Source organism: Bidens hawaiensis, unplaced genomic scaffold, assembly GCF_021521415.1.
Source record: "Bidens hawaiensis isolate Kalapana, Puna unplaced genomic scaffold, B.hawaiensis_p1.1 tig00041873_1, whole genome shotgun sequence".
Taxonomy (NCBI): Eukaryota; Viridiplantae; Streptophyta; class Magnoliopsida; order Asterales; family Asteraceae; genus Bidens; species Bidens hawaiensis.
In genome coordinates, this window is record NW_027497425.1 from 340 (window position 1) to 72428 (window position 72089).

The 72089-nt window shown below is 33.3% G+C and overlaps 1 pseudogene; it reads left to right on the forward strand.

Moving 5' to 3' along the window:
* Positions 1-2470: 2470 nt before the first annotated feature.
* LOC143593283 (protein XRI1-like) lies at positions 2471-6687 on the forward strand (annotated as a pseudogene).
* Positions 6688-72089: the final 65402 nt, after the last annotated feature.

Consider the following 72089-nt stretch of genomic DNA (forward strand, 5'->3'; position numbering starts at 1 on the left):
AACTTTGTCAGACTCTATACATCGTGTTACCACTTAGCAAAGTCTTGTGTAAGGAATTTGAAGTTTTACTTGCGATTTTTCACGGGGAAAAGATAAAAGGCTGATCTCGTTACCAATTAATAAAATATTTTTGCAATTTTATAAATTCATTAACTAAAATTTAAGTGCACACAAGAAAAATACTATAAAGAATCTACATACTACAATCAGAACTCCTAATCTCTTTTGGCTTGTAGGATTGCAGCAGCTCGACAACATAGCAATAAAGAATGTTTTGAAGGTATTGGCATTATGATGCTTATAAAGGCACCAGGACCCAATATTTTACTTAACCAAAATGAAGATAGTATTTATCAATTTTCATTTCAGTTTTTATAGGCGGTCAATTGAGTAGTCGCTACTTAGAAAATTGCTTAGAATGGCTCCGTTAGTGTGCGTCACCAAACCCAAACCAAATTGAGACCTTTAAACATGTTGTGGCCCGAACTCATTTTGGCCAGAAGTATTGGAATGACCCGACCCGCCCATTTTGTCTGATGTGGAGAAAGATAAGTAGATACGGATATCATAAAGATGAGCTACACATACCTCTCCTTTTGGATATTTAGCTCCCCGTCAAGATGCTTACACTCCTCTTCATGTTGAGATCTCAATTCCCATAACTTAGCATCATGTTGATTCTTGAGTAACTTGGTTTTCTATATGAATATAAAGTCAGCCAATTTATAAGTGAAATATGCATTTATCATGAATCACTCATCAAAACCTCATATAAGGATTTAAGTACCTCTCATAGTTCTTTCTCAGCATGGAGTCGCATCTCTTTTACCTCTTCAACATGATAAGATTTTATATTCGCCTAGACGCTTCCTTCTTATCGTTTTGATGGGGGTGTTAACCTGCAAATTGAGCACAAAAAAAGTTTAATTACTAATATTATGTTAATAAGATAATACCTACACAAAATCAAAAGGAATTGATAAGTTAATAAATTTCAGTTTTTCAAGGCTAAAGATTAATTATTAAACTTGATTACAATGGATAAGCTAAAAGAAATAGAATTTAAAAGAAACCAACTAATAAAGCAAACAAACTGATTGAGAATGGTTGTTAAAGTTTAAACAAAAACTTACATGTTTCAATGTAGCAAACTAATTGTGAATCTATGGACTCAAATCACCTGTAACTGAAGACAGGGGCGTAGCTTTACTTGGGCCAGGGGTGGCCCCGGCCCCTCCGTTTTTTCGCTCGGTAGTGTAAAGTTATCCTTTTTCGGCCGAAAATTTTTATATATAGTGTAAATTTACCCATTTTCAACCGAAATTTTGAGCCCGCCCCTCGGTTTTTTGCTCGGTAGTGTAAATTTATCCACTTTTTGACCGAAAATTTTATACATAATGTAAATTTACCCGTTTCTGATCGAAATTTTGAGCCCGCGCTCATTTTTTTCACTCGGCGTGTAGATTTATCCTTTTTCGCAGCTGAAATTTTTTATACATTGTATAAATTCACCCGTTTCTGACCGAAATTTGAGCCTGCCCCTCTCTAGTCTATGAATTTTTTATACATATTGAGTCCGACCCCCCTCGACATGTATGTCCAAAGCTTCGCCACTGACCGAAGATATCAGTTTGTATGAAATTCCAAATTGTAAGTAATCAATAAAGTTATTGTTAAACTTAAATGACTAAAAAAATCATAACAACAACAATTAATTGAATGATAAAATCTTAGATAACTAAAAAAATCGATCAAATTAATTGAAATGATGTTTTGCAATTAAAGTGCATTGGAACCGCCAGGCAATTCTATACTATACTTTGTTTGTGAACGGAATAATTTGAATTCAGTCATGATCAAATAAAATCTCGTCATCGATTTACAAACGAAGTTACACGTTGACAGGTGGTGGCAACGATGTTGATTTTGAACAATGAAGAAACAACCAGCAATCAGTATCAATTAAAAACATCAAACGATTTCCATATAAAATTTAAAATCAAAAAACATACCTTTTATCGCTTGGTTGCAAATCTGTCCCCATGAAGCAAAGAGGAAGAACAAGACACTTACTTGGACTAGATGGTGTGTATAACAATAACAATAACAATAACAATAACAATAACAATCATCAAGACACACAATTTTCTTTTTAATTGCTGGAACTTTCAAGATGGTTTAAATTTACACTAAAGCCCATCTACTAAAATAATCAATTTTCATCACAATTAATACATGTCTTTTACATTGAAGTATCTCAAGTTATATGGATGTTAGTTCCACAAGCAAGGATAATATAAATTTAATGGTTAAAAAAACATGGGCTGTTACACCACGCATTTTTAAACGGCCGTAACTTTTTCACACGTTAATATACCTTGTAAAAAATTACACCATAAAAACAAGCATTCCGTTCTCTTTAATTTGAGTATAGTATTGCTATAGTTTATTAATTTTAAAAAAAACTAACATGTTACGTGATCAGTTACTACAGATAACGCCTCGAGCAGGTTCGGCTAATGGTGTTTTGAACATGTTAGGGTTTGAACAGGTAATGCAAAAATGGTTAATTTAGTTCATGTCGAGATGAGTTTAGATCGAAAGGGTTCATGTCAAAACGTTTTCGGGTCGGAACAGGTCCGTCAAAACAGACTGGGTTTTGAAATTACTTTAATCTTTGATTCTTGTTTGTCGCCATCAGTTACCTGAATGACATTGTTTATACATAACAGGTTGCTCGCGTATAGGCATTACGTGCGCACTTACTGGCACTGATTACACGTTCGAAGCCACGTTAAATGCATATCACCTTCAGGTTACGCAGATACCGTTGCGGTTACAAAAGTACTAACACCGGTTGCGTTTGCGTATTCACCGCGCCGGCAAATGCCTAGTTATATTATAATAACACGCAAATCTAAGAAAAAGTATAGTGTCGTTTAGCTGTATAAACATAGATACATACATATATACATACACATACTCCTAAAAAACAGGGTTGTGCGATTGCCTGCGGTTGTTTCCATACCCATTTCACAGTTTTCCAAAACTACTTCTATTCTATTCCTTCTTCTACACACCTCTTCACCTTTCAACTGTCTATTCTTATTATTATTATTATTATTATTATTATTATCCACTCAAATGAACTACAATGATGATGACAAGTAAGTATTAACACTAATTCACACCACTCTGTTTCTTCTTATGAAGCTATATTCATTCTTTCATTTTGTTTTAGGGCTTTTTAATCTGCTTGATCGGTGTAAACGGGTTCGGGTCAAACCTGAGAACCCGTTTAGCTAAATGGGTCGGGTATGGGTCAACCTGCCCGGTTCGTGGTTTAACCCGTTTAACATATTTATTTTTTTAAAATGTATTTTGTGTTAGAAGTTAAATTGGTTGGGTATTTTGTGCCAAAGTTTATAAATAATAAGGAAATTGGCATCCCATTTTATGATTAAAATGTAATTGTTTTGTATAAATTTGTATTCTTTGCTGTAAAAATATAAATTTTATAACGTATTTGTATGTGAAAAGATTAAAAAAATAAATAATTTCGGATCAAACGGGTCGGCTTCGGGTCAACCTGTGAATATGCGGTTGTGTTCAGGTTCGTGTCAAATTTTTGGGTTCACGTCTGGTTGGCGTGCAAACACGTGATTATCGGGGTTTATCTTAATTTTATTTTTTTAAAATATTTATTTTTTTAAAAATTAAATTGGTTGGGTATATTTATGCTAAAACTTATAACTAAAAAGGAAATTAAAATAACATTTTTATAATTAAAATGTTTTGTATAAATTTGCATTCTTGTTGTAAAAATAGAAATTTAAAGTGTTAATGTATGGCTTTGGGTCAACCTGCGAATATTGGGCTATGTTCGTGTTCATGTCCGTTGGATCCGCCAACCTGCAAACACGACTCCGGGTTCATGTCAAAGTCTTTTGCTTGATAAATTAAGAATCGAAATGAAGTAAGGACCAGGACTTTGATTTTGTTCGTGATTTTCTTTAATGTTGAATTTCAGCACGGAAATGTTGGTTGGCAAGATGAAGACTACAGTTTGCAAACAAGTAAGATTCGGTTCAGCATACGATCGTTTATCGTTTATCTCTCATTAACATGATCAACATATGATAGTTTTTTTTAAATATTAATCGTTAAAATGGTTGCAAGCAGATGTTTCTAATAGCCTATGGAACAACGTAACCGAGAATCAAGATGATCTTTCGTGCGTGTTTAACGAAACGACTCCAGCAAAGGCCTTAGAGGATTTGGATTATCAAGTAACTACAATGGTAACATTTTAACTTTTTTGTTTAACATAGTATAAACTTGTGACACTAATAATTTAATACAAGGAATAAAAAATGCAGATAACATAAACAAGGAAACCGAGCCATGTAAAGAAACATTTTCACAAGCAAAAAGACGCCGAATGCTGCATTTTGATAATGAAATTTCGGATATGGATGTTATGCCATTTTGTGAAGAGGACTATTCGTCTGTATATCTAAAATCTAAGGTTGGTTAAATTTATTTTCACTTTTTATTTTTATCAATTGAAATAATTTAGGTTATTTTAGGTGTTAAACGAGCAGGAATGGGATACTTCAATGGATGAAGCTTTATCTGATATGAATCAATGGGTTGCTGGATTTGCAGGTTTGACTTTTAAATAACGTCACAGTTGACTTTAACTCACATTTCTTACAAAAAATTACCGTTTTCACAATGTAATTATTATTTTCTTAAATATTACAACTTTAAACAATGTAGGCCTGTAAACGAGCCCAACGTCCATTGAACCGTTTGGCTGGAAGTTCGTTTAACGACGACACTTTTGTTCATTTAGTTAAATGAAAGAACATGAACGTTTGAACACATGTCTCGTTTGTTCATTTATGTTTGTGAACGTTTACTTTAGTTGGTGCCTGCCATCTATGTTCATCTATGTTTGCTTACATTGTGAAGCGTTCGTATATACTATTAACGAACGGACATGAACACATTCATTTTCTTAACGAACTGACACGAGCAAGAAACCTCATTCGTTTAATTGTTCGTGTTCGATCATTTGCTCGTTAAAGTTAAACGAACGAACACGACACATCTCGTTGATGTTCATTCGGTTCGTTTACATGCCTACCAATACCTCCATGGTTGTTTGTTTTAAAATTTGTACTTTGATCATCTACCATATTTCAAATATTATAAAATCCTATATTAATTATGACCAATTAATTCGATGTTTCTAGATGACACATCTGGTGATGAGGGTCTAGATCTGTCTTCAGAGGAATGGCTAGCCGATTGTTTAATAAACGACACGGAAATGCATTTAAACATTGATGATTCGTATGTTTCTGTCACTATATGGTAATTTATTAACTTAACTATTAACGACTGTAATATAACTTAATTACCATATGTGCAAAACAGGAATCCATCTGCTGCTGTCCAGATTGATCTTACCGGTACACAAACTATATCTAATATTTCATAATATTCACTTATATGTAATATCTGTTACTAAATCGTAACGTTATAGAGTCAAACGATTTTGAACGCGAGAACAGATGCAGTGCCGGTCAAACGCTCCCCACACCTACTCGTAAAAATATCACCTTAAAAGGTTTGTTTCATTTCTAATGTTTTTTTTTTCTCATTTCGTTTATGTTTTATTTCAAATAAATACCATTTCTGATAGTTTAAATTAGAGGTGTAAATGAGCCGAGCCCGAGCTCAACTAGGCTCAAACTTGGCTCGTTTACTTAAGAGAGCTCTAGTTTAAGCTCTGTCTAAAGCTCGGCTCGGCTTGTTTATTATTTATTTATTTTATTTGTATACATGTATAAGTGTTTTCATATATATTTATACTTGTGGTTATATAGTTTCTTAAAATGACTAATATACCCTTCCATCTAGCATAAGTGATAAGAAAACTAAAGGTGCTAGTGTGTAGGGCTAAAAAGGGAAAAAAGGAAACCACATGACTAAAACCCTGAATAAAAGGTTTTAGACCAAAACCAAGATTTTTGCCAAACTAAAGGGGCGAAAACCATATTCAACTCCGTATATTATTTATTTTTTTGAATAACATTTTTACATAAAATAATTTTTTTATATAATTATATAAATTTTTATATCAAATAAAGTTTACATCTTTACATAATTAGTTGGTCGCTTAAGCTTGCAAGCCTATACAAGCTCGAGCTCGTTAATGAAACAAACTATATATTAATTTAGTAATAGTTAATGCATTAATTATAAATAAAATCCAAAGACATGGTTGATCCGTTTTCACATGAACCCGTTTTCTTGGTTGATCTTAATCTTGGCTTCTTGTGATGTCTAGGAAAAAGGGTCTTATATCAAGACGCCAACAAAGACAACATCATCGGTTGTGCTTCCATTCGCCTTTGTAAAACCGTGTGGTATGCAAGAGCCGTTACCATAAAAGACATAAACCAGAAAATATCGACTCCACCGCCTTCAAAAGCAAAGAAAAATAAGGAAAATGCCACTAAATCATACCCGACTTCCGCCTTTTCAGGCAAACCCGTTGTTGGTAAAACCAAGATTCGTACCGAAGGAGGAAAAGGAAGTATTACAATTATGAGAACCAAAGGATGATCAAGGAAGGGTATTTTGGTCCTTTTAGTTAATCTATTTTTGTGAGTAATATCTTCTTAAAAGAATGAGAAAAAGACCAAATATGCAAAGTGTTTGTATCTCGATGAAATGGTTTTAGTTGGCAGATTCATGTGTTTTATCTTTTTGTATGTAGAAAACACAACTAAAACTATTTTGTATTTGTATGTTGTTTTTGTGATATGTTCTTATCAAGTGGGTGGATCTGGTTGTCTATCTCACAATCATAAATTATGGGGTGTTTGGATGGATGCAATAAGAGTTGCACAATATACCCGGTTCCAGGCCTGACCCGTAATTGGTTCCTATTCCTACCTGACCCGCAGGTACGACCTGATATTACATTTCTCCCCGGAGCCATACTCGGAATTCGAAATACCCAGTCAAAACCCGACCCTACCTGGAACCCGAAAAAAACCCCGGAAACCCCGGTCAACTACCCGACTATACCAGGAATTGGTTCCTACCCGACTCAGTTTTGACTTTTGTTGACTATAGCCGGAACCGGTTCTGGGTTAAAAAAAAACCCGATTTGTGCACCTCTAGATGCATGTAGTGCAACATAAGTTTTGAGCCGAGAACTTAACCGCAAATCGCTAAGGCTAATAAAGGATGGTGAAAAAGGTTGGCTAAATTTTGATGTTACTCCACTTGTGTGTTTGATGTATGGTTCAATGATTCAAAGTTGTCATAAAAGTTCATAGTTGTATTACTTGGATATGGTGTTTAATAGCAAGTGCCCATATTTGATGGTATGCACAAGAGTTGGTGTAATAAAGCCCAAACTTAAATGCACTAATAGCAAAAATGGATGGGTTGAGTAATGAATGTTGTTTAAGACAGCTTACTTTTAAGTGCAGATTGCTTTCGAGTTATTTGAATTGGTTTGATTTGAAAACCAAATTCGAATTTCGGTTTTAACAAATCTAATTTGAATGATCAATAACCTATTTATGTTTTCAATTTCTTTCGAATTGTCAATAACTAATGTGTTAAATAGGCTTAAAAAACGATATTGTTATAGTCTGTATATAAATAGATAGATTTATGACGTTCGAAACACTTGATAATATGTTACATGAAGTAGTTTGACTTGAATAATCCATAGTATTATTAATTTATTAAAATATGTTCTTTTTCTTATTTATTGTTTTAATTTGTTATTAATAAATTAACTTGAATGGTCACTTTTCACTAATATTTTAATATAATGAACCACTGGTTTAGTCTAGCGATAAATGTATATATCTTACAATTAAAAGATTGTGACTTATGAGTTTTATTCCTACATGAGATATGAGGTGAAATAGATGGAAAAAAATAGTTATAAAAAAAGGTAATCATTTCGAACACATCCGATAATTTAAAAAATATACTCAAAAGAAAGCTTATAAATAATTAAATTAATTCAAAATAAATATCGTCTTTAATTCAATTCCCGAAATAAACTCATTCCATGATGAGACAGTTAAGACGTGTCACGTGTATTATTTGTTCATATCGTATGAAGCGTGCAAATCTTATTGGGTCCCACATAAATAATTTAATATATTTACGTGTAACGTACGAAATCAACAGCGACAATGAGATACTGAAGATTTCCACACAAATACTTTGTTTTACTATTTTAATACATAAAACATATTTTAATTAAGTTATAAAAACTTAAGTTTATGTAGTATAATTAAAAAAAAATACATAAAAAGCTTTTTTTTTTCTATTTTTTGAAATTTTTTTTATTCAAAAACACTAATACATAAATAAAAGTGATTTTAATTTTCAAAAAAGGTACTGTAAATTGAATTAATTTTCAAAATAAATAATATATCGTAGCATATAAATAATAAGTTTTTAAAATTGAAGAAAATGTTAAGTATTTAAAATTCAAATTTAAAAATAAATACATTTCTATGTATTTTCACACAAAGAAAACATATGTATCGATCCGAGTTGTGCACTTTGAGTGCGTTTTCACACAAAAGTTGACATACAGGCTTCTATTCAAGCTAACAATATAAGTTTCTTGTAAAATTTTAAAGTCTAGACCAATTGAGTTCGACCATGTTAGAGCATCTCGAGCACTCTAGAATTTCAGACACCACTACTTCACCACATCTATCTTCTTCATTCTCTCACATTACATGGCCACTCGAGTGATAGCGTCCGAATAGCATAAACGACCTACACCGATGAAAAAAAATGTTTCTTGTGTGGCCTCGTGAATTAAACTTGACATCATAAAACAAGCTGCATTAACATGCTTAATGTTCATTTTATTATTTTAACAGGTTGTTAAGTTGTTGTACGTGTTAGTATACTATACCCACAAGTTTAAACTGTTACAACAATATAGTGACACATAATAAAATTTTATTGCTTGAATCATAGGAAAACAGAAAAACAAATAAAGGAGGACATTTAGCTCTTACATAATTGTTATCCATTTGAAGGATAATAAACTGAAATAAGAAAATACAGTACCAAATACAAATTCAAGAAAGAGAAATAACAATAAACTGAAATCCAGAAATACGATTAGGCTTTTCAAAACCAAAATCCATCTTAGTTCAAGTGCGGTTCTGATGGGGCTACATTCGGAGCTGTTGCTGCCATTGTTCCAAAGTCGTGCACTTCCGGCCCATCTCCATTGTCTCCTAAGGCATGAGAATGGTTGTGAACTCGTTGATGAAGTGCCAGATTCTGCTTTCTTGGAAACCCGTTGTTGCATACCCCACAAACATACCTGTATGTATACAATAGAGTGTCGGGTGATACTCTTATTGCATTATCTGCATTTGGATCTGTCATCAATAAACCAAAGTTCCAAATTATAAAAAAATTAATAATTATATATATGTAAAGTAAAATAAGTAGATTTCTCCAAGTTGATATCCTTGTTGGTTATAATTTTCAATTTTATTATTATTATACAAAAAGGGCTAGCTAGCGGCGCAACTTGTTGCCTCTTTGCCTTTTATGCGATATAAACACTGCTCATTAATGAAAGAATCAAATACACAAGTAGCGCAAGATAATAGAGTAATTAAATATTAAATAAAAATATGAAGAACTTACTTGAGACTTAAGATTGATTGCTTTGGTTCATGACTTCCATGTTATTTTCTGCGCTTGTGGTGCCAAAAAACCATGATGGTGAAGAAGATGATCCTTGGGCCATCTTGAGTATTCTTATTTGTGGAGTGTTGATGTTAGACTCCAAACACAAACACACATGTATATACACGCTTGAACATGGTTACTGGATGTATTTACCATTTTATTAAGATGTCTCATGTGTCACCAAACGTGATACTACACCTCTATGTTGGGTCCACTTGGGAGTTGGGTGTGGATAATGTGAACTCATACATCTAGCTTGATCATGCTTTGTGCACTCTCAATTACAACTCATATTAGTTAATGTATTCTACTTATTTTTTGAAATAATGGCCCACACACTTGAGAACATAGATGGACATGATTTGTAAGGTATGTATACCAAATGTGCTTGAAGTCTAATGCAAGTGTGTGATCGAAAAGTTGTTGCTTCTAAAATGATTTTAACGGTTCTAGTCTCACGGGGGACGTGTGTGTAGCCTTAGGAGTACGTTTAGAGAGTTTGTTTAAGGAAAACGTTGTATCGTGTAGATATATATGAAAATTTCTTAAGAATTGTGTATTATACGGATAATTAATTAATATAAATATTTAATAAATATCATAATACAATTAATAATATACTTATAGTACATTGTTAACACAAAGTCATCGTACAATACGATTTACAATGATTTGCTTAAAATAAACAATTTGACTAACTAACATTATTTGTTGTGTTTCTTTGAGATTACACGGGTTTAATGAAAAAAACATAACATATAAACAACTACAAAAACAATATATATAATGTCAATAGAGCGAATTTTGTTGAATTCTAAAGATTAGGAAACCGAAATCAGTAAGAGTTTTTAAATTTTGTTACTTAACTTGACTTACAAACCTAATTTTAGATTTTTCCCTGTTAATATTATTATTTTAGGTGTACTTATAAGTCAAAAGTTAACTTTAGTATTCTTAAAATTAGGTATGTAATTACAATTATGAAAAGAAAATGTTAAGTAATCTGGAAAAAAAATACAAAATATATTATTTATTGCGTTAAAAATGAGTTTATAACTTGTTTGCATAAAATTAATAAAAAAATATATATATAATTAACATTTTAATATTTTGAAAATTGTTTAGAAAAAGACATTAATATCTAGTTATAAAAAAATGAGAAATATAATATGTATGATAGTAGTTATTTTTCAAATCTGGATTTTTATTTTGGTTTGTTGTTAAAATGCAATATTTATACTGTTATACATGTCTTATAATTTTATCTTTTTTCTTTAAATAAAAAACTTCATATATTCATAGAACCTACATATATGTAGGTAAACAATTAAAAAAATATAAATAACCTTTAAACAAATTGTTTAACGAATTTTTTTATGTATATAACATACGCATTGTTGGTCTAAGTGCGGTTATGGTGGGGCTTCAGCCTCTGCTGTTGTTGCCAGTGTTTCAAAGTCGTGCACTAGCGTTTGTCTCCATGGTAAAGTTGTCCACTTCTTTAGCCATAGACATAGTGAGTACCATTCCCATAACTTCCAACACAACACAAATGTCACTCTCGTGGTACAACATTCCACTTTGACTAATGTTATGCATAGATGTTGTCATATTAAGAGTACTCAAAAGATCATACATCAATTTACCATGTGAAAATAAAATTGAACCTTCATTAATGTTTCATAACTACTTCCACTATATGTTTTATCATGTTCACATTTTGATTATTCACATTATTTAATGGGATATTGTCCCTCAACATATCTGTGTTGAACTCCATGTCAGTTTTCATCTGATACTCATTTTGGGTTTAGGTGATCGAGTTGATGAGGAAGAAAAGACATTAGGATGATCGTTACTCATGTTTAAGCCCATGGACGGGTTGGTCATGATTCCGCTATGATCTTATGCCTAACGTTGAAAAGTGTGATATAGTTGTGCATATGTGGATGTTGTCATTGTTGTTAATGTTGTTGTTATCATTTCTAGTACTGTTCATTGAATTGTCTCCCATGTTAAGTGTTTGTTGATATTCAGCCGCACCCGCTTGCTCTGGTCACTGGTGCATCACAATGTCATCTGCAAAATATAGTTTGTATAGATTGATCATTAGCACTTGTAGGAAGTTTAGGAAGATGTTTAAGAATATTTGTTTTTTCAATTTTGTCTTATAATGTTATATTTCATAGAGGTTCCAATTATAAACTGTGCTGCAACCCTCTCAAGAATAGTTTTATACAATACATGTGAAATTATATACACTCATGAGAAGATATAGACGTAAAAAATGAATTCAACTTAAAGGAAGCATGCAAAAACTTGAATATCCATAGATTTTAATGGAACCTGGAATTGCAATATATGGCAAAACCAAGCGTTCTTGATGCTCTTAGCAACACGCAACTTGTGAATTTAGTTTTTAACCTAACTCACACCTTGAGATGAAAGAACCTTTTTGAATTATCAATAACTAATGTGTTAAATAGGTTTATAAAATGATATTATTATAGTCTTTGTATACAAATTGATAGATAGATTTATGACGTTCGAAGCACTTGATAATATGTTAGATGAACTAGTTTGACTTGATAATATAGTATTATTAATTTATTACAATATGTTCTTTTTCTTATTTATTGTTGATGGTTGGTTAATTTGTATATGTTTTAGTTCGTTTATTTAGTAGTTTTAATCGTTTATTATAGGAACTTCGATACTTCATACTTGTATTATTGTATTTCTGGTCACAGGCGTTAAAGTACTTAATTTGGACCTGCTGATGCATGTATTGAAGACCCAGGACGTCCAGCACGCATAACGAGAAGACAAAAGATTTATGCTGGTAACATGTCCCATCGCGATACGCGATGGGCATGCTTAGAGACCCATCGCGTATCGCGATGGGTGTTTAATGAAACGTTGACAAAGGGTCCATCGCGATACGCGATGGACCAATGAAGACCCCTTCGCGTATCACGATGGTGTGTGCAGACGGGCAACTAGGGTTTATTATCAATTCTCACCATTCTCGACCCTAACTTCGTTTTTATTAATCAAGGCGATTTCCAGAGTTGTTGCAAGGCGATTCTACCATTCTCAATCGATCGGAGAGTCCATACATGATTCATATCATCTAGATTGAAGCTCTTACGATGTCGAGGCTCGGCTAATCTCTTAGAATCTCACCCGGGAATGTATAGTTTGTAATTCTTTTAGTTTTCTCATGTGATTAAGAACACTTAAGTATAATTGTTTATGGCTGATCTATGATTATTGATGTTTGGTATTTCTGTGTGTTCAATCGGTTTAGGTTGACGTTGATCTGAATGATTAGTTACTAGTTGCTATAATAATTGATCATAGGACTGTTTGATTAGATTGGACACGATAAAACATATGATTGCCCTTAACTGAGTCACACTGGCAGGGACTCTTTGATAACCAGTGCCGTGTGTAAAGTGAATGTTGATGTCTAAGGTTTTGTCTAGTTGATCAGTCTGTAGTTAACCGTTAATGATTAATCTGTTAGGTTGCATGAAATTACTGTAGGTTGCTTACTTGAAGTCCCGGGTGTGATTTGCTTTTAATAATTGATTGAAACTTGTTTACTTGTTTGTTTGCCTAATTCTAAATTCAAACTATTGCTTGTGTGATCAGCACTAAAATCTGTTACTTAATAATTTTGAAACTGTTTACACAATTTGCATTGACCACATACTCCTGGTGGATACGATACATTATTTACCTATCTACTTAGGTTATTTAGGTTTTTGCATGACTCGAACGACGGTCATCAATTGTTTTAATTTCTTATTAATAAATTAACTTGAATTGTCACTTTCACTAATATTTTAATGTAATGAACCGCTAGCTTATTCTAGCGATAAATGTGTATATCTTACAACAGAATTATTGAGTTTTATTCTTACAAGAGATATGAGATGAAATAGATGGAAAAAATTAGTTATTAAAAATAATCATTTCAAACACATCCGATCATTTAAAAAATATACTCAAAAGAAAGCATATGAATAGTTAAATTAATTCAAAATAAATATCATCTTTAATTCAATTCCCGAAATAAAGTTCCATGATGAGACAATTAAGACCCGTCACGTGTATTATTTGTTCATATCGTATGAAGCGTGCAAATCTTAAATAATTTTATATCTTTGCGTGTAACGTACAAAGAAATCAATAGCGGACTGTGGGATACTGAAAAATTTCCACACAAGTATTTTGTTTTACTATTTTAATACATAAACTTATTTTTAATTAAGTTATAAAAACTTAGGTTTATATAGTATAATTTTAAAAAAATTATATAGAAAAACTCTGTTTTCTATTTTTTTGAAAATATTTTTAATCAAAAACACTAATACATATAATAAAAGTGATCTTAATTTTCGAAAAAAGAAATTGTAAATTGAATTAATTTTCGTAATATATAAGATATCATAACATATAAATAATAAGTTTTTAAAATAGGAAGAAAATGTTATTTAGAATACGTACTTAAAAAAAATAAAAACATGTTATGTATTTTCATACATAATGCATGTTTGTGCGTTTTATCACAAAGGTTGACATATGGGGCGTGTGTTCACGCTACATTATAAAAATTTTAATAGTCTTGACCAATTAAGTCCGTCTGTTTTGAAGCATCTTTAGCACTTTATAATTTCAAACACCACCACTTCACCACATCTATCTTCTCTCTCATTTCTCTCCTTCCTTCTCTCACACTACATGGCCACTCAAATGATATTCATCCAATGAGAAAAAAAGTTCTAGTGACAGAAAAATAAACTTAGACATCATGAAACAAGCCGCATCAACATGCTTAATGTTCATTTTAGTATTTTAATTGGTTGTTACGTTGTTGTGTTATATAATATTACTATTTACTATACCCACAAGTTTAAATTGTTACAGCATTATAGTGACAAATAATAAAATTTTATTGCTTGAATCATAGGACAACAGAAAGACAAATAAAGGAGGACATTTAGCTCTTACATAATTGTTATCCATTTGAAGGATACTAAACTGAAATAAGAAAATACAATGCCAAATAGAAATTCAAAGAAACAGAAATAACAATAAACTGAAATCCAGAAATACGATACAACTTTTCAAAACCAAAATCCATCTTGGCTCAAGTGCGGTTGGATAGGGCTACAGTCGATGTTGTTGCTGCCGTTGTTCCAAAGTCTTGCACTTCCGCCCCATCTCCATTGTCTCCTAAGGCACGAGAATGGTTGTGAGCTCGTTGGTGAAGTGCCAGATTCTGTTTTCTTGGAAACCCTTTGTTGCATACTTTACATGCATAACTGTATGTATACAATAGAGTGTTGGGTGATACTCTTATTGCATTATCTGCATTTGGATCTATCATCAATAAACCAAAGTTTCAAATTAGTAAAAAAAAATTATTATATATGTGAATGTGAAATAAGTAGATTTCTCCAAGTTGATATCATTGTTGGTTATAATTTTCAAGTTTCTTATTATTATACAAAGAGGGCTAGCTAGCGACGTAACTTGTTGCCTTCTATGCGATGTAAACACTGCTCATTAATGAAAAAAATCAAATACACAAGTATAGAGCAAGTTAATAGATTAAATAAAAGTATTAAAGAACTTGCTTAAGACTTGAGATTGATTGCTTTTGTTCATGACCTCCATGTTATTTTCTGTGTTTGTGGTGCCAAAGAACAGTGATGGTGAAGAAGATGAACCTTGGGCCATCTTGAGTATTCTTATTTGTGGAGTGTTGATGTTAGACTCCAAACACAAACACACACATATATATACATGTTTGTACATGATTACCGGATGTAGTCACCATTGTATTAAGATGTCTCATGTGTCACCACACGTGGTACTATACCTCTATGTTGGGTCCACTTGGTGTGGATAATGTGAACTCACACATCTTAGCTTGATTATGCTTTGTGCACTCTCAATTACAACTCATATTTACTTCATATATTCTATTTCTTGAAATAGTGGCCCACACACTTGAGAATATAGATTACGGCTATTCAAACCGCTCGCCGCTCGCCGTTCGTTCGGAAATTGCTCGGAAAATTCTCGCACGTTTTTTTTGCTCGATTGTAAACGAGCCGCTCTGCTCGGTTCGGTTTGTAAACGAGCCAAGCAACGAGAAAAGATGTGCTCGGTTCGGTTCAGTTCGGCTCAAATGCTTTTAATTTATTTTATATATAATTATATATGAACAAATATATAAATATATAGACAAAACACATAAATATAACTTACAATTATTTTTATCCCTTAAAATTTTTCATATTCTGTCAATTTCATATTTTTATTTGTTTGCTTCAAGTTTTTAGAATACTAGAAGTTTGTTTACATGATCATTATATCTTACTTCAAACGTATTTTTAATAAAAATTTACAATCTATTACGCGTTTGTTTAAAAACTACTAATTTATTTATAAAATATATTATTTACAACCTCCAAATTTGTTTCTGATTGGAAATTTTAAAGTGAAAAAAAATAATAAATAATGCTCGAAATCGCTCGATGTTCGATCGAAAAATGCTCGATTCGATTTTGGCTTGGTTCGAATTTCAGCCGTTCAGTTCGGTTCGGTTTTTCAAACGTGCCAAACAACGAGCAAGCCTCGCTCGGCTCGGCACGTGAACAACCCTAATATAGATAGACATGATTTGTAAGACATGTGTACCAAAAGTGCTTGAAGTCTAATGGCAAGTGTGTGATCGAAAAGTTGTTGATGTTGTTGTTTCTAGTACTGTTTATTGAACTATAGCCCATGTTGAGCGTTTGTGGATATTCGGCCACACCCACTTGCTCTAGTGCATCACAATATAGTTTGTATAGATTGATTATTAGCACTTGTAGGAAGTTTTTAGGAAGATGCTTAAGATTATATTTTTTTATTTTTTTATAATATTATATTTCATAGAGTTTTCAATTACAATAGAGAGACTAGTAAGAGGGCAACAAACTGCGTCGCAACCCTTCGCATACGTTTTTACAATACATGTGAAACTAGATATACTCGTTCATGAGAAGATATAGACGTAGAAAATGAATTCAACGTAAATGAAGCATGCAGAAACTTGAATATCCATAGATTTTAATGGAGCATAGAAATTTGGAATTGCAATATATGTCAAAACCGAGGGTTCTTGATGCTCTTAGCAGCACGCAACTTGTGAATTTAGTTCCTAACCCAACTCACAACTTGAAATGAAAGAACCTTTCATTTAACTATGATTACCATATGGTTTATATATGGTAATAAAACTATATTGGTTTTTCAAATTCCCAAAATAAACGCATTCCATAGACCCTTGAGACTCAACACATATATTATTTGTGCTGATAGTATGATGTGTACAAATCTTACTGCATTAAAATCTTTGCGTGTAACGTACAGAAAAATCAATGGCCAACAGTGAGATACATGAAGATTTACACACAAATATTTTGTTTTATGACATTAATAATTAAAACTTCTTATTAATTAAGTTATAAAAACTTAAGTATATATATTAAAGTTTGAAAAGATATAAAAAACATTTTTAACTTCGTGGAATATTTTTATTTTGAAACACTAATACATGTAATAAAATTAAAAAACTGGAACTTCAATTAATTTTCAAAATAAATAAATATTATAACATATAAATAATAAGTTTTTACAATTCGAAGAAATGATAAATTTTAAAAATGAGAAAAAAAAAACTAAAACACATATTTGCGCATTTTCACACAAAGAATACACGTGTCACGCATCCGATTAGTCCGCTTTCAGTGCTATAACACAAAAGTTAATATATGCAATGTTTGTTAATGCTAACACTAATTTGAGTAGTCTAGGTCATTTAAGTCCGTCCGTTTTGGAGCTTCTCTAGTGATTTCGGACACCGTCACTTCTACACATCTTTGAGGGGGCAGTCTTAATGGAGTTTTTTTTTTGTGCGTGTGTGGTGGGGTGGAGGGACGCCTACTACAGGTAATCTAATAATCAAAAGGATGAGAATGCGTTAAAAATACAGAAATAATACACTGAAAAGAAAGCATATAAATTGTCAAATTAATTCAAAATAAATATTGTCTTTAATTAAATTCCCAAAATAAACCCACTCTATGATGAGACACTTGAAACGTGTCACGTGTATTATTTGTTTAGATCGTATGAAGCGTACAATCTTAATGGGTCCCACAAAAAATAATTTAATATCTTTACACGTAACGTACAAAGAAATTAATGGCGGACAGTGTAGTGAGATACCGGATGATTTCCACACAATTTTTTTTGTTTTACTATATTAATACATAAAACTTGTTTTTAATTAAGTTATAAACAAAATTAAGTTTATGTAGTATAACTAATAAAAAAATTATAAAAAAACTCTTTTTTCCAATTCTTATTTTTTTTTAATTTAAAAACACTAATAGATATAATAAAAGTAATTTTTTTTCAAAAAAGAAAAACTGTAAATTGAATTAATTTTCAAAGTAAATAATATATCATTACATATAAATAATAAGTTTTTAAAATTTGAAGAAAATGTTAAGTATTTAAAATTCAAATTTTCAAGAAATATAAAGATATCTATGTATTTTTAAACGGGACACATATCCGATTTGTCTACTTTGAGTATGTTTTCACACAAAAGTTGACATATGGGGCGCATGTTCATGTTAACATTATAAACATATAGTCTAGACAAATTAAGTCTGTCAGTATTGGAGCGTCTCAAGCACTCTATAACTTCGGACACCGCCACTTTACTACATCTATCTTCTTTTCTCATTTCTCTCCTTCCTCTTCTCAGACTACATGGCCACTCAAGTGATAGCCATACAAATGTAAAAAAGTTCTAGTGACAAAAAAATAAACTTGACATCATGAATCAAGCCGCATTAACATGCTTAATGCTCATTTTTGTACTCTGACAGGTTGTTAAGTTGTTGTGTTATATACTATATTACTATTTAGTATACCCGCAAGTTTAAATTGTTATAACATTCTAGTGAAAAATAAAACAAAATTTTATTGCTAGAATCATAGGAAAACAGAAAAACAAATAAAGGAGGACATTTAGCTCTTACATAATTGTTATCCATTTGAAGGATAATAAACTAAAATAAGAAAATATAATGCCAAATAAAATTCAAAGAAACAGAAATAACAATAAACTGAAATTCAGAAATACGATACGGTTTTTCAAAACCAAAATCCATCTTGGTTCAAGTGAGGTTGGATGGGGCTATAGTCGTGCTGTTGCTGCCGTTGTTCCAAAGTCTTGCACTTCCGTCCCATCTCCATTGTCTCCTAAGGCACGAGAACGGTTGTGAGCTCGTTGGTGAAGTACCAGATTCTGCTTTCTTGGAAACCCTTTGTTACATACTTCACAAACATACCTGTATGTATACAATTAAGTGTCGGGTGATACTCTTATTGCATTATCTGTATTTGGATCTGTCATCAATAAACCAAAGTTCCAAGTTAGGAAAAAAATTATTATATATGTGAAAGTTAAATTAGTAGATTTCTCCAAGTTGATATCATTGTTGGTTATAATTTTCAAGTTTCTTATTATTATACAAAGAGGGCTAGCTAGCGGCGTAGCTTTTGCCTCGTTGCCTTTTATGCGATGTAAACACTGCTTATTAATGAAAGAATCAAATACACAAGTAGCACAAGATAATAGAGTAATTAAATAAAAATATTGAAGAACTTGATTGAGACTTGAGATTGATTGCTTTGGTTCATGACCTCCATGTTATTTTCTGTGCTTGTGATGCCAATGAACAATGTTGGTGAAGAAGACGATCCTTGGGCCATCTTGAGTTTTCTTTCTTATTTGTGGAGTGATGATGTTAGACTCCAAACACAAACACACATATATATACACGTTTGTACATGGTTACCGGATGTATTCACCATTGTATTAAGATGTCTCACGTGTCACTAAACGTGGTACTACACCTCCTCTATGTTGGGTCCACTTGGTTGTGGATAATGTGAACTCACACATCTAGCTTGATCATGCTTTGTGCATTCTCAATTGCAACTCATATTTTGTTAATGTATATTTTACTTATTTCTTGAAAATAATGGCCCACACACTTGAGAAAATAGATAGACATGATTTGTAAGGCATGTGTACTAAAAGTGCTTGAAGTCTAATGGCAAGTGCGTGATAGAAAAGTTGTTGCTTCTAAAATGATTTGACGGTTATATTTTCACGGGGAACATGTGTGTAGATTTAGAAGTAGGTTTAGAGAGTTTCTTTTAAGGAAAACGTTGTATCGCATAGATATATATGAAAATTTCTTAAGACTTGTGTATTATATAGATTATTAATTAATATAAAATATTTAATAAATAATCAAAATACATACAATCAATAATATACTAATAATACATTGTTAATACTAAGTCATCGTACAATGCAATTTAAAATAAATTGCCTTAAAAATAAACAATTTGATTAACTTATATTATTTGTTGTTGTGTTTCTTTGAGATTACACAGGTTTTCTGAAAAAAAAAAAGTAACATATAAAAAAGAAAAATGATATATATATATATATATGGACATGTTCAAGTGGATACTCAAAAAAGTGGGGAACTCTTCATTTTACACGTAAATAAAGAATATAAAGTTCGATTTCACTTGTAAAAATTAGTTTTAGGCTTTTAGCATAAACTTTTTAGACCTTTTGCTTATAAATACATGTAGAAAACATTTCAATAAAAAATATATATTTTGTAAAAAAATATTTTTTATGTTTTTTTAACTGAAATTTTTTTTTAGACCTTTTAACTGAATTTTTTTTTAGACCTTTCAACTGAAATTTTTTTTTTGAAATGATCTCTACATGTGTTTATATGTAAAAAAAATCTAAAAAGACTATGTAAAATGTGTTTTTTACATGAAAAATGATTTTTTTAGTATTTTTTACATGTAAAATTAAAAGTTTACATATAAATTGAAGAGCTCTCCGGTTCCTCATTTTTTTGAGTTAATTCTTGAACCTGTCATATATATAGTGATGAATGTTTGCGGTAGGTGTACCGATTGATACCGGTACCAAATTTGTTGTCATTTCTAGTACTGTTTATTGAACTATCTCTCATGTTGACCGTTTGTGGATATTCGGCCGCACCATCACAATATTCTCTGCAAAATATAGTTTGTTTAGATTGAGTATTAGCACATGTAGGAAGCTTTTAGGAAGATGCTTAAGAATATTTTTTTTTTCATTTTTTCTTAGAATATTATATTTCATAGAGGTACCAATTACAAGTGAGATAAGGCAACAAACTGCGTCGTAATCTTCCACAATAATAGTTTTATACAATACATGTGAAACTAGTTATACTCATGAGAAGATATAGACGTAGAAAATGATTTCAACATAAAGGAAGCATGCAAAAGCTTGAATATCTGTAGATTTTAATGGAGCCTGAAATATTAATATTTTTCAAACCCGAACGTTCTAGATGCTCTTAGCAACACGCAACTTGCAAATTTAGTTTGTAACACAACTCAAACCTTGAGATGAAAGAACCTTTCATTTAACTATGATTACCATATAGTTTATATTTGAAAAATTCTCAAAACAGACATGAATAACCAAATAATTCAAAATAAATATTGGCTTTTTAAATTCCCAAAATAAGCGTACTTCACGTTGAGACACTTGAGACTACACATGTATTGTCTATGCTGATAGTATGATGCGTATAAATCTTATTGCATTAAAATCTTTAAGCATAACGTACAAAAAAAATTAACGGCCAATACGAGATACGGAAAGATTTCCACACATATATTTTGTTTTACTACATTAATAATATATGAAACTTCTTATTAATTACGTTATTTACTAATAAGTATAAAAGACAAGTTTGGTGCCGCAAAGTCCCTATTGAGCCATTTTGCGGCGCCAAACTGATCCGCGATATTTTTCTGGTACCGGTATTGTAATGAATGTAATGGAAAATGATAGAATTCGCGTGCCACCTCAACGCTCGGGTTCGGCAACGCGTGAGCTTTGTCACTGCCCGAGTTTCACCAACATGCCCTAGCACATCTGTTTGTAATTATACTACTTAGTTATGTTATCGAAACTTAAATATACATTAAAGTTTGAAAAAATATAAAACTCATTTTTAACTTCGTAAAATATTTTTATTTTGAAAACAAATACATATAATAAAATTATTTTAATTAAAATAAACTGGAACTTCAATTAAATTTCAAAATAAATAATATATTATAGCACATAAATAATAAGTTTTTGCAGTTCAAAGAAAATGATGAAATTTAAAATTTTGAGAAAAATAAAAAAACATATCTGCGCATTTCACACAAAGAATACATGTGGCATGCACCCGATTTGTCCGCTTTTAGTGCATTATCCTACAAAAGTTAACATATGGACTATATGTTCATGTTAACAATAACTTGAATAGTCTATGCCATTTAAGCCCATCCGTGTTGGAGCTTCTGTTGCAATTTCGAACACTGTCACTGCACCACATCAATCCTCGTAACATCCGTTTTATTTGAAATAAAAAAAAACAGGACCTATTATTAACACGTAATTATTGTGTTGTAAATATTAATAATATTATATTGTGTTTTAAATTAGACATGGGAAGAATATATGGGCTTTAGTTTGTAGTATATAAGTCTCATATGCACCCTTAAACCTCTTTAAGACTAAAGCCTTACACCTTCCAAACACTCATTCCTCCATATTCCTCAATAATTTTCGAATTCAAGAAAGAATTTATAGCTCGTCACCTCGTCTAGTATTCCTTACATCTAAAATAACAAGGTTTCGCCAAGCTTCCAGTTCAAGAATCTAAAAGTCCAACCAATTTTTTTTTAAAAAGAAAACTCAAAAGAACAATGCTCCGGGCGAAAGGAATTATCCTCGGGTTCAAAACAAACAAAAAAAATCCCCTTGATCTGCGAGCCACTAGACCTCTTCACTTGCGAGCACGGAGGCCCATATGCGAGCCTTGTAGTGCGAGGTACAGGCCGTGCCTGCGATCGTCGAACAGTTGGATTGGGCCTGAAAGCCCACCAAGCTTTGAATATTATTTGAGGCCTGGTCCAGTTTTAAGTTACCAAACAAATAATTTCTGTTAGTCCTATAACAAAGCTCTGTTAAGTCCAAAGCCATGTTTGATCCGTATTCACACGAACCCATTTTCTTGATTGATCTTGTCTTGTTTTGTAATATTCGGGAAAAAGGTTGATGCAGTTTCGACTAGCAATCAACTGGCTCAAGAACACAATAATTTTTTTTATAGACGATACAAACCGAATGATTCGGTTAACAAGCTTATAAGCTTACAATTTCTTTATCCAAAACAATTAATCAACTAAACAAATGACCTAACAATCATATTTATAAATAAAAATAAACAGTTGGGCCAGGCCAACTTAATGGACCGGATGCTCCTAAGGCCTTTTATCAAGACAAACAAAGATGACATCATCGGTTGTGCTTCCATTCGACTTTGTAAAACCATGTGGTAAGCAAGGAGCCGTTACCATAAAAGACAAAAACCAGAAAATATTGACTCCAACGCCCTCAAAATCAAAGAAAAATTAGCGAATTACAAGTAAATCATACTCAAGTTTAGTCTTTTTAGGAAAACCCGTTGTTGGAAAAACCAAGATTCGAACCGAAGGAGAAAAAGGAAGTATTACAGTTATGCATATTTATCAATAGCGTTAGGCGCACTCAAGGCGCATAGGTCTTGCATAGAGCCTAGGCTCAAAGCGCAAAAAAAACGAGAACCTAAGAAAAAAACCCACTAAAAAAATAAAAATTATGTTATGTATTAAGAAAAATAATACTAGTATTCATATATAAAAAGCAAAAGCTATTTTGTAATAAGCATAAAAAAACAAAAATTAAATATTATGTTTAAAATTCTAAAATATAGAGATTAGATAGCTAAAAAGATTTATAAAAACTTTAAATATTATTTTAGTAATCCAATAACAAATGGTTTTAACATTTAAAATTTATTTGAATTAACCTATAATTTATAACATATAAATCTTTAAGTTATCATTGATTTGAAAAGTCAAACATGTGATTATTGTAGCTACAGAGCTGCAACAATGCACACCTACAATAATAGTGTACTTTAAAACATAAAGAAAACTTGCAGTTTTGTCATTTGTGTGCTTTAAACCACCGACATACAAAAAACGAGAGCACAAAAAGTACTCATCCTCTTCCCTTCAAGTAATTATCCTCCATTTCATGCCGAAATTTCCAGGTTTTAGTCGTAGTATGGCCGGAAATTTTCAGATTTTAGCTGGAATCTTGCCAGAAGCACGCCTTGACCGCCACTAGGCGCTTTACCTGCGCCACACCTTGAATTAGCGCCTAGGCGCGAGCCTAGTGCGCTTTTAATAACTACGCAATTATGAGAACCAAAGGATGATTAAGGAAGGGCATTTTGGTCCTTCTAATTAGTATATTTTTTATGAGTAATATCCTTGAAAAATGAGAAAAAGACCAAAGAGAAAAGGTTAAAAGAGAAGGTTGTGCGGTGAATGCATGTCTTTGTAGGCTCTCAATCGGCACTGTCACCATGAAGACAGGGTTATCAAGTTCAAAGGTGATACGGGAGGGGTGGAAGACTTCCTTGTGGGGATCACTAAGCCACAACTTGCAATAGATGTAGCTGCCTTGGGCGGAGTCGCTTTGGACGCGACCCTACTTGACCGTTTTTTCCTACTTCCGTTAAAGACAGTTAAAAGCATCCCTCATAGTTGTCGCATGGCATTTGCCCATGCCTTAACTGGTTCACTGTCCAAGGTGGTGTCTAAGCCTGAGTCCATTGAAGCGTGGGTTAAACTTTTGATTTTACCCCGTTGCACATTACAAGTTGTCAAGCCTTCCAACCGACAGGAGCGTAGGTCGGGGAATAGGAAATCCTTACAATGCTATTCTAGTCGGCAGGCCCTGGAAAGTTGGGGGTGATGGAAGCGGATGTGTTGATATTATACAATCACTCTTTAACCAACCGATGGATATGGGCTCAAGAGCCGATGAGGCCTCATTCGGGGATGATAATTCGAGGGAAGGCCTCAATGCTAAGCACTGTATTCGAAAAGTTGCTGATGGGCACTTCACGGCCGCACTTAAAGTTTTGTCCTCTTCGAGTGTTGCTCCTCTTGGTGACGCTACTATGAAAGCGTTGCTTGATAAGCATCCCATCTTGCCCCCGCCCGCCTTTCCTGAGGCCTTACTCTCGGTGGCCCCTTTGGTTGTGGACATTGAAAGTGTTCTTGGGTGTATTAAATCTTTTCCTAAAGGGACTTCTTGTGGTAGAGATGGGCTTAGGGCCCAACATCTTTTGGATTCCTATGTGGGGAAGGATCCGCAATTGCCGTGGGGTTGCTTAAGGCTATCACTGAGGTGGTTAACTTGTGGTTAGGGGGGTGATGCCCTGTTGCTTTAGCGGAGTTTGTGGCTTCGGCCCCCCTAACGCCACTGCTTAAGCACGATAATGGGGTTAGGCCTATTGCCGTTGGGGCCATTTGGAGAAGGCTTGTATCCAAAGTGGTTATGAAGAGTGTTGGGAAAGAGATGGCAAAATACCTTGGTGATTTTCAATTCGGGGTAGGGATCCCGAGTGGAGCGTAGGCGGTGCTTCATAGCGCGAATAGATTTCTTAATATGTTCCACTCGGATGGGTCGTTGGCTTTGCTTAATGTATATTTTTCTAATGCCTTCAACCTGGTGGATAGAACCACACTCCTGCATGAAGTTCTTGTCAGATGCCCATCTATTTCCCTATGGGTTAATTTTCTTTACGGGCAACCGGCTAGGCTATATGTAGGGAATGATTGTATCCAGTCAACGACTGGGGTTCAACAAGACGATCCGTTAGGACCCCTTCTCTTTGCATTAGCTTTACACCCCATCATTCATCAAGTGCGAGATGGTTGCAAGTTACCTTTCCATGCATGGTACTTAGATGATGGTCGATTATAGGAGACGCCATTGAAGTGGCTAAAGCCCTGGATATTATTAGATCCAAGGGGCCAAGTATGGGGCTTGAGCTTAATATTAAAAAGACCGAAGTATATTGGCCGTCGTGCAATGGGATAAAGGCAAAAGTAGGTTTATTTCCTATCGGGATTGGGAGACCGGAGTTAGGGGTAAAACTCCTTGGGGGTGCGGTTAGCCGAGACGCGAGGTTTATCAGTAGTTTGGCCAATACCAGAGCTTCAAGAGCTGTGGAACTAATGAGATGTCTTACTCGCCTACGTGACCCTCAATGTGAGTTTCTCTTGCTTCGCTCATGTATGGGGGTGGCTAAGTTGTTGTTCGGACTCCGAACATGTCAGCCTATGTTTGTTAAGGAAGCTGTCTCTGTTTTTGACAAAGGGCTTCGAGCGGCGATTGAGGATATTGTGGGATGTGGGGGTCCGTTTTTTGGGGATTTTCAATGGAGACTGGCCTATCTCCCTATCAATTTCGGTGGTTTAGGGTTATATTCAGCTGAGGATGTTTCCACCTATGCTTTCGTAGTCTCGAGAGCACAATCTTGGAAGTTACAGGACCACATTTTGCGTGATTGTGGTGTTGATGGGTTAGATTTTGATTTTGGGTGTGCAATGGATTATTTGCATAACTCTATTCCCGATCTTGATCTTGGCGGGTTCGCTAATAAGGACACCTCCCCCCCTAAAGCCCAAAATGCTTTGGCGAGTGCCCTTTATAGTAAAACCGTCCAAAGTTTGGGAGAAGTTTGGCATGTTCTCTCGTCAAAGAGCGGTATAAGAATTTCTTCAGGCTCCTCATGCTCAAGACTTTTTGACTGTCACCCCCATCGAAGGGTTAGGCCAGCACATGTCAGCAGTGGAGTACCGAGCCATTCTTAAATATCGGTTAATGACCCCCCTGTTCCCAGTTGATGAGCCTTGCCCGGTTTGTCGTAAGGCGTGTTTAGACAATTTTGGTTAACATGCGGTTCATTGCAAAGAACTCCCGGGATTTAAATATAGACATGATTTGGTCAGGGATGTCCTTTTTGACGTGTTAAAACGAGCGGGAATCTCGGCAAGAAAAGAGGCTCCTGTGAATTTCTTGTCAGATCCGCGTGAAGGAAGGTCTACTCTCCGACCAGCAGACATTCTTGTGTTTGGATGTGCCGGGGGAAAGCATGCTTGTGTGGACCTTACTGGGGTGTCCCCTCTTGTCGGGCTTAGGGACACCGGGTTTGTTGCTAGGCAGGCCGTGTTAAAGGCAGAAGCAGGAAAAATTGCTAAGCACGAGAAGACGTGTGTGGAGAATCAACACGCCTTCATTCCTTTTGCTTTTGATACATTTGGGTCTCTTGCTCCCGATGCTGCTACGTTTCTAAAAAGAGTTCAGCGGGTCGTGCACAGTAACTCAACGACGCCAAAGAACGATAACTTTATTTTCAGTGAGATCGATTTGTTGTCCGCTTACCTGCCTCTTTATTGTAATTGGATCCTTTTATTTGAAATGACAATTTTAATTATAGGAATTTATAATCAAATTTTGCTTAAAAGAGAAGCATTTTGGTGGTCATAATTAAGTTATCAGATTATGCAAAGTGTTTGTTTGTATCTTGATCAAATGGTTTTAGTTGGCAGATTCCTGTTTTTATCTTTTTGTATGTAGAAAATACAACTAAAAACTATTTTGTATTTGTATGTTGTTTTTGTGATGTGTTCTTATCAAGTGGGGGTGGGTCTGGTTGTTTATCTCACAAGCATAAATAATGGGGTGTTTGGATACATGTAGTGCGTCAAACCAAGAACCGGTTTAAATTTTGACGGGGGTGTAAGGATGGATGCATATAGTGCATCATATATTTTGAGCCGAGAATTGAACCGAAAATCGCAAAGGTAGTAAAAGGATGGTGAAAAACGTTGGTTTTTAAATTTTGATGTTACTCCACTTGTGTGTTGGATGTATGGATGAATGATTCAAAGTTGTCATAAAAGTTCATAATTGTATTATATGGATATGGGTGTTTAATAGCAAGTACCCATATTTGATGGTATGTACAAGAGTTGGTGCAATAGAGTCCAAACTTATATGGCCACTAATAGCAAAAATGAATGGGTTGAGTAATAAATGTCGGCTAAAACGTTTACTTTTAAGTGCGGGTTGTTTTTGGGTTATTTGAATTGGTTTGATTTGAAAGCCAAATTTGAATTTGGTTTATTCGAATTTCGGTTTTAACAAATCTAATTCAGATGACCAATAGCCTATTGATGTTTTAAATTTCTTTTCGAATTGTCAATAACTAATGTGTTAAATAGGTTTATAAAATGATATTGTTATAGTCTTTGTATATAAATAGATAGATTTATGACGTTCGAAGCACTTGATAATATGTTACATGAAGTAGTTTGACTTGAATAATCCATCGTATTATTAATTTATTAAAATATGTTCTTTTTCTTATTTATTGGTTTAATTTGTTATTAATAAATTAACTTGAATGGTCACTTTTCACTAATATTTTAATATGATGAACCACCGGCTTAGTCTAGCGATAAATGTATATGTCTTACAATTAAAAGATTGTGACTTGTGAGTTTTATTCCTACATGAGATATGAGGTGAAATAGATGGAAAAAAAATTAGTTATAAAAAAAGGTACTCATTTCGAACACATCCGATCATTAAAAAATATACTCAAAAGAAAGCTTATAAATAGTTAAATTAATTCAAAATAAATATCGTCTTTAATTCAATTCCCAAAATAAACTCATTCCATGATGAGACAGTTAAGACGTGTCACGTGTATTATTTGTTCATATCGTATGAAGCGTGCAAATTTTATTGGGTCCCACATAAATAATTTAATATCTTTACGTGTAACGTACAAAGAAATCAATACCGAACAGTGGGATACTGAAAGATTTCCACACAAGTATTTTGTTTTATACTAAAATAATACATAACACTTATTTTTAATTAAGTTATAAAAACTTAAGTTTATGTAGTATAATTTAAACCAGCGGGGTTTGCCCTAATGACCAGGAACATGATGGATGACCCGGATGCCCCGGGTTCGAATCCTGATTCCGACTGGATTTTACCAGAGCATTAAAACCTGTCGTGCCTTCGGGCGGGGTGAGCCAACTGTGTTTTACCGGGATCGTCAAGCCAAACTCGGATGCCAGCGTGGATCCTGATCATGTCAACATAGTTGTCCTGAGTGGGGTGGTGGGGCGTGACGTGTTCGCGCAGTGAGATAACTTAACTGTGAAAGTCACCGATCGATAAAAAATGTAGTATAAAATATAAAAAACTTTATTTTTTCTATTTTTTGAAATTATTTTTATTCAAAAACACTAATACATATAATAAAAGTGATTTTTATTTTCGAAAAAAGAAACTGTAAATTGAAATAATTTTCAAAATAAATAATATATTATAACATATAAATAATAAGTTTTTAAAATCTGAAGAAAATGTAATGTATTTAAAATACAAATTAAAGAAAAAACATATATATGTATTTTCACATAGAACACATATTTATCCGATTTGTCCACTTTGAGTTCCTTTTCTCACAAAGGTTGACATATGAGGCGTGAGTTCACGCTACATTATAAAATTTTTAATAATCTAGACCAACTAACCATCCGTGTTGGAGCATCTTAAACACTTTAGAATTTCAGACACCGTCACTTCACCACATCTATCTTTCCTCTTATTTCTCTCCTCCCTCCTCTCACACTACATGGCCACTCAAGTGATAGTCATCCAATGAAAAAATAGTTTTAGTGACAAAAAATAAACTTTGATATCATGAAACAAGACGCATTAACATGCTTAATGTTCATTTTAGTATTTTAACAGGTTGTTAATTAAGTTGTTGTGTTATATACTACATTACTATTTGCTTTGCCCACAACTTTAAATTGTTATAACATTACAGTGACAATAAATTAAATTTTATTGCTTCAATAATAGGAAAACAGAAAAACAAATTAAGACATACATTTAGCTCTTACATAATTGCTATCCATTTGAAGGATAGTAAACTGAAATAAGAAAATACAATGTCAAATAGAAATTCAAAGAAACATAAATAACAATAAACTGAAATCCAGAAATACAATACGGCTTTTCAAAACCATAATCCATCTTGGTTCAAGTGCGGTTGAATGGGGCTACATGAGTCGGTGCTGTCGCTGCTGTTGTTCCAAAGTCTTGCACTTCCGTCCCATCTCCATTGTCTCCTAAGGCACGAGAACGGTTGTGAGCCCGTTGGTGAAGTGCCAGATTCTGCTTTCTTGGAAACCCTTTGTTGCATACTTCACAAACATACATGTATGCATACAGTAGAGTGTTGGGTGATACACTTATTGCATTATCTGCATTTGGATCTGTCATCAATAAACCAAAGTTCCAAATTATAAAAAAAATATTATATATGTGAAAGTAAAATTAGTAGATTTCTCCAAGTTGATATCGAAACAATACATAAATAGTTAATTTCTTGTTGGTTATATTTTTCAAGTTTCGTATTATTATACAAAAAGGGCTAGCTTGTGACGCAACTTGTTGTCTTTTTGCCTTCTATGTAATGTAAACACTGCTCATTAATGAAAAAAAATCAAATACACAAGTATAGAGTAAGATAATAGATTAAATAAATTAAAGTATTAAAGAACTTGCTTGAGACTTGAGATTGATTGCTTTGGTTCATGACCTCCATGCTATTTTCTGTGCTTGTGGTGCCAAAGAACAATGATGGTGAAGAAGATGAACCTTGGGCCATCTTGAGTATTCTTATTTGTGGAGTGTTGATGTTAGACTCTAAACACAATCACACACATATATATACACGTTTTTACTTGATTACCAGATGTATTCACCATTGTATCAAGATGTCTCATGTGTCGCCACACGTGGTACTACAACTTTGTGTTGGGTCCACTTGGGTGTGGATAATGTGAACTCACACATCTAGCTTGATCATGCTTTGTGCACTCTCAATTACAACTCATATTTACTTCATATATTCTATTTCTTAAAATAATGGCCCACACACTTGAGAATATAGATAGACATGATTTGTAAGGTATGTGTACCAAAGGTGCTTGAAGTCTAATGGCAAGTGCGTGATCGAAAAGTTGTTGATGTTGTTGTTGTTCTTGTTGTTGTCATTTCTAGTACGGTTTATTGAACTGTAGCCCATATTGAGCGTCTGTGGATCACAATATTCTCTGCAAAATATAGTTTCTATAGATTGAGTATTAGCACTTGTAGGAAGTTTTTAGGAAGATGCTTAAGAATATATATTTTTTTATTCTTTTATAATATTATATTTCATAGAGTTTTCAATTACAATAGAGAGACTAGTAAGTGGGTAACAAACTGCATCGCAACCCTCCGCATGAATTGTTTTTACAATACATGTGAAACTAGATATACTCATGAGAAGATATAGACGTAGAAAAAGAATTCAAAGTAAAAGAAGCATGCAAAACTTGAATATTCATAGATTTTAATGGAGCCTGGAAATCTGGAATTGCAATATATGTCAAAGCCGAGCGTTCTTGATGCTCTTAGCATCAGGCAACTTGTGAATTTAATTCCTAACCCAACTCACACCTTGAAATGAAAGAACCTTTCATTTAACTATGATTACCATATGGTTTATATATGGTAATAAAACTATATTGGTTTTCAAATTCCCAAAATAAACGCATTCCAGAGACCCTTGAGACTCGACACATATATTATTTGTGCTGATAGTATGATGCGTATAAATCTTACTGCATTAAAATCTTTACGTGTAACGTATAAAAAAATCAATGGCCAACAGTGAGATACATGAAGATTTCCACACAAATATTTTGTTTTACTGCATTAATAAATAAAACTTCTTATTAATTTATAAAAACTTAAGTATATATATTAAAGTTTGAAAAGATATAAAACTCATTTTTTAACTTCGTAAAATATTTTTATTTTGAAACACTAATACATCTAATAAATTTATTTTAATTAAAAAAAAACTGGAACTTTAATTAATTTTCAAAATAAATAATATGTTATAACATATAAATAATAAGTTTTTACAATTCGAAGAAAATGATACATTCTAAAAATTAGAAAAAAAATTAAAACACATATTTTGCGCATTTTCACATAAAGAATACATGTGTCACGCACCCGATTTGTCCGCTTTTAGTGTGTTATAACACGAAAGTTAATATATGCAGTGTATGTTATTGCTAACACTAATTTGAGTAGTCTAGGTCATTTAAGTCCGTCCGTTTTAGAGCTTCTCTAACAATTTCGGGCACCGTCACTTCTACATATATTTGAGGGGACGGTCTTAATGGAGTTTTTTTGTGTGGGTGTGGGGGGGTGTGTGTGTGGTGGGGTGGGGGGACGCCTACTACGGGTGATCTAATAATCAAAAGGATGACAATGTCTTAAAATACAGAAATAATACACTGAAAAGAAAACATATAAATTGTCAAATTAATTCAAATAAATATTGTCTTTAATTAAATTCCCGAAATAAACTCACTCTAGGATGAGACACTTAAAACGTGTCACGTGTATTATTTGTTTAGATCGTATGAAGCGTACAATCTTAATGGGTCCCACAAAAATAAGTTAATATCTTTACATGTAACGTACAAAGAAATTAATGGCCGATGGTGTGATACCGGATGATTTCTACACAATTTTTTTGTTTTACTATATTAATACATAAAACTTGTTTTTAATTAAGTTATACAAAAACTAAGTTTATGTAGTATAATTTTAAAAATATTATAAAAAAACTCTTTTTTCCAATTCTTATTTTTTAAATTTAAAAACACTAATACATATAATAAAAGTAATTTTAATTTTCAATAAAGAAAAACTGTAAATTGAATTAATTTTCAAAGTAAATAATATATCATAAAATATAAATAAGTTTTTAAAATTTGAAGAAAATGTTAAGTATTTAAAATTCAATTTTTCAAGAAATAAAAAAGATATCTATGTATTTTTACACGGAACACATATCCGATTTGTCTACTTTGAGTATGTTTTCACACAAAAGTTGACATATGGGGCGCATGTTCATGCTAACATTATAAACTTTTTAATAGTCTAGACCAATTAAGTCTGTCTTTATTGGAGCGTCTCAAGCAATTCTAGTGACAAAAAATAAAATTTTATTGCTTGATTAATAGGAAAACAGAAAAACAAATAAAGAAGGACATTTAGCTTTTATATAGTTGTTATCCATTTGAAGGATAATAAACTGAAATAAGAAAATACAATGCCAAATAGAAATTCAAAGAAATAGAAATAACAATAAACTGAAATCCAGAAATACGATACGGCTTTTCAAAACCAAAATTCATCTTGGTTCAAGTGTGGTTCAATGGGGCTACAGTCGATGTTGTTGTTGCCGTTGTTCCAAAATCTTGCACTTCCGCCCCATCTCCACTGTCTCCTATGGCACGAGAACGGTTGTGAGCTCGTTTGTGAAGTGCCAGATTCTGCTTTCTTGGAAACCCTTTGTTGCATACTTCACAAACATACCTGTATGCATACAATAGAGTGTTGGGTGATACTCTTATTGCATTATCAACATTTGGATCTGTCATCAATAAACCAAAGTTCCAAATTAGTAAAAAAAGAATTATTATATGTATGTGAAAGTAAAATAAGTAGATTTCTCCAAGTTGATATTAAAACAAATATTCATAAATAGTTAATTTATTGTTGGTTATACTTTTCAAGTTTCTTATTAAATATTATACAGAAAGGGCTAGCCAGCGGCACAACTTGTTGCATCTTTGCCTTCTATGCGATGTAAACACTACTCATTAAAGAAAAAAATCAAATACACAAGTAGCACAAGATAATAGAGTAATTAAATAAGATTATTAAAGAACTTGCTTGAGACTTGAGATTGATTGCTTTGATTCATGAACTCCATGTTATTTTCGCTAGAGACTTGAGATTGATTGCTTTGGTTCATGACCACCAAGTTATTTTCCGTGCTTGTGGTGCCAAAGAACAATGTTGGTGAAGAAGATGATCCTTGGGCCATCTTGAGTATTCTTTCTTATTTGTGGAGTGTTGATGTTAGACTCCAAACATAGACACACATATATATACACGTTTGAACATGGTGACTGGCTGTATTCACCATTGTATTAAGATGTCTCATGTGTCACCAAACGTGGTACTACACCTCTATGATGGATCCACTTGGGTGTGGATAATGTGAACTCACACATCTAGCTTGATCATGCTTTGTGCATTCTTAATTACAACTCATATTTAATTAATGTATTCTACTTATTTCTTGAAATAATGGCCCACACACTTGAGTACATAGATAGACATGATTTGTAAGGTATGTGTACCAAAATTGCTTAAAGTCTAACGCTAAGTGCGGGATCTAAAAGTTGTTGATTTTAAAATGATTTAACGGTTCTAGTCTCATGGGGGACGTGTGTGTAGCCTTAGGAGTACGTTTAGAGAGTTTGTTTAAAGAAAACGTTGTATCGTATAGATATATATGCAAAAATTCTTAATAATTGTGTATTATACGTATAATTAATTAATATAAAATATTTAATAAATAATCATAATACAATCTAACTATACTAATAAAAGAAAATAATGAGGATGATGTGGCAATCCCACATTCATCCTAGGCCTAATCTCTCTTCTCATTTATCCTACCTATCCATGGGTTGGAGCAAAACCATATGACAAAGGGGTTATAATTTCATTTCTAATTCTCTAATTTATTATTTCATTCATCTCAACTATCCATTGGTCGTGGGCCAAAATAATTTTAGCAAATGGGTTATAATTTCATTTTCAATTCTCTAATTTCTCATCTTATTTATCCTACATATCCATGAGTCATGAGACAAAACAGTTTTGAAAAATGGGTTATAATTTCTTTTTTATTCTCTAATATCTCATCTCATTTATCATAGTTATCTACGGGTAATTGGTCAAAACAATTTTTGCAAATGTTGTATATAAAAAAATCAAATTTGTAAATTTGAGATTTTAGATTTCTTATTGTTTATACTATATATTTTATCTTCTTTTTACCTATAATTATGTTCATTTATTTAGATAATGGATCTTTTTATTTTTATTGTTTGACAAATCCCGTATAATACACAGATTCAAAAACTAGTCTATAATATACTTATACTACATTCTTAATACAAAGTCATTGTAAAATACGATTAATAATAACTTGACTTTTAAAACTTATTTTAGATTTTTCCCTATTAATATTATTATTTTCAGTGTACTTATAAGTCAAAAGTTAACTTTAGTATTCTTAAATTAGGTATGTAATTACAATTATTTTTTTTCGAACTGTGGCTTTCACAGTTAAGCTATTTCACTGCGCGAACACGTTGCACCCCGCCATCCCACTAAGACCAATTATGTTGACATGATCGGGATCCACGTTGGCATCCGAGTTTGGCTTGGCGTTCCGGTAAAACCCAGTTGGCAATTATGAAAAGAAAATGTTAAGTAATATGGAAAAAGATATAATATATATTATTTATTGTGTAAATAATGAGTTTATAACTTGCTTGCATAAAATTAATAAAACATATATAAAAATAAAATTTAATATTTTGTAAGTTGTTTAAAATCATTTTTTCAGATTATCTAGTTATAAAAAAATGGGAAATATAATATGTATGATAGTTAGTAGTTATTTTTTAAATCAATGTTTTTTATTTTGGTTTGTTGCTAAAATGCAATACTTATACATCTCTTATAATTTTATTCTTCTTTTTTAAAGAAAAACTTCGTTTATTTATAGAACATTAGAACCTACATATACGTAGGTAAACAATTAAAAAATAGAATAACATTTGAACAAATTGTTTAACGAATTTTTTTTATGTATATAACATACGCATTGTTGGTCTAAGTGCGGTTATGGTGGAGCTTCAGCCTCTGCTGTTGTTGCCAGTGTTTCAAAGTCGTGCACTAGCGTTCCTCTCCATGGCAAAGTTGTCCACTTCTTTAGCCATAGACATAGTGAGTACTATTCCCATAACTTCCAACACAACACAAATGCCACTCTCGTGGTACAACATTCCACTTTGACTAATGTTATGCATAGATGTTGTCATATTAAGAGTACTCAAAAGATCATACATCAATCTACCATGTGAAAATAAAATTGAACCTTCATTAATGTTTCATAACTAGTTCCACTATGTTTTATCATGTTCACATTTTGATTATTCACATTATTTAATGGGATATTGTCCCTCAACATATCCGTGTAGAACTCCATGTCAGTTTTCATCTGATACTCATTTTGGGTTTAGGTGATCGAGTTGATGAGGAAGAAAAGACATTAGGATGATCGTTACTCATGTTTAAGCCCATGGACGGGTTGGTCATGATTCTGCTATGATCTTATGCCTAACGTTGAAAAGTGTGACATAGTTGTGCATATGTGGATGTTGTCATTGTCGTTGATGTTGTTATCATTTCTAGTACTGTTCATTGAACTGTCTCCCATGTTAAGCGTTTGTGGATATTCAGCCGCACCCGCTTGCTCTGGTCACTGGTGCATCACAATGTCATCTGCAAAATATAGTTTGTATAGATTGATCATTAGCACTTGTAGGAAGTTTAGGAAGATGTTTAAGAATATTTGTTTTTTCAATTTTGTCTTATAATATTATATTTCATAGAGGTTCCAATTACAAACTGTGCTGCAACCTCTCAAGAATAGGTTTATACAATACATGTGAAATTATATATACTCATGAGAAGATATAGACGTAGAAAATGAATTCAACTTAAAGGAAGCATGCAAAAACTTGAATATCCATAGATTTTAATAGAGCATGGAATTGCAATATATGTCAAAACCGAGCGTTCTTGATGCTCTTAGCAGCACGCAACTTGTGAATTTAGTTTCTAACCCAACTCACACCTTGAGATGAAAGAACCTTTTTGAATTATCAATAACTAATGTGTTAAATAGGTTTATAAAATGATATTATTATAGTCTCTGTATATAAATTGATTAGATTTATGACGTTCGAAGCACTTGATAATATGTTAGATGAACTGCTTTGACTTGAATAATCCATAGTGTTAGGGCACAGAAATTTGACCCTGTGGATACGTTATCCTGGTATATGTTCTTGGATCAGTTATCCTTAGTCAGATTCTGTCAGGATCAAGGATCCTCAGTACTTATTATTTACTAACGATTGTTTCCTATGTGTAGGTTAATATTTGACAGGTATAACGGCCGGAGGACCAAGTCTACCTTATATCTCGCTACTGGACTCTTCTAGCACGTGGTCAAAAGACGTTGAAGGAGCTAGGGAGCTAGTGGGAGAGTGGCGGATTTATAGGGAATATAGTTATAGATATTTTTCTATTTATTGAGCTTATGATCAATTAGGGTTGACACACAACACATTACACGTTCATCATCAACCTCAGAGCAAACAATAGCAGAAAACACACACTTAGATATTCTTGTATTCATTGATCATAACCTCCAACCTTGTAACCTCATTTTTTTATTAATAAAGTGGTCATAGATGATTTGTCATCACCCGGGGTTTTGTGCCGGCGATCTGAGTAAAGATCATGGGCTTTTCCTCGCAACAAATCTTTGTGTTCTCGTTTACATTCATTTCATAATCATTATTGTCATTCAAGAACTAAACCTCACCTTACAAATTTGGTTGCATTATCCTTAATCGATTTTTGACCAAAACACATAGTATTATTCATTTATTACAATATGTTCTTTTTCTTATTTATTGTTTTAATTTCTTATTAATAAATTAACTTGAATTGTCACTTTTCACTAATATTGTAATGTAATGAACCACTAACTTAGTCTAGCGATAAATGTGTATATCTTACAACCAAAAGGTTGAGTTTTATTCTTACATGAGATATGAGGTGAAATAGATGGAAAAAAATTAGTTATTAAAAAAGTAATCATATCAAACACATCCGATCATTTAAAAAAATATACTAAAAAGAAAGCATATGAGTAGTTAAAGTAATTCAAAATAAATATCGTCTTTAATTCAATTCCCGAAATAAAGTTCCATGATGAGACAATTAAGACCTGTCACGTGTATTATTTGTTCATATCGTATGTAGCGTGCAAATCTTAACGGGTCCCACATAAATAATTCTATATCTTTGCGTGTAAGGTACAAAGAAATCAATAGCGGACAGTGGGATATTCGAAAGATTTCCACACAAATATTTTGTTTTACTATTTTAATACATAAAATTTATTTTTAATTAAGTATAAATACTTAAGTTTATGTAGTATAATTTAAGAAAAATTATAGAAAAACTCTGTTTTCTATTTTTTTTTGAAAATATTTTTAATCAAAAACACTAATACATATAATAAAAGTGATCTTAATTTTCAAAAAAAGAAATTGTAAATTGAATTAATTTTCATAATATATAAGATATCATAACATATCAATAATAAGTTTTTAAAATATGAAGAAAATGTTATTTAAAATACAAACTAAAAAAAAATAAAACACATGTTATGTATTTTCACACATAATGTATATATATATCCGATTTGTCCACTTTGAGTGTGTTTTATCACAAAGGTTGACATATGGGGTGTGTGTTCACGCTACATTATAAAAATTTTAATAGTCTAGACCAATTAAGTCCGTCCGTGTTGAAGCATCTTGAGCACTTTAGAATTTTAAACACCACCACTTCACCACATCTATCTTCTCTCTCATTTCTCTCCTTCCTTCTCTCACACTACATGGCCACTCAAGTGATATTCATCTAATGAAAAAAAAGTTCTTGTGACAAAAAATAAACCTAGACATCATGAAACAAGCCGCATCAACATGCTTAATGTTCATTTTAGTATTTTAATTGGTTGTTAAGTTGTTATGTTATATAATATTACTATTTACTATACCCACAAGTTTAAATTGTTATAACATTCTAGTGACAAAAAATAAAATTTTATTGCTTGAATCATAGGAAAACAGAAAGACAAATAAAGGAGGACATTTAGCTCTTACATAATTGTTATCCATTTGAAGGATAATAAAGTGAAATAAGAAAATACAATGCCAAATAGAAATTCAAAGAAACAGAAATAACAATAAACTGAAATCCAGAAATACGATACGGCTTTTCAAAACCAAAATCCATCTTGGTTCAAGTGTGGTTGGATGGGGCTACAGTCGATGCTGTTGCTGCCGTTGTTCCAAAGTCTTGCACTTCCGCCCCATCTCCATTGTCTCCTAAGGAACGAGAATGGTTGTGAGCTCGTTGGTGAAGTGCCAGATTCTGCTTTCTTGGAAACCCTTTGTTGCATACTTCACAAACATACCTGTATGTATACAACTGAGTGTTGGGTGATACTCTTATTACATTATCTGCATTTGGATCTGTCATCAATAAACCGAAGTTTCAAATTAGAAAAATAATAATAATTTATATATGTAAAAGTAAAATAAGTAGATTTCTCCAAGTTGATATCATTGTTGGTTATAATTTTCAAGTTTCTTATTATTATACAAAAAGGGCTAGCTAGTGGCACAACTTGCTACCTTTTTGCCTTCTATGCGATGTAAACACCGCTCATTAATGAAAAAAAAATCAAATACACAAGTATTAAGCAAGTTAATAGATTAAATAAAAGCATTAAAGAACTTGGTTGAGACTTGAGATTGATTGCTTTGTTTCATGACCTCCATGTTATTTTCTGTGCTTGTGGTGCCAAAGAACAATGTTGGTGAAGAAGATGATCCTTGGGCCATCTTGAGTATTCTTTCTTATTTGTGGAGTGTTGATGTTAGACTTCAAACAGAAACACACACATATATACACGTTTGTACATGGTTACCGGCAATGTTGTAAAAGTCGGTCTACAAGGCTGAGTACTCCCCGAGTACTCGCTACAAGGCATGGCACCGAGGCGAGTTTCTTTAACTCCACCTAGTTGCTAAGAATTGGTCAAAATTGGTCAACCTTAGCCAGAATCATATATAGTCGGTCAACTTTGGCCGATTTTGACTTAAATAAATAAAACATAACTTGTATTTTTGTATTATCAAAGAAATAAAATCATTTTTCAATTAATAATTAGCAAGTTTTAGAATAATTTAATATGTATTTCTCTTATTTATATTAATATTCACTTATTTTGTTATAAATATTAGTAAACTTATGGTAGTTGACATATATGTAATTTTCAAAAATTTATTTGCTTTATATTTACCATTTCCGAGTACTCCCCGAGTACTCCGAGTACACCCAACTCCCTCGTCGACCGTTTGCAATCTTGGTTACGGATGTATTCATCATTGTATTGAGATGTCCCATGCGTCACCAAACGTGGTACTACACCTCTATGTTGGGTCCACTTGGGAGTTGGTGTGGATAATGTGAACTCACACATCTAGCTTGATCATGCTTTGTGCACTCTCAATTACGACTCATATTTAGTTAATGTATTCTACTTATTTTTTGAAATAAGGGCCCACACACTTGAGAAGATAGATGGACATGATTTGCAAGGTATGTATACCAAAAGTGCTTGAAGTCTAATGGCAAGTGTGTGATCGAAAAGTTGTTGCTTCTAAAATGATTTTAACGGTTCTAGTCTCATGGGGGACGTGTGTGTAGCCTTAGGAGTACGTTTAGAGAGTTTGTTTAAGGAAAACGTTGTATCGTGTAGATATATATGAAAATTTCTTAAGAATTGTGTATTATACGGATAATTAATTAATATAAAATATTTAATAAATAATCATAATACAATTAATAATATACTTATAGTACATTGTTAATACAAAGTTGTACAATACGATTTACAATGATTTACCTTAAAATAAACAATTTGACTAACTAATATTATTTGTTGTGTTTCTTTGAGATTACACGGGTTTTATGAAAAAGACATAACATATAAACAACTACAAAAACAATATTTATTATGTCAATAGAGCGAATTTTGTTGAAATCTAAAGATAAGGAAACCAAAATCAGTAAGAGTTTTTAAAATTTGTGACATAACTTGACTTTTAAAACTGATTTTAGATTTTTCCATGTTATTATTATTATTTTCGGTGTACTTATAAGTCAAAAGTTAACTTTTGTATTCTTAAAAGACAGAATTAAAATTTTGTTTTTTAAAAAGAGCCAAATTACGGTTCGTGTCCTTTTTTAGTTTCCTTGCAGGCGGTGTACTTTAAAATTTTTTTTCCTACACGTTATGTCCTTTACGCTAACTGGGTTAGAAAAACTCAGTTAAATACCCTCACGTGAGGCACATGTGAGGGCATATTGGTCTTTTCGTCTACCCTGCAACTTCTTCTTCTTCTTTTTCCTTTCTTCTTCTTCTTCTTCTTCTTCTTCTTCATTTTGCAGATCTCAATCAACTCCAATTACCTTCCCCTCCTTTCTCTCTTATTTCTCTCTCTCTCTACGCCACCACCATCACCACACCATCACCATACCACAACCACTCCGACCATGGATTTCCTCAAACACCATCACCACCGCCACCACAGCTCCGCCACCGGCCACCGCTCCATCTTCGTCACAGCTCCTCCACCACTACAACTCCGCCACCAACCACTCCGGCCATGGATTCAGATCTGCGATTTTGATTTCTAAACCAGCATCTGCTTTTTTTCCAACTTGAATTTGGCCCATTCTTAAAACAATAATTCTATAAATAAAACAAATCAACATATGCCTATACAAATAAATAAACAAACAAAACCAGATTTGGTCAAAGTCAGCCAAAAAATAATTAAAAACAAATCCGTACCGGAATATACTTCATCTTCCGGCGAGGTGGCTCATCGGACCTGTGACGCTGGACTGTGGTTGTCTTCAGAGAGAGAAATATGAGAGAGAGAGAGAGAGAGGGAGGGAGGGAGAGTTGATCTTAGATTAGGTATTGTTGGTGGTGGTATATGGTGGGAGTGGAGATGGTTTTCGTCGTCGGAGAAGACGGCGCCGGTGGCTTGCTGGAGAGGGAACCCGGTGGCAGGCAAGGGAGGAACGGACGAAGGGGGAGACGGGGGTGGGTTGGGTTTTGTTTGACTTCAAGGGGTTTTGTTTGCAGGTACAGACGAAAAGACAAAAATGCCCTCACATGCGCCTCACGTGGGGTATTTAACTGCGTTTTTCTAACCCAGTTAACGTAAAGGACATAACGTGTAGGAAAAAAAAGTTTAAAGTACACCGTCTGCAACGAAACTAAAAAAAGGACATGAACCATAATTTGGCTTTTTTTAAATGACAAAATTTGTAATTCTATCTTCTTAAAATTAGGTATGTAATTACAATTATGAAAAGAAAATGTTAAGTAATCTGGAAAAAATATAAAATATATTATTTATTGCGTTAAAAATAAGTTTATAACTTATTTGCAACATTTTAATATTTTGAAAATTGTTTAGAAAAAGACATTATCTAGTTATAAAAAAATGAGAAATATAATATGTATGATAGTAATTATTTTTCAAATCTTGATTTTTATTTTGATTTGTTGTTAAAATGCAATATTTATATTGTTATACATGTTTTATAATTTTAATTTTCTTCTTTAAATAAAAAAACTTCATATATTAATAGAATCTACATGTGACATTTGTCAAATTTGAGTCTCGATTTATATTCGTTTTGTAAACTTTCATATTGTAAACCCGACTCAATAATTTTTTAGAACCATATTTAATTATCATATAATATTATTATATACATCGACCATCAATAAATCGATGTTTGTCACATTATAGTGTCGTTAAGAAAAACTCAGGGGCCCAAACTGATTTTCGTAAAGTTATTATTAGTTTTAAAACCTTTGAACTCATTTTAAACTTTGATTGAACTTGGAGGGCCATTCGGTAAATATGTAAAAGACATATAATGTCACACCCTCAAAATCCACTAACGGAGTCTTACCGTCAGAGGGTGTGAACTGGCAGGATCGGAATCATCAGTTATAATCAAACCATAAAATAAAGTTTCAAAACCATGAAAACGTTTACGAATAATTAAATGCGGAAGCGTAAAAACCTTTAATCAAAAGTTGCGTCACGCAGGACGACTTAAAACCAAAGATAACCGTTAAAAATAAGTTTGCAGGACAAAAGCGTTTTCAATCAATGCATGTTCCTAAACCGCGCGCCCGCCTCGGCTACCTGAGAATAACATACTAAAAGTGTCAACACAAGGTTGGTGAGTTCACAAGTTATATAAAAATAAATCGTTTAGCGTTTGCGTTCAGCGTTACAGCGTTTTGCGTTACAGCGTTACAGCGTTTTGCGTTACCAGATAGTGTTATGTCAAATTATATATCGATAGGTAGCTAGTCTATACAACAAGTATTACTAAGTGTTCGACACCGAAGCTGACTCGTTTATTAAGTGCCTTGTCACCAGGTCCTCCATACCATGGTACGTGTTAGCCAAAATTACACCCGCTCGACTTCCGGTCGAGTTTAGCGTTGGGTGGGGTTTGTCAAACCCAGTAGTACTACTCAACAGTGACTTGCTATTCTAAATATTAACCGGTTCGATGTGTAGGACTTCAAATATTTCATTTGCCGCTTAGCCTTTACAAGTGATATATAATTTATAACAAAATCTTAAATGCATTGTGGAGTATGTTATCTCCCCCAAGTGAAAAACGTTTGAAAACAGTTTAAAGAGGGGAAAGTGAAACTCACTGTTTGCAAAGAATTTCTCAAAATAAATCACCAAGATGCGCGTCACCGAAAAACTCTCTCTAACGTTCTAAAACAACAAAGAGATTTTTCTAAGTGTCGGAATATTATCGAGTCTCTAGACCCGGCACATAATACCTATGCACATAACATGTTTCGTGTTTCGTTTGTGAATCGTGGGTGACTTAAACAAGTGTTTTTGTGACACGTTACATGTGTAAGCAATCATATACGTGTCATGTATTCGTAACGTACGTTACTAGCAATTATTCCCCGCAAGGGCATTTTGGTTAACAAATAACAATTAACTAGCCATTATTCCCCATGAGGGCAATTTGGTCAAATCATGGCAATCAATTAGAAATTATTCCCCGCAAGGGTATTTTGGTCAAAACATAACAATTATATAACAAGTATCATGTTTCATGCATTTTTACACAACTCAGCAGCTAGTTTCACCGAGACAGAAATCCTACTAGAAAGATTGTACTATTTCACCGATCATAGCATCTCAATTAATTTACCAAAAATCATCACAGAAGCACATATGTCTTAGGTTTCCAGAACATATTTTATTACATTTTTATTCCTCACAGTTTTCTCACAATCATCAAATCATTACATCAAACTCATAACAGTCAAATTCATGCGCAACAGAATGTTATTTGCAATTCCCGTTAAACGAAAAATCCAATAAATGCAAGACCACTTGGGTTAGGTTCCTAACTCAATGAGTCAACTTCCAGAAGTGGAACCAACCCAATTGGTCTCGTAGTTCATGAGATATAACATTTACAACATAACCTAACAGCAAGTATTAACGGCTCAGCTATGCACAACGTTTTTGTAAAATCATAAAAGTTAACCTTTACTTGTCCAAAAATTACAAATTTATATTCTATAGAAACTAGACTCAACCTAGTTTACTGTAGTACCAATAATCTCAACCAATTTTCATATTTACACTTCGTTACAGTCACTTAAACATCAAATACACATTCTGTCCAGAAACTGTTTGCATCCAAACTCAACATATTAACAATCTATGAACTATCATGCATTCATATGACCCTCTAGACTCCATAAACACCATCCATGCACATTAATTACATATTACATACTTGATTAGGGTTTGTGTTTGAACTCAAATCAAAGACACAACAATTTACATGCAACAAGATTCAATCTAGTTATCAAATCATCATCCAAATAACAACAATCATAATAACTATACACACACACCAAAATCGGCTGCTAGGGTTTACAATTAACCCAACAAACATCAAAATCAATTAACAAGGATGTGAAGGATGATCAATTATACCTTCCTAGCACCTAGTTCTTCAATCAAACACTTGATTTGATGGTTGAATGTGTGTATAGAGTGGACGGCAGCCAAGGGAAGGGGGTTTGGGGTTTCCGATCGGGGTTAGGGAGAAAGAGAATAGGTTAGGGTTAAGGTTATTAGTATATATTTATAATAATAAGTTACACTCAAGTCCCTCCACTTCTAAGTATTACTTTTCTAGCCTAACTAACTTGTTTTCATCTTGAGTTAACGTTTATAACCATGTTATCACCTAACACATAAGTCTAACACATAATTATCACATAATTACTGTTTTGACGTTTTTCGTTTATTTATCAATCGTTTGCGTCAACTCGTTTGCGTTTCGGTGCAATTCCCGAAAGACTACACATGTAGTAAGTGTTAAGCGTCATTTAAACCCTAGTTTAAATGTAATGAAGTGTGCGTTATAGATTTAGTGATCTTAAGTTTGAATTGACGGAGTTGAGTTAACGGAGTTAACCTGAAATTGACGATTGTCACATATAAAAGGAAACAAACCCTAACCCTAAACTTATTATTCACCCAGCCGCCACTTTTCTCTCTCGATTTTTCGGCAGCCGCCTCCGGCGGCCGTAGAGGCGGCCCGACGACCTCCGACGCACCACCACCCCACCTCCCTCAACCCGACGCACCACCCCTCACGTTTCACCCTCATTTTTCCGGCGAGTACACCTCCGCCGGCACCGCAGCTTTCTTTACTCTCTCTCTGCCCCTCTTTCTCTCTCTCTGCTCTCACTCTCTCTCGCTAACTCTCTCTCTCCCTGTCTCCCTCTCTCTTCTCTCTCTCTGTTCCGTTTCCGTCGTGCCTCCGACAGCCGGAATCGGCCTCGGCGACTTCAGTTTCTTCGTCTCTGGCAGTTTCGGCTCGGGTTCTTCGAGGTGTAGAGTCTCGAGCATATACTCGTGTAATAGGTAAATATAATTTTGGGTTTGGTATTATTAGTTTTCTTATATCTATTATCAAATTTAATTTGTTAGTAATCGGATTAGTTATCAGTTATATTCTTTGAAACGAGTTGGATGAGTATCGAGTTGGTTTGATTTGGGTAAAGGACGAAAACCCGGGAAATGGTTATATTATTTTCTTATGGTCGGGTTTAAATTAACAATTGTTTACCTTGGTTTTGGTTGAGTTGTACGTTAGGGATTTAAACTAGAGGTCTCGGGTTCGGGTCACATCCTAGACCAATTTTAATACTATTTTTATACTTAACAAATTTTGGTTGCTATTAGTACTAATATTACTACAAAAATTGTTATTTGTATTATTATGTTAAACTTACTATCATTATTATTATTATAAATATTAAAGTTGTTAATATTCTTATTAAAGATCATATTATTATTATTTATTAAAATTATATTTTATCATTTTATTATTAGCAATAATATTATTATAGTTATTTTGTGAACTCGTTTAGAACTCGAACCAACATCGAGTATGGTATCATTATTTACTATAAATATTACGTATTATTATTACTATTTTTTATCAACAACACCTTAAAATTTAATACCAAGATTTTATTCTATAACTATTAATATTAGTATTATTAATAATAATTATTGTTATTATTATTATCTTATATATCTATATATATAAGTATATATATAACACTTATTAGAAATAATTATTGTTATTATTATTATCTTATATATCTATATATATATATAAGTATATATATCACAAATTAGACCCATGGATTTAAAGGGGGGTATGTGTTATGGTTCAATACTTAAATCTTAGAATGATTAATCTATTTAAAAAGAAGAATACTGTTAAAAACAATATAAACGAAGAGTATGATATTCCAAAAAATCTTGATTTATTGAATAAATGGACAATTCCTCATATTAATCCAAAAGTTATATACCAAATTGGAAGTTTTGATAATTTTTTAAATTGGAAACAAGTTGTTAAAACAACTGAAGAAGTTGTGTCTGTCAGCAATGAAGAAATGATAATAAAACTCTTAAACCTATCTAATTTAGTCAGATATAAAAAAGATTATAATTTCATTCATGTTGGCTTAGTTCAAGTTGCTGTTAAACCTTTAACCCTACAAGGTTTACCAGTATTACGAGATGCTCGTAATCTAAATTGGAAACAATCATTAATGGGTATTATAGAAACCAGTTTAGCACATGAACCGGTATATTTTGATGTTTATCCAGACGTACATTTGTCTTTATCTGATTAAAATATAGATGATGCTTTAACTTTATACGTAAAAACTCATGGATATAATTATGCACAGGGTTCAGAAATAATTTGTATATGTTATAGAATATACTATAGGTTGTTAACAACGATGAATGCTAGATGCAAAAGAATAAATAAACAAAATAATGAAACAATACTAATTGAAACAAATTATGGGAAATCAAATATTTCCATAAGAAGACCAGTTAAATGGGAAGAAATAACATTCCCAGAAAATTGGGTCATAAATAAGGCAATAAAAAAGCAACCACAAATAAAACACAAGTTAAACAAACTTATAGAAACACCTGAGGGTAATATAGAAATAGAATTCGAAGATAATGAATATAAATCAATATCACAAAGGCTTGCTAGGTCATCATCTGCTAAGTCTTATATCTCACCTCAAGATTATAAGGTGGAATATCCTGAGCCCTCTAGGGCTTCTACTTCTCATATAAGACCCAATAGAGCAGAAAATTTAAATATTAATCATGATAATTTAGTCTCAGGTATCTATCACCAACAAGTCAGAGAGGAAGATACCGTCTCTCAAATGAGTTTTAACTTATAATGGAATACAAAAACTAGATTTTAGTCTAGGATCTGCCATTAGAAAGCAGATATGTGAAAAACATAAACAAGAAAAGTGGAAACCTTTTATAAAATGGTTTATGGAATCATTTCCAAGAGATGAAAGACTAAGGCTAGGAATGAGTTTTATAGAGATCTTGAAATTTTACAACAAATTGTAGAATTTCCGGTTTGGTTCATAGACAAATATTCTCAAAAATATGTTTCTATAATAGAAAAAAATTATAAATTAACTACAGGAGGTATTGTTAAATCAATATTTCCTCCCCTAAAAGACTTTGAAATGAAAAGAGAGAACGAAGAAATATACTTCTCTGCTTTCAAAAAGGCTATAACCAATGAATCCCTACAAGCAACTGTCCTTCATGTCAACCAAATAATAAAGCAAAATAATTATACAAATCTATGTCTAAATAATTTATCCGAAATCCTCCAAGAAACAAATAATAAGATAGAAAAATACATTTCAGGTAATAATAAAGAGGGAGAAACAAGTAATACAAAAGATGATAACTGTAAGACCCCGTTATCGGTAGCCCTACTTTGGTGTTGGATTTACTCATAAACGCAATTCTAAAATCAGAGTTAATAAAAACATTTGTGGAATATAAAAACTTTCATAAAACATTACGTATCAAATCATAAACATGTCTTAAAACATTCTTCTTGTCTTTCAAAATCAAATCATAACTTATAAAACATGACAGGTCTTCAGATGCCGGACTCTTATTCTTCTGCCATGCCTCCCCGCTCAAGCCAGCTGTCTCATCCTACTTACCTACGTGCATACTAAAAGTCAGCTACGCTGAGTGAGTTCTAGTTAATAACATCACATACTTTACATACATACATCCTTTCATTCATACTTTCATAACTCAAATTCTACTTTACTCTATTCTATTCTGCCTCGGATATTATTAGGGTCCGGTCCCTTTTTCTGCCTTGGATATTATTAGGGTCCAGTCCCTTTTTTGCCTTGGATATTATTAGGGTCCAGTCCCTTTTTTGCCTCGAGGTTATTAAAGGGCTCGTCCCTTTTCTGCCTTGGATATTATTAGGGTCCAGTCCCTTTTCTGCCTTGGATATTATTAGGGTCCAGTCCCTTTTCTACCTTTCTATTTCTTACATTTGTTCATAACATACATACATATCATTCATAGTCCATACATAACATTATAACTTGACAGTGCGTGCAATATCCGAAGATCGTTCACGTACCGACAAGCAATCATTCTTACCTTTCATAACGTACATACATATCATTCATATTTCGTACATAGCATTATAACTTGACAGTACGTGCAATATCCGAATATCGTTCACGTACCAGCAAGCAAGCAATCATTCTTACCTTTCACATAATCACATAAGACATACACTTATCACTTAGGATAAATGTATTAACAATCACGTCGAGTATGCACACAGCCCCGAAAACATAACACAGAAATGGGGCTAGAAACTCACCTAAATGCGGTTACGTTCGCCGTTAATCGTAATCCCTCTCTTGAGCTGTGCACGTCTAACTGTATAATGTTTACATGCATCAATTTACTAATACTACTCATGTCGTATTTTTATCTTTATATGACCCACAACGAACGGGGTCCGGGGGCAGCGCCCCTGGCAGTGGGGTTCTAGGGGCGGCAGCCCCTAGCGGGGTCCAAGGGGCAGAGCCCCTGGCTGGGTTAAGCTGCCAGTAGGATTTTAATTCATTTATCAGCGAACTTAACTTTTGGCGAACTTAATATTAAGCGAATTAATCATTAGCGAACTTGTATTAGGCGAAGTTCTTAGTGCGCGAACTTGTCAAGCGAACTTAAGCTAGGAGAACTTAAGTTAGGCGATGTTGACCATGGTGAACTTACGTATAGCGAAGTTAACCACAGCGAACTTACGTATGGCGAAGTTAACAATGGCGAACTTACATATAGCGATGTTAACCAAGGTGAACTTGATTTTAGCGAACTTGTATACTTCGCGAACTTATAGGGGCGAAGTTATTAAGTAGCATCGACGGGTTGATTTTCATTCAACCTTTACAAGCATCTTGCGATTTCAATACCGTTGTTATTGCTCGATATAACCGTTTTCGTTCATATCTAACCCGTATACACCGCAAAGCTTGTAGCTTTAAATCTTAAAACGTTCCATACACGTAGCCGTACATAGCCCTAGGTTCATTAAGTTCGTTTCCAACGTCAAGTTTGCTACTTTACATTTCGTTTAGACCCGATTTACTTTATGTTTATGTTTCAAAGCTAACCGATCCTAAAAACATAAATTTTTAAGGTAAAAGGCATAACTTTATGCGTTCGGTGTGGTCGCGGTTTGCTTGGTTATCTCGTATCTAGCTCGTATATTGAAGATCTAATAATGGTTGGCTTGATTTTGGACTCGAATCCCGTTTTCTCTCTCGCAGTCGTATGAGGTGGTGGTGTGTGTTTGGAGTATGTAGAGATTAGGATGAAAGGAATGAGGATTTAGGGTTTTAGGGTGGTTTAAGGGGTATTTACATCCCTTAAAGCCCATGGACCTAAGGCCCATTACCCTCTAATCCACTAATCAATCCAAGTCCATGATCTTATTAATACTAATTAATTATTTAGGCCCAATAACAAAACGCGACTTTCTTTTATTTAATATTATAATATTTTAGGATGTTACAATAACCTTATAAAAATTCAACCTACAATTCAACCTCCCCCAGAAATAGAAAATTATAAAATAAAACCAATAAACCAGTTAATGGAAGTTTTAAAAGAAAAATTTTCCAAATTAGAATTAAATACTTTGGAAGAAGAAAATATGAGTGATGAAACTTTCGAAGCTTATACAATGGATTCAATAAATAGAATGAGTGGGAGAAAAAGACCAGAATCTTATAATACAAAATTTGCTGATAAACCAAGATAAAGAATGTTTTATTACCCTAGACCCACTCCTCAAGATGTTCTTCATGAAGAACAAGAATATAAAATTACCAATTATTATAATGGAAAGTCCATATATGAATGGAATTTAGATGGTTATATTGATAGGCAAATATACATGATGACACATCGAATGATGATGTACGCTACAATAGCAAAGAATAATCAAAATAATGATAGTACTGTATGCAAAATGATAATTGCAGGGTTTACAGGTCAACCAAAAGGTTGGTGGGATAATTATATTAAACATGAAAATCAACCTACAATTTATAATCATATTAAAACTGAAGATGGCCAAAATGTTTCTGATGGAGTTTACACTTTAATACTCACAATTATAGAACATTTTACTGGAAGATGGTCAGATAATTCTAAAACTATAAGAACTTTATTAAATGGTCTAAGATGTACTACCCTGACATCATTCAGGTGGTACAAAGATGTTTTCTTAAGCAAGGTTTATGAACTCCCAGAAAATAACAGTTCTCATTGGAAATCTAAATTTATTAATGGTCTTCCACCTTTATTTGCCGAAAGAGTAAGAAAAACTCTTAGAGGGGATAGTATTCAAATCCCTTATGATAATTATACTTATGGAAGGCTCATAGGGGTTTGTGTTCAAGAAGGCCTAGCCTTATGCAATGAACTAAAACTGAATCACCAAATAAAAAAACAAAATATAACGGAAAAAAGACAACTAGGTCAATTCTGTGAACAATTTGGGATGGAATGTAAAAAAGAAAATAAAGAACAAAGTACTTATAAAAGTTATAAACAGGCTTCTAGAGAAAAATACTTTGCTAAAAGAAGGGAAAAACGTTATAGAAGGAAGTTAAAAAGAAAAGAAGACTGGACCCCAACATGTTATATATGTAAGAAGAAGGGTCATACAGCAAATCGATGCTACCAGAGAAAGAACATGAAAAATAAAATTAATAACCTAAATATAGAAGAAAATATTAAAGAAGAACTATGTAGAATTCTTGAAACAGAAGAATCTATCGATTATGATTCTGATCCAAATTCGAGTCCTGAAGACTGCGAAAATTGTTGTTAAAATGAAAAGTCGGATGATGAGATTTATAAAATCATATCCCAATTCCAAGATAATGATATTAATGAAAGTGATCTTAATGTTATAAATAGTAAAACTTTAGAAAATATTCTTAAAAGGATAAGAGATCCCGAAGAAAAGATAAAAATTCTTGATATAATTTATAAAGAAGAAGAAAAGAAAAATGATATTATAAAAGAACCAGAAGGTCCTTATACTATGAAACAAGTCCATGACAGATTGAATAATAAAAAACATAATTCTTCAACTCCTGAAAATTTAAAAATCGAAGTCACAAAATTAAAATGGGAAATAGTAAGTTTGAAGAAACAAGGTCATGACTTTGAAAAAAGAATCATAGATCTTGAAAAACTTAGTATTTATAATAGTATAGGAGAGACTTCAGGCAAATCCCCTACTTATTCAGAGATATTTCCTCCTCTCAATGAAGAAGATGAACATATTCATACTATAGAAAATATTATTTCTCAAAAATGGCTAGTAAAAATAACTTTACTAATTGAGAACAATTTCGAAAAGGATTTTATTGTTATAATAGATTCGGGCGCTGACTTAAATTGTGTAAGAGAAGGTCTTATACCAACAAAATATTTTGGAAAAACCACGCATATCCTTCGGACAGCAAACCACCAAGATATGGGAGTAAAATATAAACTTCCAAAAGCAAAAACATGCAACAATGGAGAATGTATTGCTACTTCATTCTTGCTAGTTAAAAATATATCTAACGAAGTTATACTAGGAACTCCTTTTTTATCAAAGATATTCCCATTAAAGGAAGTTAATAAAAAAGGGTTCACAGCGACATATAATGAAAAAAATCTTTACTTTGAGTTAATAACTCAACCAATTGAAAAAATGATAAATGAAATACTAATCCAAGCAAAGACTAGCTAAATTAATTTCCTTAAAGAAGAAATAAATATTCATACAATTGAAGAAAATCTAAAAAATCCAAAATTATTATCAAAAATTGAACTCTTAAAGAGCCAATTTATAAATGATATATGTAATGATCATCCAAATGTTTTTTGGGACAGGAAACAACATATAGTTTCTCTTCCATACGAAGAAGATTTTCATGAAAGTAATGTTCCAACTAAAGCAAGGCCATGTTAAATGAACTCTGAATATTTAGAGCTATGTAAAAAAGAAATATCTTCACTTCAATAAAAGGGGTTGATACATCCCTCAAAATCTCCTTGGTCATGCACCGCCTTTTATGTAAATAAGCATTCTGAAAGGGAAAGAGGTGTGCCAAGATTAGTAATAAATTATAAGCCTCTTAATAAGGTCCTAAAGTGGATCAGATATCCAATCCCAAACAAAAAAGATTTGTTAGATAGATTATATGATTCATTAATATTTTCAAAATTTGATTTAGAATCTGGGTATTGGCAAATCCAGATTGATCAAAAGGATAGATATAAAACAGCTTTTAATGTTCCTTTTGGTCAATATGAGTGGAATGTTATGCCTTTTGGTCTTAAAAATGCGCCTTCGGAATTTCAAAAAATTATGAATGACATATTCATTCCTTTTTCAAATTTTATAATTGTTTACATTGATGATATTCTGGTGTTTTCAAAAGATATTGAAACTCATTTTAAGCATCTAAATTTATTTAAAAATATTATTATAAAAAATGGACTAGTTATTTCTAGTCAAAAAATGATGTTATTTCAAACAAATGTTAGGTTTTTAGGACATAGGATTGAAAAAGGGAAAATAATTCCTATCAATAGAAGTATAGAATTTGCAAACAAATTCCCTGACAAAATTATTGACAAGACTCAATTATAAAGGTTTTTAGGAAGTTTGAATTATATTGCTCCATATTACCAAGACCTAACAAAGGATTCATCCATATTATATGATAGATTAAAAAAGAATCCTAAGCCATGGGGTGAGAATCATACAAAAGCGGTGGTAAAAATAAAACAAAAAGTCTCTAACCTCCCATGCTTAACCATTTCTAATCCAAGTTGGGATAAGGTGGTAGAGACAGATGCTTCAGACATAGGTTTGTGAGGAATACTAAAACAAGTCTCTCCTCAAACTAAACAAGAATATCTTGTTAGATTTTATTCAGGAAAATGGTCTGACAGCCAAAAAAAATTATGCTACTATAGCTAAAGAAATTTTGGCAATTTTAAAATGTGTTTTAAAATTTCAAGATGACTTATATAACCAAAAGTTTATAATAAAAAGTAACTGTCAAGCGGCTAGATTCATGTTTAAAAAGGATTTTAAACATGATGTTTCTAAACAAATGTTTGCTAGATGGCAATCACATCTAGCCCCATTTAACTTTGAAATTCTATACAAAAAAGGAACTGATAATAGTCTTCCTGATTTTCTTTCCAGGGAATACATAAATGAGGAGAAAAATCAAAATCAAAGGTCCTTTAAAAATCTTATTTAATAATATATCACATGATATAAACCTACATAGTCTAATTATAAGAGATCAAATGCAAAGAATCTAAAGAGTATACGAGATGATTTCACTATTCATCCATATAATAAAGAAAAGTCCATAAGACTTTATGATAAAATAATGCATGATTCTATGGAAATGATAAAACTCCTAATAGAAAAAGAGAAAATAATCTCTTCGGCATAATTTTATGTTTTCAGGAATGATTCCTCGAGAAAGAGGAAGAGGCTCTCCTAATAGAGGACGAGGCAGAAGTATTAGTAATAGGCAGGACATAGTCCTAGCTCAAATGGGTACAAGAAGGCTCATAGCTTCAAATATTTCTTCTAGCTCAAGTGTCGTTCATAACAACACAAATGATACTGAAATTCAAATGGATCCAAATGACCCATTATACGAAAAGGTCATGGCCATGATAAAGGCTCAAAGAGAAGAAGAAGCTTCAAAAGCTCCTACTTATGCCTATGTAGCCCAAGACAACAATGAAGAAGATTCTTGGTTCATAACCGAGAGGCAAAAGAAAATAATTCTTTTAAATCAAGAAGATGTTGAATTGTTTGATGATCCATGGGTTCTTATGCAAAAATATATTGAGCCGGCTTCATATGAAGCATCTTCTTATAAAACACGACAATACTATGAGAATGTTTTGCAGCTTACGAAAACAGCAGAAATAAGACATTTTTACCCGGGAGAAAGAGAGAAAAATATGTATAATTTTAGCAAAATTTTTATAAAAGCAATTATATCGCCACAAAAATGGGGATTAAGCACCTTAAAGGAGAGGGAATTCATATATCCAGAGACAGGTGGCAAACAAGTTTATAAATATAATTACTGGGATTATATCCAAGGATTTGAAAAATGCTTATTTTATGAAAATCCAAAGAGAAAACATTCATGGTTCATAAAGATTAGTGATAATATCTTTAAACAAGGTATACCTTGTTGGTTTCAAAAATGGTTCATTTTATATGGACCAACAGTTGAAATTCTTCCCGAACCATTTAAAGGATTATATCTAGAATGGGTTAAAGTCTCTCCCAATCTTATAGAAGCAAAAAATAGTAATTTTTGGATTGAGGGAATAGCCTCAATGTATTTTTTCATAGAATTTTCTATTCCGTGGATTTGGAAATGGAAACCAACAACAGGATATACCTTAAGGGATAATTTCTCATGTCTCAAAAGAACTTGTTATACAAAGTTTTGGACAAAAATGATCCGAATAAATGTGTCCACCAAACAAATTGAAGGCCAGGACACGGTGAATGCAATTACTTCAAGAATAGAGTATTATAAAACCCAGTTAACAATGAAGCAACAAAAAGAGATCAATAGTCCATTCGAACATATTTCGAAAAGGCTTATAGAAGGCAAGCAAGAAATTTCAAAGTCCGAGATTATTAAATCCTATATGAAAGAAATGAAGAAGGAACTAAAGAAACATTTTTCTGCAGCAAGTTCCTCAAAGGCTATGTCTATTTCGTCTAATAGTCAAGGAGATTATAATGAATTCTCATATTACCAGGAGAAGCCCAAGATACAGAGGACATCACATGCCTAGATGCAGACTTGGATAAATATTTAGAAAAACTCCAAGAAGAATTCATAGATCAATCAGGGGAATCTTCCCAAAGCAAACCAGACAAGGGAAAAGAAAAGGCTTAAAAGTGACAAAACATTTTCCCTACTCATAATGGGAATCTCTGCAAAAGTTAATAATTCATCCTCGTAATGGGAATCTCTGACAAAGCCCCATAAGGCAGACCTTGGATGCCATTTTAAATGGTCATGCTTCTCCCATGAGGAATCTCTAGTTTTTATATAATATTTTATTTTCTGATTTATTTTTATGTATTTTGTTTCTTTCCGGTGTGTTTTCCCTATAAAAGAGGGTTTAGTTTCTAGTTGGAGACACGCTAATTCTTAGCATCTCCTTTCTTTCTGCAATCTTGTAAAATATTCATCTTATTAATAAAAACTTCAAGCTTTGGAGTCACTAGTGTATCTTTATCATCCTTATCATTCTTGTGCAAGTAAGAACTTCTTATTTTATATCCCAAGTTAATTAACATAATGATGGGCTAAGCCCATAAAGTATTGAATCATGGCATAAAACACCCCTTAAGAAATGGTTCTAATATTACTTAAGTAATAATTAAGTAATGGTTAAAGTAATTTACTGGCTAAGTTAAAATTATAAACTGGCAGTTAGTATGTAAGGAAACTCCCCGTATGTTTAATTTGTTGTTAGGACGTCTTCTATTCCTTATAAACTACCTTGACGGTTTATTATTTTGTAAAATGCTTAAAACTTATTGACGGTTTTTTACTTTGTAAAATATAATCTTTATATCCGTGATTACTCTGTTACTTTATGGTATCAGAGCCAATATATAGAGATATATAACACATCTTTTTTTAGAATTATTATTATCATTACTATCTTATCATTAATAATATTATTATAAACTTTATTACCTATTCATTTTTATAAACCGAACTCTTAAATTAAGCCCGTCTTGTTTCAATTTTGATATTGGTTTATAATTATTTAAAAACCCAATAAAATAATATAATATTATTTTTAAAGTGTCAATTAAGTACGAGTCCCTAATCATTAACAAATTAACCGGTAATCCGATTTACAACCGAACCTCATCGTTCAATGTTTCCAATATAGTTTCATTATGGTTTCAAGTTCATTAATATATATTACATTATTTATTTTAGCTAAGGTGTTTATCGTTTCAAGTCGGATCTGTTCGTTTACCGTTCGAGCTTCATTTATTTATGTATTTATTTCTCGGTTCATCAATCGAGGTGAGTACTTTCATACCCCTTTTTCCATCTTTCGTTTTGGGGTGACATTTCATACTTATCAACTAAATGCTTTATTTACTTGAATCTTTAAACCCACAAACGTGATTGTATACTTTACTTAAATAATTGCTCGATTTAGTGTTCTATGCTTACATGCTTATGTGTTTACCGCTTTTGGAAGGTTGATTCATAAATCCGTGAACTATTTGCTATTCTCTTATAGCACGGTGCCGTTAATGTATTCTTATTAACGACTTCATGAAATCCGAATCTATTTGGTATTCTCTTATAGACGGTGCCGCTAATGTATTCTTGTTAGCGACTTCATATTATCCATATTGTTGTTTTTATTTGTTGTTTTGTATACAAGTTTTGTGGCTTTTTATTACTATATACTTATATGCTCAAACTTATGAATTGCTCACCAACCTTTGTGTTGACAAACTTTATTTTATGAAATGTTACAGGTTTGACTTTTGTTGACTCGAGGGCTTGACGAAAACGTTACCAAGACTTTTAGGATATTAGTAAAACGAACAACATAATTGCTACTTGTATTCAACTTGTTTGTGTGAACGAGATGTGTTGTTATTGAGTGGTTGAAATAAAATGAGTTAAATAAATATTGTCACTTTAAATAGTGTCTTGTGTATTTGTCCAATCACGTTGCACCCCGGCATGTTCTGCCGCCTTTTGTCGGGGTGTGACAGATTGGTATCAGAGCCATAAGACTATAGGATAGGTGGTTAGACGTAACGACCTAGTATAGTCTTTACTTTAGGGTCCATATACGTGTTGCCTATACGTGTTTACCCTACTTGATTGTTCAATGCACTTGTTTATTTATATACTTATTTATTTTATCAAATCATAAATATACATACACACACTTTCATAGTATTCCAAGGTATCCTTACCTTAAAACGCAAAAACATTAGTTTTTATTGTGTTTTATGGATCACGAGCTTAACTTGGATCCCGTTGTTTCAAATCTCCTTAAAGATTGACTCATATGAGATAACCACTTTAAGTAGTCGAATGCGAGCGTTCCGCCCGCCATCCAAATTTTCGGTGTTAAAACAATAGAACTACGGTGATTTCGTGGACTAGAGTTTTGACACGACGTTGTATTCTGATTTATTGTTTTTGTTACAATCGTTATTTGAGTTGAAGACATGAAAAAGACGCGGTGGTACGTGCACATGTTTAGACTCCAACATGGTATTTTTGTATTAAAGGTTTTTAGTGTCGGAATATCAAGTCATGATGGTTCATGCACGATTTCTCCGCCTTTAAATTTTAAAACATTATTATTACGTTTCAAGAATTTAAACCATTTTTCCTTTATTTTGTTATAAATTCTTATCACAAGTCTTCATTTATAAATGTTATATATTTTTTTATATATATATCTCAATTTAATATGGTAAAGTTTTACACCAATTTTCTCATTTTGATTTCACGATGATTTTTATTACAAATTTCGTTCATTATGATCTCTTCGATATAGGTTAAATATATGTATATATAGAGTTTGATCTATTCATAACAATTTTTAATATGTCATTTATTTTCATTAACACGATTTACAAACGAAAATCTTATTATATAAATTTCATCATATTTAGAAGGTTTTATGATAAATTTCACCTCAACTTTTTAAGTAAATTTCCTATTGTATAAACTTTGAAGGTATGTTCGATCTTCCATGTTCTTTCCCAATTCCCATCGATATGTTGAAATAATTTTTGGGATTTTTGCTTTCTTCTATTGTCTTATATGGTCTAGGTTGTGTTAATAAGTGGTTTGGTTGTTTAACTCTCACATTCAGCTCGCAAATCTTTCTAATTAGGTGGTAGAATGAGATGAATAAATGTTTTTTTATTGTAACAATTATGCTTACAAGGTGTTCGATGAAATGCTTCTTAGAAAGTTTTCTATAAAATGATCATCCATTTGTTAAATTGTTGCTTTAGTTTTAATTGTTCTTGACTTCTTGTTAATTGTTTTTTATTGTTACTTTAGTTTTAATTAGTTAGATTGTTGGTTTTAATTTCTTAGTTTGTTAGAATTTGTTAGTTTCTTATAGTTTTTAATTTGTTAGTTTGTAATTGTTGATTTGTAGGTATTTTGAATATTAAGAGATATTTACAAAGTGAACCATCGAACCTTGGATAATCAATTTCAAGTAGTAAACCGTCAAAAATAATTTTTGACGATCTTTCATGGGATCCTTTCGAAAGGCAAACCATTTCATCTTATCAGCGAAGTCAAAAAGATGAAATTAGACGGACATATCTACTTAGAGGTACGTGTCAACAAACCGGGCATGATTTTCCTCTAACCAATTTAGTTGGTAAATTAAGACACTTTAATGACGGTATCTTTTTTATTATTTTATCGTATTTTTATTATGTAATGAGCTTTGGCCGAATCATCGAACCGACCCGGAATATTTTATACCCGACCGACTCTATGAAATTTAAGCATATAAAAGTAGTGCACCACCTAAAAAAAATTCCTAGATCCGCCACTGGACATAGTTGTGCATATGTGGATGTTGTCATTGTTGTTGATGTTGTTATCATTTCTAGTACTGTTCATTGAACTGTCTCCCATGTTAAGCGTTTGTGGATATTCAGCCGCACCCGCTTGCTCTGGTCACTGGTGCATCACAATGTCATCTGCAAAATATAGTTTGTATAGATTGATCATTAGCACTTGTAGGAAGTTTAGGAAGATGTTTAAGAATATTTGTTTTTTCAATTTTGTCTTATAATATTATATTTCATAGAGGTTCCAATTACAAACTGTGCTGCAACCCTCTCAAGAATAGTTTTATACAATACATGTGAAATTATATACACGCAACTTGTGAATTTAGTTTTTAACCCAACTCACACCTTGAGATGAAAGAACCTCTTTGAATTTCTTTTTGAATTATCAATAACTAATGTGTTAAATAGGTTTATAAAATGATATTATTATAGTCTTTGTATACAAATTGATAGATAGATTTATGACGTTCGAAGCACTTGATAATATGTTAGATGAACTAGTTTGACTTGAATAATCCATAGTATTATTAATTTTTTACAATATGTTCTTTTTCTTATTTATTGTTAATGGTTGGTTAATTTGTATATGTTTTAGTTCGTTTATTTAGTAGTTTTAATCGTTTATTGTAGGAACTTCGATACTTCATACGTGTATTATTGTAATTCAGGTCACAGACGTTAAAGTACTTAATTTGGACCTGCTGATGCATGTATTGAAGACCCGGGACGTCCAGCACGCATAACGAGAAGACAAAATATTTATGCTGGTAACATGTCCCATCGCGATACGCGATGGGCATGCTTAGAGACCCATCGCGTATCGCGATGGGTGTTTAATGAAACATTGACCAAGGGTCCATCGCGTATGAAGACCCCATCGCGTATCGCGATGGGGTGTGAAGACGGGAAACTAGGGTTTATTATCAATTCTCACCATTCTCGACCCTAACTTCGTTTTTATCAATCAAGGCGATTTCCAGAGCTGTTGCAAGGCGATTCTACCATTCTCAATCGATCGGAGAGTCCATACATGATTCATATCATCCAGATTGAAGCTCTTACGATGTCTAGGCTCGGCTAATCTCTTAGAATCTCACCCGGGAATGTATAGTTTGTAATTCTTTTAGTTTTCTCATGTGACTAAGAACACTTATGTATAATTGTTTATGGTTGATCTATGATTATTGATGTTCGGTATTTCTATGTGTTCAATCGGTTTAGGTTGACGTTGATCTGAACGATTAGTTACCGGTTGCTATAATAATTGATCATAGGACCGTTTGATTAGATTGAATACGATAAAACATATGATTGCCCTTAACTGAGTTACACTGAAAGGGATTGTTTGATAACCAGTGTCGTGTTTAAAGCGATTGTTGATGTCTAAGGTTTTGTCTAGTTGATCAGTCTGTAGTTAACCGTTAATGATTAATCTGTTAGGTTGCATGAGATTACTGTAGGTTGCTTACTTGAAGTCCCGGGGTGTGATTCACTTTTAATAATTGATTGAAACTTGTTTACTAGTTTGTTTGCTTAATTCTATATTCAAACTATTACTTGTGTGTAAGGCCCCGAACCCGGTAGCCTTACTTTAGCGTCGGATTTACTCATAAACACAGTTCTTACAAATCAGAGTTCATTAAAACTTTCGCGGAATATAAAAACTTTCATGAAACGTTACAGCAATCCAAAACTTGCCTTAATTAAACATTCTTGTCTTTCAAAATAAACGTCATTTACATTAAACCATCTTGAGTCTTCAGATGCCAGTCTCCTATTCGCCCACCATGTGCCCGCTCAAGCTAGCTGTCTCATTCTACTCACCTGCGTGCATACTAAAAGTCAGCTACGCTGAGTGAGTTCTAGTTAATCGGGCGCCATACAATACATACACATACATACATATCCGAAGATACATATCCATACTTAACTAGTTACCCTTCTGTTCTACATACATACTTACTACCATACATACATACATATCTACAATCACTAACCTCAGTCTACCGAGAGTACGTTCATAGTCCGCCGTCTATACCTGTACTCAAGGTCGTGAACACGTAAAAGGTCCGCAGTCCTTACCTATGTTCATCATCCATGGTACGTGCAAGGTCCGCGGTCCTTCCCTATACCATCCTACATCCACAACACGTACAAGGTCCACAGTCCTTCCCTATGTTGCAACCTAATTCATAGCACGTACGAGGTCCGCAGTCCTCCCCTATGCTACCACAGCACGTATAAGGTCCACAGTCCTTTCCTATGCTACCACAGCACGTATAAGGTCCACAGTCCTTTCCTATGCTGATGCCTATCTATAATACGTATAAGGTCCGCAGTCCTTAACTACATTGTCGTCTATTATCTGTAACACGTATAAGGCCCACCGTCCCTATCTACGTTTACATCTATCATCTACATTACGTATAAGGCCCGCAGTCCTTAACTACGCCATCACCAGCCGAGTCTATGTCCGACAGAAGCTAGAGGGATTTGCCATCCTAACTTACTATGTCGAACGTAAAACTCACATACCATTCATGTACCTGTATACACATACTTCACATATACAATAATTACATTATAGCATAAGAACACTCTAGGCGTTCTTTACATCCTTCATTTAACAACCATACCCCTTGTCGATACGTGCAATATCTGAAGATCGTTCACGCCCCGACAAGTATTCATTTGTAATATTCATACATCTTCGATATATAATATACGTACCTTTATTTTTAACCTGACAGTACGCGCAATATCCGAAGATCGTTCGCGTACCGACAAGCAATCATTCATATCCATCACATATATCACATATGGCATACACTTATCACTTAGGATAAATGTATTAACAACACATCGAGTATGCACACAGCCCCGAAAACATAACAAGGAATGGGGCTAGAAACTCACCTGAACTCTGCTTCTTCCTCCGATAGTTGTAAATCCCTTCTTTAACTGAGCTCGGCTGACTGTATAAGTTACACGTATCAATACTCGCCTGATCTAATCTGGTGGCCTAGTATTAGCTTACTTTTACATATCGTTTTTAATCTATTTTCTAGTCGAACTTGACTTTAGGCGAAGTTAAACCTTAGGTGAACTTGGCTTTAGGCGAAGTTGTCATCAGGCGAACTTAGCTTTAGGCGAACTTGTCATCAGGCGAACTTAGCTATAGGCGAAGTTGTCATCAGGCGAACTTAGCTTTAGGCGAAGTTGTCATCAGGCGAAGTTGTCATCAGGCGAACTTAGCTTTTAGGCGAAGTTGTCATCAGGCGAACTTAGCTTTAGGCGAAGTTGTCATCAGGGGAACTTAGCTTTTAGGCGAAGTTGTCATCAGGCGAACTTAGCTTTGCAGGCGAAGTTCATCAGGCGAACTTAGCTTGCAGGCGAAGTTGTCTGCTGCAGCTACTGTTCGTCCTTAATCGTCTTCGTTTCTTAACCAAATAACTCGATTTAGGTATCCACGGAATCGTCTGACCAGCGCCTACAAACCCCAACCATCAAATCGACCTAACATCGATGTTTAAAGGGTGCGATTTAGGCATATAGGTTACGGGTTCTTTTTATCAATCGATTAACCCATCAAATCATAACCATTTTCAGTAAGTTTAGCTTTGTTGGATTCGTTTTTACCACACAAACACAGATCTATCATTTCTATACTAATCCAAACCTAAACGAACAAGTTCTCGATATAAACGTACCGTAAATGAGTCGAACTACGAACACGAGCTGGTCTTGTTGCTTTGGTTCGTCACGACGATCTAGCACCAACAAGCTCGGGTCCTCGCCTTTGGATCTTGGTTCGGGTCGTGTGTGTTTTGGGGTGTGTAGAGATTAGGATGGATAAATGGATGGAATGGAAAGGATTGGGGTTTAAGGGGGTATTTATACTCCCTCAAGCCCATGGACCAAAGGCCCATATTTCCTTTTGGTCCATATCCAATCCCATCTAATTATCCTACTAAGTCTTCATATTATGCTGTTCCACTAACTCGTTTATTTCACCAGACAAAATAATATATTAAATATTACTTTAGAAATTTCGGGATGTTACAAGTCTTCCCTCCTTAAAGATGTTTCGTCCCCGAAACCTAGCTTATTTCTTTAAAATGAAAACTTCTTATATTTACACACTTTATTGAACCGCCTTTGCTTTCTGGGTTATCCTTCTTACTCCTGACTTGTAGTCATCGAGCGGTGATCATGTGTTTTAGCTATTAAGGTAGCTTGTCCATGAGGCTCTCGATGTCTCAAGTCTCGTCTCGTCTTTCCGAGGGCTTCCTTTGATGCTTTTGTGACAATTTGGCAACTCTCTTAGCATATCTGACTACAAGCTCCAAGCGTGACTTCTTCTTTACTTTTTGCAGTTGGAGTCATGTTGTTTTCGTATATCGCTCTGCCTCAGATTCTTCTCGTGTCCGCCTCTTTTGTAACAGTCATCTATCTTATCTCTAAGGAAACACAAATGTTATCACTCTAGGAATTATTTAGCACATGATTCGTATGGTAAGTAGTTAATGACGTTGATCAAGTGTAATTAACTATTTGCGTTACTCCTCAGGTTCTACATACTTCCCTTCATGATTTCACTTGTGCTTGTTTATACTCTTAAACAGTTAATCAGTTAAGATCAATTAATCCTATCCCTAACCTGCACTCATTCTTCATTTAGCAAATAAGCCAACATTAACATACACCATTTACCATACACTTTACCTTTACTGAGCTTGCTTGAGTGACACATGGCTATCTTGAACTGACATCTTCTTTCTTTCTCATTTTAAATCCCATTCTCTGTTCGAGTCTAAGCATGTAGGATGCTTAAATCTCTCGAACTTATGCGATGATACCAACTTGTAAGGCCCCGAACCCGGTAGCCTTACTTTAGCGTCGGATTTACTCATAAACACAGTTCTTACAAATCAAAGTTCATTAAAACTTTCGCGGAATATAAAAACTTTCATGAAACGTTACAGCAATCCAAAACTTGCCTTAATTAAACATTCTTGTCTTTCAAAATAAACGTCATTTACATTAAAACATCTTGAGTCTTCAGATGCCAGTCTCCTATTCGCCCACCATGTGCCCGCTCAAGCTAGCTGTCTCATTCTACTCACCTGCGTGCAAACTAAAAGTCAGCTACGCTGAGTGAGTTCTAGTTAATCGGGCGCCATACAATACATACACATACATACATATCCGAAGATACATATCCGTACTTAACTAGTTACCCTTCTGTTCTACATACATACTTACTACCATACATACATACATATCTACAATCACTAACCTCAGTCTACCGAGAGTACGTTCATAGTCCGCCGTCTATACCTGTACTCAAGGTCGTGAACACGTAAAAGGTCCGCAGTCCTTACCTATGTTCATCATCCATGGTACGTGCAAGGTCCGCGGTCCTTCCCTATACCATCCTACATCCACAACACGTACAAGGTCCACAGTCCTTCCCTATGTTGCAACCTAATTCATAGCACGTACGAGGTCCGCAGTCCTCCCCTATGCTACCACAGCACGTATAAGGTCCACAGTCCTTTCCTATGCTACCACGGCACGTATAAGGTCCACAGTCCTTTCCTATGCTGATGCCTATCTATAATACGTATAAGGTCCGCAGTCCTTAACTACGTTGTCGTCTATTATCTGTAACACGTATAAGGCCCACCGTCCCTATCTACGTTTACATCTATCATCTACATTACGTATAAGGCCCGCAGTCCTTAACTACGCCATCACCAGCCGAGTCTATGTCCGACAGAAGCTAGAGGGATTTGCCATCCTAACTTACTATGTCGAACGTAGAACTCACATACCATTCATGTACCTGTATACACATACTTCACATATACAATAATTACATTATAGCATAAGAACACTCTAGGCGTTCTTTACATCCTTCATTTAACAACCATACCCCTTGTCGATACGTGCAATATCCGAAGATCGTTCACGCCCCGACAAGTATTCATTTGTAATATTCATACATCTTCGATATATAATATACGTACCTTTATTTTTAACCTGACAGTACGCGCAATATCCGAAGATCGTTCGCGTACCGACAAGCAATCATTCATATCCATCACATATATCACATATGGCATACACTTATCACTTAGGATAAATGTATTAACAACACATCGAGTATGCACACAGCCCCGAAAACATAACAAGGAATGGGGCTAGAAACTCACCTGAACTCTGCTTCTTCCTCCGATAGTTGTAAATCCCTTCTTTAACTGAGCTCGGCTGACTGTATAAGTTACACGTATCAATACTCGCCTGATCTAATCTGGTGGCCTAGTATTAGCTTACTTTTACATATCGTTTTTAATCTATTTTCTAGTCGAACTTGACTTTAGGCGAAGTTAAACCTTAGGTGAACTTGGCTTTAGGCGAAGTTGTCATCAGGCGAACTTAGCTTTAGGCGAACTTGTCATCAGACGAACTTAGCTTTAGGCGAAGTTGTCATCAGGCGAACTTAGCTTTAGGCGAAGTTGTCATCAGGCGAAGTTGTCATCAGGCGAACTTAGCTTTTAGGCGAAGTTAGGCGAACTTAGCTTTAGGCGAAGTTGTCATCAGGGGAACTTAGCTTTTAGGCGAAGTTGTCATCAGGCGAACTTAGCTTTGCAGGCGAAGTTCATCAGGCGAACTTAGCTTGCAGGCGAAGTTGTCGGCTGCAGCTACTGTTCGTCCTTAATCGTCTTCGTTTCTTAACCAAATAACTCGATTTAGGTATCCACGGAATCGTCTGACCAGCGCCTACAAACCCCAACCATCAAATCGACCTAACATTGATGTTTAAAGGGTGCGATTTAGGCATATAGGTTACGGGTTCTTTTTATCAATCGATTAACCCATCAAATCATAACCATTTTCAGTAAGTTTAGCTTTGTTGGATTCGTTTTTACCACACAAACACAGATCTATCATTTCTATACTAATCCAAACCTAAACGAACAAGTTCTCGATATAAACGTACCGTAAATGAGTCGAACTACGAACACGAGCTGGTCTTGTTGCTTTGGTTCGTCACGACGATCTAGCACCAACAAGCTCGGGTCCTCGCCTTTGGATCTTGGTTCGGGTCGTGTGTGTTTTGGGGTGTGTAGAGATTAGGATGGATAAATGGATGGAATGGAAAGGATTGGGGTTTAAGGGGGGTATTTATACTCCCTCAAGCCCATGGACCGAAGGCCCATATTTCCTTTTGGTCCATATCCAATCCCATCTAATTATCCTACTAAGTCTTCATATTATGCTGTTCCACTAACTCGTTTATTTCACCCGACAAAATAATATATTAAATATTACTTTAGAAATTTCGGGATGTTACATTGTGTGATCCGCACTAAAATCTGTTACTTAATAATATTGAAACTGTTTACACGATTTGCATTGACCACATACTCCTGGCGGATACGATACCTTATTTACCCTATCTACTTAGGTTATTTAGGTTTTTGCATGACTCAAACGATAGTCATCAATTGTTTTAATTTCTTATTAATAAATTAACTTTAATTGTCACTTTTCACTAATATTTTAATGTAATGGACTACTAGCTTATTCAAGCGATAAATGTGTATATCTTACAATAGAATTATTGAGTTTTATTCTTACAAGAGATATGAGGTGAAATAGATGGAAAAATTAGTTATTAAAAAATAATCATTTCAAACACATCCGATCATTTAAAAAATATACTCAAAAGAAAGCATATGAATAGTTAAATTAATTCAAAATAAATATCATCTTTAATTCAATTCCCGAAATAAAGTTCCATGATGAGACAATTAAGACCTGTCACGTGTATTATTTGTTCATATCGTATGAAGCGTGCAAATCTTAACGGGTCCCAAATAAATAATTTTATATCTTTGCGTGTAACGTACAAAGAAATCAATAGCGGACTGTGGGATACTGAAAGATTTCCACACAAATATTTTGTTTTACTATTTTAATACATAAACTTATTTTTAATTAAGTTATAAAAACTTAGGTTTATATAGTATAATTTAAAAAAATTATAGAAAAACTCTGTTTTCTATTTTTTTTTAAATATTTTTAATCAAAAACACTAATACATATAATAAAAGTGATCTTACTTTTCGAAAAAAGAAATTGTAAATTAAATTAATTTTCGTAATATATAAGGTATCATAACATATAAATAATAAGTTTTTAAAATCGGAAGAAAATGTTATTTAAAATACAAACTTAAAATAAATAAAAACATGTTATGTATTTTCATACATAATGCATATTTATACGATTTGTCCACTTTGAGTGCGTTTTATCACAAAGGCTGACATATGGGGCATGTGTTCACGCTACATTATAAAAATTTTAATAGTCCAAACCAATTAAGTCCGCCCGTGTTGAAGCATCTTGAGCACTTTAGAATTTCAGACACCACCACTTCACCACATCTATCTTCTCTTTCATTTCTCTCCTTCCTTCTCTCACACTACATGGCCACTCAAGTGATATTCATCCAATGAAAAACAAGTTCTAGTGACAAAAAATAAACTTAGACATCATGAAACAAGCCGCATCAACATGCTTAATGTTCATTTTAGTATTTTAATTGGTTGTTACGTTGTTGTGTTATATAATATTACTATTTACTATACCCATAAGTTTAAATTGCTATAACATTCTTGTGACAAAAAATAAAATATTATTGCTTGAATCATAGGAAAACAGAAAGACAAATAAAAGAGGACATTCAGCTCTTACATAACTGTTATCCATTTGAAGGATAATAAACTGAAATAAGAAAATACAATGCCAAATAGAAATTCAAAGAAACAGAAATAACAATAAACTGAAATCCAGAAATACGATACGGCTTTTCAAAACCAAAATCCATCTTGGTTCAAGTGCGGTTGGATGGGGCTACAGTCGATGTTGTTGTTGCCGTTGTTCCAAAGTCTTACACTTCCGCCCCATCTCCATTGTCTCCTAAGGCACGAGAATGGTTGTGAGCTCGTTGGTGAAGTGCCAGATTCTGCTTTCTTGGAAACCCTTTGTTGCATACTTTACAAGAATACCTGTATGTATACAATAGAGTGTCGGGTGATACTCTTATTGCATTATCTGCATTTGGATCTATCATCAATAAACCAAAGTTTCAAATTAGTAAAAAAAATTATTATATATGTGAAAGTGAAATAAGTAGATTTCTCCAATTTGATAGCATTGTTGGTTATAATTTTCAAGTTTCTTATTATTACACAAAGAGGGCTAGCTAGCGACGCAACTTGTTGCCTTTTATGTGATGTAAACACTGCTCATTAATGAAAAAAATCAAATACACAAGTATAGAGCAAGTTAATAGATTAAATAAAAGTATTCAAGAACTTGCTTGAGACTTGAGATTGATTGCTTTGGTTCATGACCTCCATGTTATTTTCAGTGCTTGTGGTGCCAAAGAACAATGTTGGTGAAGAAGATGATCTTTGGGCCATCTTGAGTATTCTTTCTTATTTGTGGAGTGTTGATGTTAGACTCCAAACACTACACATATATATACACGTTTGTACATGGTTACCGGATGTATTCATCATTGTATTAAGATGTCTCATATGTCACCAAACGTGGTACTACACCTCTATGTTGGGTCCACTTGGGTGTGGATAATGTGAACTCACACATCTAGCTTGATCATGCTTTGAGCACTCTCAATTACAACTCATATTTAGTTAATGTATTTTACTTATTTCTTGAAATAATGGCCCACACACTTGAGTACATAAATGGACATGATTTGTAGTGTATGTGTACCAAAAGTGCTTGAGTCTAATGATAAGTGCGTTATTGAAAAGTTGTTACTTCAAAAATAATTTAACGGTTTAAGTCTCATGGGGGACGTGTGTGTAGACTTAGGAGTAGGTCTAGAGTTTGTTTGAGGAAAACGTTGTATCGTTCGTATAGATATATATGAAAATTTCTTGAAACTTGTGTATTATACGAATAATTAATTAATATAAAATATTTAATAAATAATCAAAATACATACAATTAATAATATACTAATAATACATTGTTAATACAAAGTCATCGTACGATGCAATTTACAATAATTTGCCTTAAAAATAACAATTTGATAAACTGACATTATTTGTTATTGTGTTTCTTTGAGATTACACGGGTTTTATGAAAAAAAACGTAACATATAAACAACAAGAAAAACGATATGTGTATATATATATATAGACAAGTTCAAGAGGGAACTCAAAAAAAGTAATAAGCTCTTCATTTTACATGTAAAAAAATAATATAAAGCCCGATTTCACATGTAAAAAATTAATTTTAGCATAAACTTTTTTAGACTTTTGCTTATAAATACATGTAGAAAACATTAAAATATATATATATATATATATATATATATATATATATATATATATTGTAAAAACAATTACGTATTTTAACTGAATTTTTTTTTAAAACGGCTTCTATATGTATTTATATGTAAAAAAAACTCTAAAAAGATCATGTAAAAATGTGTTTTTTACATGGAAAATGAATTTTTTTAGTATTTGTGTACATGTGAAATGGAAAGTTTTACATATAAATTAAAGAGTTCCTTAGTTCCTTATTTTTTATGAGTTTCCTCTTGGTCTTGTCATATATAGTGATGAACGTTTTCGGTACGTATACCGACTGATATCGGTACAGAATTTGGTACCGAATTTGTTGTCGTTTCTAGTACTATTTATTGAACTATCTCTCATGTTGAGCGTTTGAGGATATTCGACCGCACCCACTTGCTCTGGTGCATCATAATATTCTCTGCAAAATATAGTTTGTCTAGATTGAGTATTAGCACCTGTAGGAAGCTTTTAGGAAGATGCCTAAGAATATATATTTTTTCCATTTTTTCTTAGATATTATATTTCATAGAGGTTCCAATTACAAGTGAGAGACAAGTAAGAAGACAAAAAATTGCGTCGTAACCCTCCGCGGTAATAGTTATACTCATGAGAAGATAGACGTAGAAAATGAATTCAACATAAAGGAAGCATGCAAAAGCTTGAATGTCCGTAAAGTTTATTGGAGCCTGAAATATTAATATTTTTCAAAACCAAACGTTCTAGATGCTCTTAGCAACACGCAACTTGCAAATTTAGTTTGTAACACAACTCAAACCTTAAGATGAAAGAACCTTTCATTTAACTATGATTACCATATAGTTTATATATGAAAAATTCTCAAAATAGACATGAATAACCAAAATAATTCAAAATAAATATTGGCTTTTTAAATTCCTAAAATAAACGTACTTCACGTTGAGACACTTGAGACTTGACACATGTATTGTCTGTGCTGATAGTATGATGCGTATAAATCTTAGTGCATTAAAATCTTTACGCGTAACGTACAAAAAAATCAATGGCCGACAATGAGATCCAGAAAGATTTCCACACAAATATTTTGTTTTACTACATTAATATATAAAACTTCTTATTGATTAAGTTATTTATAATAAGTATAAAATACAAGTTTGTGCCGCAAAGTCCCTATTGGGCCATTTTGCGGCGCCTTACTGATACGCGATATTTTTATGGTATCGGTATCGTAATGAATGTAATGGAAAATGATCGAATTCGCGTCGCCATCTCAACGCTCGGGTTCGACAACACGTGAGCTTTGTCGCTGCCCGGGTTTCACCAATATGGCCTAGCACATCGCCGCGCAATTATACTACTAGTTAAGTTATCGAAACTTAAGTATACATATTAAAGTTTGAAAAGATATAAAACTCGTTTTTAACTTTGTAAAATATATTTATTTAAAAACGATAAATCATAAAACCGCATCCAAAACCGAACCGAACCTAAAAAACAAAAACCGACAACCGAAATAATCGAAACCGAACGGTTTTAAAAATTCATAAAACTGAAAGTTTGGTTTTTGGTTCAGTATTAATCAAAAACCGCACTGAACCACACCACACACACCCCTAAGAACATAGGAAGAATAGATAGTCTCATGTGCACTCTTCTTACACCTTCCAAACACACATTCCTCAATAATATTCGTATTCAAGGAAGAATAACAAGGTTTCGCCAAGCTTATAATCTAGATCAAGAATCTAAAGTCCAACCAAATAAAAAAAAGAACTATGCTCCGGACAAAAGGAACAATGCTCGCATTCAAAACCCAAAAAATGAGAACCGTAAGCCTCTTAATCTGCGAGCCACTGGAGTACTGGACCTCTTCACTTGCGAGCATGGCAACCCAGAATTTAGAGGTGTACAAAAAACCGGTTTGGAACCGGTTTTAGGCAAACCGAACCGAACTGGTTTGGGTTTAAAACCGGTTTCACCCAAACCGGTTTCCAAACCGACCCAAACCGTAAGTTTCAGGACCGGTTCCCCTTCAAATCTATCAAACCGGTTTGAGAAAAACCGGTTTATAAACCGAACCGAACCGGTGTGACCAGGCCGGCCTATCTTGCATCTAAACCGGTTTATAAACCGAACCGGTTTGAGTCAAA